The sequence below is a fragment of the Rhinoderma darwinii genome, chromosome 7, assembly GCF_050947455.1.
Source record: "Rhinoderma darwinii isolate aRhiDar2 chromosome 7, aRhiDar2.hap1, whole genome shotgun sequence".
In the NCBI taxonomy this organism is placed as follows: Eukaryota; Metazoa; Chordata; class Amphibia; order Anura; family Rhinodermatidae; genus Rhinoderma; species Rhinoderma darwinii.
In genome coordinates, this window is record NC_134693.1 from 11428067 (window position 1) to 11489014 (window position 60948).

Below are 60948 nucleotides of genomic sequence, written 5' to 3' on the forward strand. Positions count from 1 at the left end.
ATGAGTCCGCAACCAGTCCGCCACTGGTCCGCAACATCCATTGTATGCTGCGGACACCAAATTCCTCTCCGCAGCCTATGCTCCGCAGCGGAATTTTCCGCATCGTCTAAACGAACACTACTAAAAAGCAGTGGAAGGCAATGGAGAAACGGGTCCGCTGCGGATTAACGCTGCGGAGTGTCCGCAGCGGAATTCCAGAGCAATTCCGCTACGTGGGGCCTTGCCCTAATTACAGTATCAAAAAGATAAAATGTCAAAAACTTCTTGGTATAAAAAAATAGAGCTCACAGGGTCTTGTTTTTTGTATTTTTTTTTACAGAAACAGCGCCATTTGTCTATGTGTCTGAGCCTGGTATTACAGCTTGGCCCTTTCAATCCATAGCAATAGATAAGGGCCACTAATGTCACCATTTCCATTTTATTTTTTTAGGAGGGCCATACAAAAAGGATTTGGAACATAATATTTGCTTTTATTCTACCTCCTAATTGTTAGTTATTGATTATTGTTGGTTGTAGTTTAAAGCCATTGTCCAGGATTAGAATAAAATAGCTGATATCTTCCAAAAACAGTGCCACACCTGTCCACAGGTTGACTGTGGTATTTCAGCTCATTCCTATTCACTTCAATAGAACTGAACTTCAATACCCGACACAACCCGTGGCCAGGTGTGGCGCTGTTTCTGGAAGAAAGCAGCCATGTTATTCTAATCCTGGACAACCCCTTTTAGGCTGGGTTCACACGTGGCGGAATTTCACTTAAATTCCGCTGCGGACACTCCGCAGCGTTAATCCGCAGCGGAGCCGTTTGTCCATTGACTTTCACTTTAATTTAGCAGTGTTCGTTTAGACGATGCGTACAATTCCGCTGCGGAGCATAGGCTGCGGAGCGGAATTTGGTGTCCGCAGCATGCTCTGTCTGTTGCGGAGCAGTGGCGGACTCATGGCGGAATTTCTCCATTGACTTCAATGGAGATTCTAATTTCCGCAATGAAGTCCGCAGCTGTCATGCACATGTTATGTGTGCTGCGGATGCGTCTTGCTTTTTTAACTTGACATTTCTTCATTCTGGCTGGACCTATGTATTTCTAGGTCTACAGCCAGACTGAGGAAGTCAATGGGGCTCCCGTAATGACGGGAGCGTTGCTAGGAGACGTCTGTAAATAGTCACTGTCCAGGGTGCTGAAAGAGTTAAGCGATCGGCAGTAACTGTTTCTGCACCCGGGACAGTGACTACCGATCCCAATATACAGCAACCTGTAAAAAAATATAAGTTCATACTTACCGAGAACTCCCTGCTTCTGTCTCCAGTCTGGCTTCCCAGGATGACGTTTCAGTCTAAGTGACGGCTGCAGCCAATCACAGGCCAAGCACAGGCTGCAGCGGTCACATGGACTGGCGCGTCATCCAGGGAGGTCGGGCTGGATGCCGAAAGAGGGACGCGTCACCAAGACAACGGCCGGTAAGTATGAAAATCGTTTACTTTCACTAGGGAAAGTGCTGTCCCTTCTCTCTATCCTGCACTGATAGGGAGAAGGGAAGCACTTTTCCTGCAGTCCGCAGCAGCTAGTCCGCATCAATTTTATGCACATTTTGTGCAGATCCGCAGCAGAATCTGCAACGCAGATTCTGTGCGGCATTGATGCGGACAGTTGCGGAGGAAATCCGCCACGTGTGGTCATGCCCTTACAGTGCAGCAGCGTTATAAGACGAGCGGCTGATATCAGTCAGACCCATGGATATAAATGTATCTGGAGATTCTCAGCACTAGAGATACTGTATGTGACATAAATTAGTGATCATCTCATTGAAGAACACGATAGTCGGCCACTACCCAGCCTGAAATGGCTGACAACAGGGAACAATAGATTGTATCCAACGGCACAGCAGATGGAAAGACGACACTTTTTAGGGGTTACTATCTCTTTAAATACACCATTGTATAAATATATGCGATTATGTACATATATAATAAAATTATAGTTAATAAACCTGCGTATAATCTGCAGTAGGGTTAAACCAATTACAGGGAAATGCACAGACCCGACTTTATTATAATATGACCGGAGTCCAGAAGTGAAAACACATAAAATATACAATGCCGTTCCTTGAATATTTCATGTCTTTATAATATATAGTAGATGTGTAATCACAGGAATATTCACTATTTATATGTAATGTCAGCTGGCGATGTTCCTCTCCATTTGAGGATAATATACAAGTGAAGAATGGCAGAAGACCTAAACTTTTGTAGGGATTATATAATCGGTGCGGCCGGTCTATGTGCGCGCTTTCCTCCACATCATTCTATTCCCGGTGACTTATTTTAATATGGTGATGTATTTTTTATAAGCTATTTCCCCATGACTACCGGCTATGACCGACCCGGCCCATTCAATTTAAGATTTGTCCTCAAAAGATGAATTGGAAGGAGTAACAGTTTTGTTGGAGATGATAAATCCATTGTTTGGGGACGTGAGCTGCAGGGTCAGAGGGGGGGGTTCAAGCAAAACATGTTTAGAGAAATAGATTTGAGTTTTGTTCTGACCCTGGCTGTCTGCAAAATAAGAGGGTGCTTTAAAAAAATTAAATTAAAAAAAATTAAAAACAGCGCTACCCTTAAATATAGGTTGAGTCTGGTATTGCAGCTCCATTCACTTGCTGCAATCTAGGACAACCCCTTTAACTTTTTTATTATTAGAGGCAATGCAGAATAAATATATATGTACACAAGACGATTACCACAAGTGTTAAACAAATATATGCTTAAAATAGGCGATTAAAGGGTTGGTTCATATTTCAGGACAACATTGAAGTTTGATATATTGAATGAATCTACATAAAATGTTGTTTAGTAAATACATTACATTACTTATCCTTTACTGATCCTGCATTACATCATGTATTATACTCCAGAGCTGTACTCACTATTCTTCTGGTGGAGTCACTGTGTACATACATTACATTACTTATCATGTACTGATCCTGAGTTATATCCTGTATTATACTCCAGAGCTGCACTCACTATTCTGCTGGTGGAGTCACTGTGTACATACATTACATTACTTATCATGTACTGATCCTGAGTTACATCCTGTATTATACTCCAGAGCTGCACTCACTATTCTGCTGGTGGAGTCACTGTGTACATACATTATATTACTTATCCTGTACTGATCCTGCGTTACATCATGTATTATACTCCAGAGCTGCACTCACTATTCTGCTGGTGGAGTCACACAGTGACTCCACCAGTAGAATAGTGAGTGTAGCTCTGGATTATAATACAGGATGTAACTCAGTATCAGTACAGGATAAGTAATGTAATGTATGTCATTACATTACTTATCCTGTACTGATACTGAGTTACATTCTGTATTATAATCCAGAGCTACACTCACTATTCTACTGGTGGAGTCACTATGTACATACATTATTTATCCTATACTGATCCTGAGTTACATCCTGTACTATACTCCAGAGCTGCACTCACTATTCTGCTGGTGGAGTCACTGTGTACATACATTACATTACTTATCCTGTACTGATCCTGAGTTACATCTTGTATTATACTCCAGAGCTGCACTCACTATTCTGCTGGTGGAGTCTCTGTGTACATACATTACATTACTTATCCTGTACTGATACTGAGTTACATCCTGTATTATAATCCAGAGCTACACTCACTATTCTACTGGTGGAGTCACTGTGTACATACATTATTTATCCTATACTGATCCTGAGTTACATCCTGTACTATACTCCAGAGCTGCACTCACTATTCTGCTGGTGGAGTCACTGTGTACATACATTACATTACTTATCCTGTACTGATCCTGAGTTACATCTTGTATTATACTCCAGAGCTGCACTCACTATTCTGCTGGTGGAGTCAATGTGTACATACATTACATTACTTATCCTGACCTGATCCAGAGTTACATCCTGTATTATACTCCAGAGCTGCACTCACTATTCTGCTGGTGGAGTCACTGTGTACATACATTACATTACTTATCCTGTACTGATCCTGAGTTATATTCTGTATTATACTCCAGAGCTGCCTCACTATTCTGCTGGTGAAGTCGCTGTGTACATACATTACATTACTTATGCTGTACTGATCCTGAGTTACATCCTGTATTATACTCCAGAGCTGCACTCACTATTCTGCTGGTGGAGTCACTGTGTACATACATTACATTACTTATCCTGTACTGATACTGAGTTACATCCTGTATTATACTCCAGAGCTGCACTCACTATTCTACTGGTGGAGTCACTGTGTACATATATTATTTATCCTATACTGATCCCGAGTTACATCCTGTACTATACTCCAGAGCTGCACTCACTATTCTGCTGGTGGAGTCACTGTGTACATACATTGCATTACTTATTCTGTACTGATCCTGCATTACATCATGTATTATACTCCAGAGCTGCACTCACTATTCTGCTGGTGGAGTCACTGTATACATACATTATATTACTTATCCTGTACTGTTCCTGCGTTACATCATGTATTATACTCCAGAGCTGCATTCACTATTCTGCTGGTGGAGTCACTGTGTACATACATTACATTACTTATCCTATACTGATCCTGAGTTACATCTTGTATTATACTCCAGAGCTGCACTCACTATTCTGCTGGTGGAGTCAATGTGTACATACATTACATTACTTATCCTGAACTGATCCAGAGTTACATCCTGTATTATACTCCAGAGCTGCACTCACTATTCTTCTGGTGGAGTCGCTGTGTACATACATTACAATACTTATCCTGTACTGATCCTACGTTAAGTTCTGTATTATACTCCAGAGCTGCACTCACTATTCTGCTGGTGGAGTCACTGTGTACATACATTACATTACTTATCTTGTACTGATCCTGAGTTATATTCTGTATTATACTCCAGAGCTGCACTCACTATTCTTCTGGTGGAGTCACTGTGTACTTACATTACAATACTTATCCTGTACTGATCCTGAGTTACAACCTGTATTATACTCCAGAGCTGCATTCACTATTCTGCTGGTGGAGTCACTGTGTACATACATTACTTATCTTGTACTGATCCTCAGTCATATCCTGTATTATACTCCAGAGCTGCACTCACTATTCTTCTGGTGGAGTCACTGTGTACTTACATTACAATACTTATCCTGTACTGATCCTGAGTTACAACCTGTATTATACTCCAGAGCTGCACTCACTATTCTTCTGGTGGAGTCGCTGTGTACATACATTACATTACTTATCCTATACTGATCCTGAGTTACATCTTGTATTATAGTCCAGAGCTGCACTCACTATTCTGCTGGTGGAGTCAATGTGTACATACATTACATTACTTATCCTGAACTGATCCAGAGTTACATCCTGTATTATACTCCAGAGCTGCCCTCACTATTCTTCTGGTGGAGTCGCTGTGTACATACATTACAATACTTATCCTGTACTGATCCTACGTTAAGTTCTGTATTATACTCCAGAGCTGCACTCACTATTCTGCTGGTGGAGTCACTGTGTACATACATTACATTACTTATCTTGTACTGATCCTGAGTTATATTCTGTATTATACTCCAGAGCTGCACTCACTATTCTTCTGGTGGAGTCACTGTGTACTTACATTACAATACTTATCCTGTACTGATCCTGAGTTACAACCTGTATTATACTCCAGAGCTGCATTCACTATTCTGCTGGTGGAGTCACTGTGTACATACATTACTTATCTTGTACTGATCCTCAGTCATATCCTGTATTATACTCCAGAGCTGCACTCACTATTCTTCTGGTGGAGTCACTGTGTACTTACATTACAATACTTATCCTGTACTGATCCTGAGTTACAACCTGTATTATACTCCAGAGCTGCACTCACTATTCTTCTGGTGGAGTCGCTGTGTACATACATTACATTACTTATCCTGTACTGATCCTGAGTTACAGCTTGTATCATACTCCAGAGCTGAACTCACTATTCTACTGGTGGAGTCACTGTGTACATACATTACATATCTTGTACTTATCCTGACTTACAGCCTGTATTATACTCCAGAGCTGCACTCACTATTCTTCTGGTGGAGTCACTGTGTACATACATTACATTACTTGTCCTGTACTGATCCTGACTTACAGCCTGTATTATACTCAAGAGATGCACTCACTATTCTTCTGGTGGAGTCACTGTGTACACACATTACATTACTTGTCCTGTACTGATCCTGACTTACAGCCTGTATTATACTCCAGAGCTGAACTCACTATTCTACTGGTGGAGTCACTGTGTACATACATTACATTACTTATCCTGTACTGATCATGAGTTATATCCTGTATTATACTCCAGAGCTGCACTCCCTATTCTGCTGGTGGAGTCACTGTGTACATACATTACATTACTTATCCTATACTGATCCTGAGTTACATCCTGTATTATACTCCAGAGCTGCACTCACTATTCTGCTGGTGGAGTCACTGTGTACATACATTACATTACTTATCCTGTACTGATCCTGAGTTACATCCTATATTATACTCCAGAGCTGCACTCACTATTCTGCTGGTGGAGTCACTGTGTACATACATTACATATCTTGTACTTATCCTGACTTACAGCCTGTATTATACTCCAGAGCTGCATTCATAATTCTGTGGGTTGTTAATAGAAACAGGCACTTGTCCTTTCTTACCTTCACTATAATCTGGCCCTGGAAACAGTCAACAATCTTGTTGACAGGCATGCTTCTAACAGCTAAACTGAGCTCCTATAATGCAGGGGGGGGGGCTGTTCGTTTTCCTTAGATAATATTACTGAACAGTGTTGTTGTCATTAGGGTAGCATTGGCCAGGAATTACCGGGGGGGGGGGGGCGTAATCATAATTCCAGTTTTAATAACAACATTTAAAATAGTTTAAATCCACATCTTTAGGTAACATTGCAAATACTTTGATTTCTACTTTCTATTTTGTACTAAATAGAACTTATTACATGTTTTCTCCATTCATAATCGTAACTGCTGTCAAAATTTTGCTCGTCACCCTTGGAAACAGGCAATTTATCTCCACTCCTCTGTCAGTCATGTGACCTAACAGCTGAGCTCTAATTGCATGATTATCATCTGAGCTCCCACAATGCACTTCTCCCTGGTAACAGGAAACCAATAGGATCCTAATTTTAACGTGAGGTGTGAACGGAAAATAAAGTAACCTGGGACTCGAACTTGGTACAAGTGAAGCAAAGATATTCAACATTTTATGTAGAAACTGTGGAAAGGTCAAAGTTGTCGTTAAGGGCTTGTTCACATCAGCGTTGCCCTTCCGTTGAGGGGTGCCGTCTGAGCTTTCCGCAGTCAACTACGCTATTGATTCCGTAAAAACAACGGAACCCGTTCACAACGGTGACAAACCGAAACCATTAGCAACGTTTCCGTCACCATTGAGATCAATGGTGATGCAAACGGAAGCTAAGTTTTCCGTTTGCCTTTCCGTTGAGGGGTTAACCCGACAGAAACCTCCGACGGAAACCCTCAACGGCAGGGAAACGCTGATGTGAACAGGGCCTAAATCAAAAAGTTCCAGTTCTATCCTCCACAATCATCACTATTTACTATCCTCAAGCACTCCGCCAAATCGATCACAGAAATAATTATTTGCTACCGATATACTTTAATTACCAGTAATGGTTCCTTGGGCCCCAATGTAAAATCTTTACAGGGACCTCGACCTACTAAGCACCATTTATATTTATATGTCTTCTTATGTAATGGAGGGGACTTCCCGGTTCCCTCAGGAACCAGGGCCTGAGGGGACGCATAGAGCCATTTTCACCGGTGAGCACGCCCATTGATTTCAATAAAGATAAATGGGTGGCCACCACTTTAGTGAATACAGAGACTCAAGGCAAGAGGCAGTCCATGAATGGGGCCCTTGAGAAGAAGGGGCCCAACTCAGGTTGACCCCAATCAATTTTGCCATAGTTGTGTAAACCTACACAGGGCTCTTCACAGAATTGCTAGCAAAGAAAACGGAAACTGCCAGGGGGGGGTCACTTTTTTTTTTACAAGGGATAGGAAGGGGGTAAGGGGGCAACAAGCTTTGAACTCTCCTGTCCTGGGATGCTAGGGTGTGATAGTATGAGCACAGGGGGTCCATTATTTTGGTATTGCTACAGGGTCCTTGTCTCCTTTATGTACGCCTCTTCAGAGACCCCTTAGCCGGAAACCAACTGTTTTGTACCTTATGATGGGTCAGGTCACTTTTAAGGAAAATCATATGACCACATGTAACATTCAAGAACCCTACAGTTTCCAGTCCACCACCAAATCCATATGCTGTAGACCAGATTATGGCAGTCTGTAGTCTGCTAATATTCTACTGAATAAGGGCTGACATAAATTGTTCTAGTCAGGAATAGAGGGGATTTGCAAGTTTTAACATTGATGACCCACGAGACCCCAAAAATAAAAAAAATTAAGGAGCCTCTTCCCTGATTTACACAGCAAATCTCTGCTCTCATCTTTGTGGCCATGTCTGGTACTGCAGTTTTGCATAGGGCTGAGCTATAGTAACAGACACAGCCGCACACAAAGGGACGTTACTGTGTTGAGTACTGCAGTGGGGCCCCGTTCTGTTGATCATGGTGGTCAAGGTGGTCAGACCCTACAATGGTTACCTATCCTAATATAATCATAATTGTACTATTTAGGGCTTGTAGAAATCTTGTTTTATACACTGGAAAACCCCGTTAAATAGAAACATTTACTGCCTGTCTACCTAACTTCGTGGATCAAAAACATACTCGTATTTTAATAGCCTTTTTATTGACTGTAATACAGCTGCTGATTGGTGTTTGAGATCATGCTGGGACTTCCTGCTGAGAGATGGGGAGAAAGAGCTGCTCCTTGACAGAGACATTCCCATAGCTGCTGCAGAGACCTCTTACCAAAAGACTGGTAGAAAAATATTCTAAAAATATTTTTAGAATTTTCACATGATTTTCTTTTTATGTGGAGGGGGCAGGGCTTTTTAGTTTTACAAGACATGCTGATAAATTGTAATAAAGTCGTGTCCACATAATAATGTACGTTTTATAAACTGGTTTCCAGTGTTTTGCCCAAATCCTGATGCCCATGTCAACTTTCTTGTTCACGCCATTATCAAATGTCACCTGAAATATTGAAGAAACCACAACAGAGGTGTACATAGAAGTGAAGGGGGCCCATAGCAAAAATTAAAACGGTCCTCCAATTATGATGCTGGGTTGTGACACCCAGGACAGAAGGGGCTATTGTTTGTTTTACCCCTTCAAAGCCTTTACATGACCCTTGAGCCAATTTCCCATTATAGTTCCTCTAGGGAGGGGAATCATGCACAGGTTTTCACCACCCAATAACAAAGAGGGGAGGACCAAACAGGTCAGGGTTCCCTTTCTTAAAGGGCCCATAGCAGCCACATGGTCTGCCTCTATGGTACAAACGCCCTTGAACAAAAATGGATTGTCATCCCCTGCCCAAGTCTTGTGACCGAAGTGTTCATAGATGGTAGTGTTAACAGTTTCCATTCCACAGAGTCACAACCCCCATCCTCTTGAATCACTCTTGCGTTGCAAAAATAGTACGGCCGCGGCATTGGATGGGTTAAGATGATCTGCATTATGCACTTAGGCTACACCAGGTATTAACCTCACATGGAAGAATTTTTATTCAGTGAATGTTCAATGTAGCAGCTACAGATGAACTTAGCACGTCTCCTGTACTGAGCAGGGAACAGACTCTCAAGCCATAAAATGCACTTAACAGTCTATTTAATAGTGGCGAGGTCCTTGAAAATGCAATATCCATGCTAATCTCGCCTTTTCCGAAATCACAGAGGGAAAATAGGTCAGCGGCAGGCAGAATTCTCTCCTTCTATCTGAAATTTGACATTTATTCCTATTTAAACAAGTAAGTAAACTTCGCTTAATTTTATTCCGGATTCAGTAAGCAAGATGAGAAGGTTTGCGGGGGCGCTTGTCAAGTTTATGAAGATTACGGGCCAGTATCTTATGCCGGTGAGGTGGTGAAGTAATCTCCTGGTGCTCCAAAATGGATCATTAAGTGTACCCAGGAATTAACTAAACTGCCACCTTCAAGCTTTACCTACAGCGAAGGATTTTACTAGGAGTAATAGCCCCTGAGCCACAAAATCCGTGCAACAGTAAAAGGAGGCCGCTGCCCGAGACCTGGTGGAGAGCACTTAGTGACTGATGAGCCGTGGGTTAATTGTCACTTGCATTTACATGCGGACGGCTATTTATTTGGATATTTAACTTGCCTGATTGTTTTCCAATAACTCTGCAGATTACAGATGAATGAACACTGCTCATTTTAAACTGAGGTCAGCGCTGCTAAGCATTGGCCCAAAAGGACCTAGTGCTGGAAAAATTTTGGTAAAATTTTGCTTAGTAAAATAAAATTGCTTAGATATTTTTTGTTCTTTAGTGCCCTAATTGTATTTAAACACTTCACTGTACTATCCAGATATTGCTACCCACCTACCGCCATATATCTTATCACTGACTCTCCTGTGGATACGATTCAAAAAGACTTTACTTTTATTAAGTATACATTAAAAATATAAATTAATTACGCTTGGCATAATGATCCTTTCCTCCTAAAACAATTGGTTTGTAACTGGAACAGAGATTGCTGAACAAAACCAGACATAAGTGTACCCTGGTACGAGACCTGTGTATAACACTATGTCCTAGCAGCAGCAATCCTATCCCTCTACTCGCTACACCCAAGATGACATGAGCATGGTAGTTCCACACTATTGTGCCTACCCACACAGTATAATGCCACCATAGTGCCCCCACGCAGAATAATGCCCCATATAGTGCCTCCCTACACAGTATAATGCCACCATAGTGCCCCCATGCAGAATAATGACCCATATAGTGCCTCTCCACACAGTATAATGCCTCCATAGTGGCCTTTACATAGAATAATGCCACATATAGTGCCTCCTCAAACAGTATAATGCCCCATAGTGCCCCCACGCAGAATAATGCCCCATATAGTGCCTCTCCACACAGTATAATGCCTCCATAGTGGCCTCCACATAGAATAATGCCCCATATAGTGCCTCCCCACACAGTATAATGCCTCCATAGTGGCCTCCACATAGAATAATGCCCCATATAGTGCCTCCCCACACAGTATAATGCCTCCATAGTGGCCTCCACATAGAATAATGCCCCATATAGTGCCTCCCCACACAATATACTGCCACCATAGCGCCCACATGCAGAATAATGCCCCATATAGTGCCTCTCCACACAGTATAATGCCCCATAGTGCCCCCCACGCAGAATAATGTCCCATATAGTGCCTCTCCACACAGTATAATGCCTCCATAGTGGCCTCCACATAGAATAATGCCCCATATAGTGTCTCCCCACACAGTATAATGCCCCATAGTGCCTCCCACGCAGAATAATGCCCCATATAGTGCCTCTCCACACAGTATTATGCCTCCATAGTTGGCCTCCACACAGAATGCCCCATATAGTGCCTCCCCACACAATATAATGCCTCCATAGTGGTCTCCACATAGTATAATGCCCCATATAGTGCCTCCCCACCCATTATAATGCCCCACAGTGCCCCCCCCCACACACAGTATAATGCCTCCATAGTGGCCTCCACATAGAATAGTGCCCCATATAGTACCTCCCCACACAGTATAATGCCTCCATAGTGGCTCCCAGATAGAATAATGCCCATATAGTGCCCTCTACCCAGTATAATTCTTCTATATTGGCCCCCCACACAGTATAATGACCCCTTAGTGGACCCCACTGTAAAGGATCTGCCAGGCACTGCTTCGGGGTTAATTCCCAGAATTAATCAGTCTACACCTGAGTGTACATCCCTGAGACAGACACCAGCTTCCTCCACTCAGGCTGGCAGGCTTAGGAGTGGGAGAGCCTATCGCAACCTGGCCAGACTCAGCTAGCTCCCGCCCTCGGTCTATTTAAGCCTGCTCTTCCTGTCCATCTGTGCTTGTGAATTCTTTCCTTGAGGTTTCCTGGCCCAGCTACAGCTCCTGCTACTTTCTGATCCTGCTCCATACAGACCCCGGCTTACCGACTACTCTTCTGCTTTTCGCTTTGTACCTCGCACTCTCCTGGCTTGACTCGGCTCGTTCACTACTCTGTTGCTCACGGTGTTTCCGCGAGCAACTCCCCATTCCCCTTGCTTGTATTCCCTTGTTTGTTTGTCGTGTTTGTCATGCACTTACTGAGCGCAGGGACCGCCGCCCAGTTGTACCCCGTCGCCTAGGGCGGGTCGTTGCAAGTAGGCAGGGACAGAGTGGCGGGTAGATTAGGGCTCACTTGTCCGTTTCCCTACCCCCCCCACCATTACAAATTCACAAGCCCTATACCTAGTCTACCCTGGTCCCTGACACCATTATGGAACCCCGTGAAACCCTGGCTCAGCAAATGCAGGGTCTCTCCCTACAGGTCCAGGCCCTGGCTCAGAGGGTCAACCAGCCTGATGCTACCTTGGTAGTTCCCCTCACCGCACCCCTTGAACCCCACCTCAAGTTGCCCGACCGGTTCTCAGGTGACCGGAGGGCTTTTCTCTCCTTTCGGGAGAGTTGTAGGCTTTACTTTCGCTTAAAGCCTCACTCCTCAGGTTCTGAGAGCCAGCGGGTGGGTATAATTATGTCCCGGCTCCAGGAAGGGCCCCAAGAGTGGGCCTTCTCCTTGGCTCCTGGCGCCCCTGAACTTTCCTCCGTTGATTGTTTCTTTTCTGCCCTCGGACTTATTTATGACGAGACTGACAGAACTGCCTTTGCCGAGAGTCAGCTGGTGACCTTACGTCAGGGTAAGAGACCTGTTGAGGAGTATTGCTCTGACTTTAGGAAGTGGTGCGTAGCTTCTCGGTGGAATGACCCTGCCTTAAGGTGCCAGTTTAGGTTGGGTCTGTCGAATGCCCTGAAAGACCTGCTAGTTAGTTATCCCTCTTCTGACTCCTTAGACCAGGTTATGGCTTTAGTGGTACGACTTGACCGACGTCTCAGGGAACGACAACGTGAACGTTTATGTGTTTTTTCCTCCGACTCCCCCATGATGCCTCCCGAAGTCCCGTTGCTTCGTTTCTCCCCTAAAGACTCAGAAATACCTATGCAACTCGGGGCCTCCGTGTCCCCTCAACAACGTAGAGAATTCCGCAGGAAGAATGGTCTCTGCTTCTACTGTGGGGATGTCAAGCATCAAGTAAACAACTGTCCCAAGCGTAAGAATGCTGTCAGAGAGCTCCCGCGTCTAAGTGATCATCGGGGAGGTCACTTGGGCGCACAGGTATTTCCCGTAAATATGAAACGTACTAAGATATTGCTTCCCTTTCAGGTCTCTTTTGGTGGTAGGTCTGCTACCGGCAGTGCCTTCGTGGATTCAGGGTCCTCTACTAATATCATGTCTGTGGAATTTGCTATGTCTCTCGCTATGCCTCTGATTGATTTGCCTAAACCTGTTCCGGTAGTGGGTATCGACTCCACTCCTCTTGCTAATGGTTATTTTACACAGCATACCCCTGTTTTTGAACTCCTTGTTGGCTCCATGCATTTGGAGCAATGCTCTGTACTTTTGATGCAGGGATTATCGTACGATTTGGTTCTAGGTCTTCCCTGGTTGCAGTTGCATAATCCTACGTTTGACTGGAATACTGGGGAGCTAACCAAATGGGGTAATGAATGTTGTACGTCATGTTTTTCTGTTAATTCTATTTCTCCCCCTAAGGAGGTGAATACGCTACCCGAGTTTGTTCAGGACTTCGCTGATGTTTTCTCTAAAGAGGCCTCCGAAGTATTACCGCCTCATAGAGAATACGATTGCGCTATCGAATTGGTACCAGGAGCTAAGCTTCCTAAGGGTAGGATATTTAACCTTTCTTGTCCCGAACGTGAAGCCATGAGGGAGTATATCCAGGAATCCCTGGCCAAGGGTTACATTCGTCCCTCTTCTTCTCCGGTAGGTGCTGGCTTCTTCTTCGTAGGGAAGAAGGATGGGGGTCTTAGGCCATGCATTGACTACCGTGGCCTGAATAAGGTCACGGTAAGGAACCAGTATCCCCTTCCTTTGATTCCTGATCTCTTTAATCAGGTTCAGGGGGCCCAATGGTTCTCTAAATTGGATCTACGGGGGGCGTATAACCTTATTCGCATCAAAGAGGGGGATGAGTGGAAGACTGCGTTTAACACGCCCGAAGGCCATTTCGAATACCTCGTCATGCCCTTTGGGTTGTGCAATGCCCCTGCGGTCTTCCAGAACTTCATAAATGAGATTTTGAGAAATTACCTGGGGATATTTCTTGTAGTGTACCTTGATGACATATTGGTGTTTTCCAGGGACTGGTCCTCCCACATAGAGCATGTCAGGAAAGTGCTCCAGGTCCTTCGAGAAAACAAACTGTTTGCCAAAATCGAAAAATGTGTATTTGGGGTACAGGAGATACCATTTTTAGGTCAAATCCTCACTCCTCATGAATTCCGCATGGACCCTGCCAAGGTTCAGGCTGTGGCTGAATGGGTCCAACCTGCCTCCCTGAAAGCGCTACAGTGTTTTTTGGGGTTCGCTAACTATTACAGGAGATTTATTGCTAACTTCTCGGTCGTCGCTAAGCCTCTTACGGACCTCACTCGCAAGGGTGCTGATGTCCTCCATTGGCCCCCTGAGGCCGTCCAGGCTTTTGAGACCCTCAAGAAGTGCTTTATCTCGGCCCCCGTGCTGGTTCAGCCCAACCAAAGGGAGCCATTTATTGTGGAGGTTGACGCGTCCGAGGTGGGAGTGGGGGCCGTCTTGTCCCAGGGTACCAGCTCCCTCACCCATCTCCGCCCCTGTGCTTACTTTTCTAGGAAGTTTTCGCCCACGGAGTGTAACTATGATATTGGCAACCGCGAACTTTTAGCCATTAAATGGGCATTTGAAGAGTGGCGCCACTTCCTGGAGGGGGCTAGGCACCAGGTAACGGTCCTTACCGACCACAAGAATCTGGTTTTCCTAGAATCTGCCCGGAGGCTAAACCCGAGACAAGCTCGATGGGCGTTGTTTTTTACCAGATTCAATTTTTTGGTTACCTATAGGGCCGGGTCTAAAAATATTAAGGCGGATGCACTGTCGCGTAGCTTCATGGCCAGCCCTCCTTCGGAGGAAGATCCTGTTTGTATTTTGCCTCCAGGTATAGTCATTTCCTCTATCGAGTCCGATTTAGTCTCTGAAATTGCTGCTGATCAAGGTTCAGCTCCTGGGAACCTTCCTGAGAACAAGCTGTTTGTTCCCCTGCAATTCCGGCTAAGGGTACTTAGGGAAAATCACGACTCCGCACTATCTGGCCATCCAGGCATCCTGGGTACCAAACACCTCATTACCAGAAATTATTGGTGGCCTGGTTTGTCTAAAGACGTTAAGGCCTACGTCGCCGCCTGTGAGGTTTGTGCCAGGTCCAAGACTCCCAGGTCCCGACCAGCGGGCTTACTGCGTTCGTTGCCCATTCCCCAGAGACCTTGGACACATATCTCCATGGATTTTATCACCGATTTGCCTCCATCCCAAGGCAAGTCGGTGGTGTGGGTGGTGGTAGACCGCTTCAGTAAAATGTGCCACTTTGTGCCCCTCAAGAAACTACCCAACGCCAAGACGTTGGCTACCTTGTTTATCAAACACATCCTGCGTCTCCATGGGGTCCCCGTCAATATTGTTTCTGACAGGGGGGTACAATTTGTTTCATTGTTTTGGAGAGCCTTCTGTAATAAGTTGGGGATTGATCTGTCCTTCTCCTCTGCTTTCCATCCTGAAACCAATGGCCAAACGGAGAGGACTAATCAGTCTCTAGAACAATACTTAAGATGTTTTGTCTCTGACTGTCAATTTGATTGGGTTTCTTTCATTCCCCTCGCCGAATTTTCCCTTAATAACCGGGTCAGTAACTCGTCAGGGGTCTCTCCCTTTTTCTGTAATTTTGGGTTTAATCCACGGTTCTCCTCCGTTTCACCTGGTTGTTCCAACAATCCCGAGGTGGAGGTCGTTCATCGGGATCTGTGCACAGTCTGGGCCCAGGTTCAGAAGAACCTAGAGGCGTCCCAGAGCATACAGAAGGCTCAGGCCGATAGAAGACGTTCTGCTAACCCCCTGTTTGTGGTCGGGGATCTGGTGTGGTTGTCATCCAGGAACTTGCGTCTCAAGGTTCCGTCCAAAAAGTTTGCTCCCCGGTTTATTGGGCCGTATAAGGTCATTGAGGTCCTCAGTCCTGTCTCTTTCCGGCTGGAGTTACCCCCGTCTTTTCGTATACACAACGTGTTTCATGCCTCCCTCCTGAAACGCTGCTCCCCGTCCTTGGCCCCCTCGAGGAAACCTCCTGTTCCCGTCCTCACCCCTGAGGGGGTGGAATTTGAGGTGGCCAGGATCGTGGACAGCAAGATGGTCCAAGGCTCCCTCCAGTACCTGGTCCATTGGAGAGGATACGGGCCCGAGGAGAGGACTTGGGTACCCGCCCGGGATGTTCACGCTGGGGTATTGGTCAGGAGGTTCCACCTGCGTTTCCCCAGTAAGCCAGGTCCACTTAGAAAGGGTCCGGTGGCCCCTCATAAAAGGGGGGGTACTGTAAAGGATCTGCCAGGCACTGCTTCGGGGTTAATTCCCAGAATTAATCAGTCTACACCTGAGTGTACATCCCTGAGACAGACACCAGCTTCCTCCACTCAGGCTGGCAGGCTTAGGAGTGGGAGAGCCTATCGCAACCTGGCCAGACTCAGCTAGCTCCCGCCCTCGGTCTATTTAAGCCTGCTCTTCCTGTCCATCTGTGCTTGTGAATTCTTTCCTTGAGGTTTCCTGGCCCAGCTACAGCTCCTGCTACTTTCTGATCCTGCTCCATACAGACCCCGGCTTACCGACTACTCTTCTGCTTTTCGCTTTGTACCTCGCACTCTCCTGGCTTGACTCGGCTCGTTCACTACTCTGTTGCTCACGGTGTTTCCGCGAGCAACTCCCCATTCCCCTTGCTTGTATTCCCTTGTTTGTTTGTCGTGTTTGTCATGCACTTACTGAGCGCAGGGACCGCCGCCCAGTTGTACCCCGTCGCCTAGGGCGGGTCGTTGCAAGTAGGCAGGGACAGAGTGGCGGGTAGATTAGGGCTCACTTGTCCGTTTCCCTACCCCCCCCACCATTACACCCACACAGTATAATGCCCCTATAGCCACCCCACACATAGTATAATGCCCAATAGTGTCCCCCACACAAGATAATGCCCCCATACAGGATAATGCCCAATAGCTGCCCCACACAGCATAATGCCCATAGTGCCCCCATATAGAATTACGCCCCCATAGCTGCCTCCACACAGTATAATTCCCCAATAACTGCTCTCATACAGTATAATTCCTCTGCTCCTCCGGTCTGTGTTATGTGTGGCTCGGCGCAGACAAGTGCGATGACATCACTGCATCACTCTTGTCTGCGCTGAGCCGCTCACGGCCATTCTTACACGGTGAATGCTGGAGCAGGGAGGTGACGGCTCCTTGCTCCAGCATTGGATTCAACTGCATCTACATCCTGAGGACGTAGATACAGTTGAAACCGGGACATGACCCCGTGGCCTAGCCCACCCCTGGGCCCCATCATCTCAGTGGGCCAGGGGCTACTGCCCCCCCTGCCCCCTGCTAGCTACGCCTCTGGTAGTGAGTAGAGGGATAGGATCACTGCTGCTAGGACATAGTGTTATACACATGTCTCGTACCAGTGTACACTTATAATGTCTGGTTTTGTTCAGCAATCTCTGTCCCAGTTCCAAACCAATTGTTTTAGGTAGAAAGGATAATTATGCCAAGCGTATCTAATTTATCTTTTTAATGTATACTTAATAAAAGCGAAGTCTTATAGAATCGTATCCACCAGAGAGTCAGTGATAAGACCTAATTATATTTACCTGCAGTCGTGTGGAAACCAACAGATATTACATGGTATAAATTGTGCCAATGACAAACTCAACTCTGCTTACACAGTTTGGTTGGGTACACAATATTGTTTTGGAGCCCCACCAATTGCTAGAATGAAGGTACTGCGATGACTTTTGCTGATGCGAGCTATGCTGTAAGGTTGTCACTGACTTTAAAGGGGTTTTCCAGTTATGGAAACTCTAATTTCAGTCAACGGATGGGGGGGGGGGGGGGTCCTCTGTTCAGTATACTCCTCTTCTTTGGTCAGAGTGGAGAGCGGTTACATAGAGCGTCTCTTTCTCTGGAGGACCTGTCCAGTCCTGTATTACACAGACAACCCATTAATTTGAATGGATACTGTGTAATGCTTTATTTCCCCTGTGGTGGTGCTGCAGGGAAATTGAATACTTACTGCCAGGTTTCCCCACATATTAATGCTGATCGCTGGGGGTCCTAGCAGCAGGTCACTTTGTGATCAGCTTATTGTCAAGGGACCCTTCTAAAAAGTAGGGATTGGGGGACAACCCCTTTAATAAAGACCAAATACACATGCATGAAGTCAATGTATGTCAGCCATCAGTGCAAAGAAGGATCAGACATTAGTTGGATTTTAACCGGCCTGATCCTTTGCGACCCCTAGAAACGTACGGTGCTGGTGGTGCTGGGCAGCAAGGTGCCCAGTGCATTATCTTCTGTTGCCTCTCAACCCCAATGGTTTACTGTCTTACAGTATGCAAAAAACTATCCCATACAGTGCCTAATTATAAGCGCCATATAGTGTTGATTTCCAAATAACCGTTTCATACAGTTGCCTAAATAACAATGGTATGCAGTGCTGCCACCACCATACAATGCATAACTAATGTACTGCCAAGTACCTAAGTAACAGTGCCACACAACACCAATATAAATTCCCCCATACAGTGCTCAAATATACCAATATACCGTCACCAAAGTGTTATACATTGTCTGAATAACGCGGCCGCACAATTAATGGCGGCTGTTAGCCTCGAGCGCCAGGCCACCTGTGGTACTCCCTTCTGCAGGGGTCGACTGAAGTGTCCCGTGCGACTGCAAGTTTATTGAGGAGTTGGTCGGCCAACCACGATAATTTTAAGTCTACGGCCGGCACAAAAGAATGGACACTACACTGGAATTTTTGTTTCTTATTATAAAAAAAAGGTGAAAACAAAGATTCATTAAAAGATCCCATTCCTTTCTTTAGGACTTTATCTGGGAAACATAAATGGCCATGCAAAATATCACTAAGGAAAATGGCGTGATGTTTTTTATGCTCTCCCCGCTCTCTCGTGCGTTTCCTCCGGGTTCTGGGGTCTCCTCCAACACTCCAAAAACAAACAAAAATGTGTTTGTTATTCAATTTACACTGCTCTGTGTGTCTGAGATAGGGAAATTAGATTGTGAGCCCCATTGGGGGCAGGAAGTTTTGTGAATGTTGATGATCTCTGTACAGCGCTAGAGAATATGTTGGCGCTATATAAGCAATAAAAAAATTAACTTATTTGCCGGAAGTCGCAGGCCGTCACGAGCCGCTGCAGCGCTCCATCATCAAAGAGAGCTTTAAAGGTAAACCGCTCCATCTTGTCATTGCTTTGTAATCAACCCTGGGGGTGAGTTTCCTGCGTTTTTCCGGTTTGTTCCTGCAATTCCGTGTTTTGATCCGGCTTGCTTGGCCTTGCTCTAATCTGACCACCTGTTATCAACCCGGATCCCTTTGACCACGACTCTGTCCGCACCCTGCAGCCTGATCGTCCATTGTGGTCTATCCTGATGACTGAGACCCGACATCTGACCGGTAAAATCCACGCCTCCTTGCAGGGGTTAAGAGTGAAGAACGGGAGGATATCTTAGACTCCGCACCTGAGGCTAGTCAGTGCCAACCCAATAATGGTCTCTAGGAATTGAGCCCTTTTCTAGCCCTGGCAAGTTTTCCACATTTATTATTCAGCTACACTTATTTGTTGTTTGTCCCGAGTGCCGACTGAGGCCAGCCGGGCAATCCAGGTACGCCCCTGTGCAAAGAAGGATTATTGAAAGCATTACATCATTCTGTGTTTTGTAGATCCTGCAAGAAAATAGATCCTGATCGAACGCTATATACTATTTCTATAAGCATGGCAGGGTCGAATTTAACAACACGTATGTTATGCCAACCAGTCGTCCACTTCCAAATGTAATTCACCAAGCCCGGTTTAGAAGAAAATGAATGCAAACATCTGACTGATTTAGTGACATGGTGCTATGTATAACTAAGTATATACCACAATTGTAGTATCTCGTCTTGTATTTATCTTGGAGGGTCGAATTGGCAACTTTTCCAAAAATAAATAAAAATGTCCTTCATATATCGGTTTCTGGCCTATTAATAGTGCTGGCACTTAATACCCTGGTTCACGTCAAGTCCAACAAATTACCGACCAGGTGGCATCCTTATTTGGTATCCTGGCAAGTGGTTACTTAGCGTTATACCTTGGCCCACCAGATCTGTCACCATATTAGGAAATAATACTTTCAGAATTCCAGATTTACTTTTGTGACATAATAAATCTGCGTTCATAGATGTGATGAGACAGCCGCAAAAATTACAAGAAACTTTCAAATAAATAGAATAAAGAAAAAGAAAAAGATTTTTTTTATTTCTATTTATTTTGTGTTATTTTTATGTTATAATTTTTTTTATAGATTTTTTTATAGGCTGTCGTCCAATGGCCAGATATTTTAAGAGCGATTAGCATAAGCGGTGGGTGGTTTTACTTGTAATTTTGCTGCTTTTATGAAATGTATTTGAAATATTTATTTTTACTTCCTACGTATTCACAGATCGATTCATTCAAAGCAACGGGTCCTCGTTTTCTTAGATGATTGACATTCACGTGGTCATTTATAGCCTCTACAACTTTGCTTATCTAAAGTCAACGTCCCCCACCTTGTCTTTGCAATGACTACTTTAGTCTTCGACTTTTAAAAAAAAAAAAAAATAAATATTAAAAATGTATTCTCTATTTTTTTGTCATTAATATTATTACTGTATAAAATTATAAATATATTAAGTAGAAAAAAATAAATAAAAATCAAATAATAAATTGTTTCAAGTAATTTGTAGCTATACTGTATGTCAATTTAATGTTTTTTGTTTTTTTTACAAAAGGAATATTTAAGAATTTTTTTAAGTTACCCACAATTATACATCGGAGAGCTGGTATAATGAAGTCAGTGTTACACATTTTCATAGGCTATTGAAATGACATGAATTGGCATTGATTAACAATTACAGAAAAATCACTTGGAAGTAAATGCTTGTATTTAATTATGGGAAATTACCTCTGAAATGAACACCGTAAAACCAATGGCCGTTCCAATGACAAATAATCAAAAAACAAGTCATGTGAAAATTCAGTGAAAGGAAAACAAAAGGTAAAGGTTTAACATTAAGATTCCTTTAAGAAGAAAAATGAAGGCAAAATAAGTAAAAGAAATTTGAAAAAATAAAATTAGTAGAAAATACATGTACATATTCTTTATTTTAATTCCATTTTTACTATTTAGATAAACTGACAATTACGACATTTTACTATAAAAAAAATTCTAAGCAGAAATAATAACGACCTTCTATTCAAGCAGCTAGAAAACAATACAAATAAATAAAAACATACACACACACACACACACTCACACACACACACACACACACACACACACACACACACACACACACACAGATAGACAGACAGGATAGATAGATAGATAGATAGATAGATAGATAGATAGATAGATAGATAGATAGATAGATAGATAGATAGATAGATAGATAGATAGATAGATAGATAGATAGATAGATAGATAGATAGATAGATAGATAGATAGATAGATAGATAGATAGATAGATATGAGATAGATAGATAGATAGATAGATAGATAGATAGATAGATAGATAGATAGATAGATAGATAGATAGATAGATAGATAGATAGATAGATAGATAGATAGATAGATAGATATGAGATAGATAGATAGATAGATAGATAGATAGATAGATAGATAGATAGATAGATAGATAGATAGATAGATAGATAGATAGATATGAGATAGATAGATAGATAGATAGATAGATAGATATGAGATAGATAGATATGAGATAGATAGATAGATAGATAGATAGATAGATAGATAGATAGATAGATAGATAGATAGATAGATAGATAGATAGATAGATAGATAGATAGATATGAGATAGATATGAGGTAGATATGAGGTAGATATGAGGTAGATAGATAGATAGATAGATAGATAGATAGATAGATAGATAGATAGATAGATAGATAGATAGATAGATAGATAGATAGATAGATAGATAGATAGATAGATAGATAGATAGATAGATATGAGATAGATAGATAGATATGAGATAGATAGATAGATAGATAGATATGAGATAGATAGATATGAGATAGATAGATAGATAGATAGATAGATAGATAGATAGATAGATAGATAGATAGATAGATAGATAGATAGATAGATATGAGATAGATATGAGATAGATATGAGATAGATATGAGATAGATAGATAGATAGATAGATAGACATGTTTAGAAGGCCGGTTTCACACACAGCGTTTTGCTGCGTTTTCACATTATTTTGCGTGTTATTTTTGTCGGCTCAACCCCTTAAGGACCAAGACAATTTTTGCGTAAGATTTTTCTGTTTTTTGCCCATATTTGTCAGCCAGAATTTTTTATATATATATATAATTTTGACTATTTCAGTTTTTTTACGGGATGAGTTGAGGTTTGTTTAGTCATCATTTTGAGGTATGTATAAGTTGGCACTTAATATATATGAATTGTTATTAACATAGCAAAATGCATAACAAAAACATAGTATTTAATTTATTTTTTAGACAGTTTTTTCTTTATTGTGCAGGTTTTTCTGTGTATGGGGGATGCTTCTATTTATTTTCCAATTACAATTATTTTTGTCGACTTTTATTAAGTAAAATATTTTATTTAAAATAAAAATGTTACTGTCTTTTTGTGATATTTATATAGTTTTTTTAAACTTTAATTATTATGTTTTTTTTTTTTAAAGTCCCATTGGGGGACTTTAAATTCTATACTTTTATTCTTACTTACAGTGTCATTTCATACTTCCATACAATAATACATTGCCTGTCCAAATACAATACATACATACCTATGTATGCTCCAGCACGCACAGGGGCGGACAATTCATATATTCAACCTGCACAGCTACAAAGGGGTCCTGCAGTGAAGGGGACCACTGCTACCTTAAAAAACCAATAGTGCTTCCTATGCACTACATTCAGTCCATGTCACAATTATTGGTGAATTTGGCCGGTGAGGGATGAATGAGGATGTTTAAGGGTAGCACGGCACTGCCATCAAATTAGCAAATGGAAAACAAGGGGTCCATATACTTTTTCTTGCACATATGCTCTGTGTGTGGCCCTGAGCTGGCATCAGCCCTGGACAGACCTAGGGGCCTTTGTTAGACCCGGTCTGTCAATGTACGACGGTCGGCCCTGGCAAACGAAACTTTAGGGTGGGGGTTGTTGTTCAAAAGGAGCCCCCTTCCTGTGACAGCATCACGATCGCTACCAATGGTGGTGCTGTGAGAGTTAAATGGCCGGGATCAGACATCTCCGATGCCAGTCGCCTTTACAGAAGCAGAATGGCTGCCAATCATAGCCTCTCTCTGGCTGGGCTTGAGGGCACAACTCCTGTATCCACAAGCCCACTATCACATACATATACACGGGGAAGCAGAATATACCATTTTCCTACAAGTACTTGGTTGCAATATTGCGGGAAGGGGTTAAACGCTGAGGTCAAATGTTTCCCGGGTCTATAAGAAATTAGGACGTCTACAGACACACAGAGTTTGGGTTTGTGGTTTCTTAATAATGTTTTTTAGGGCATTGGCTTTTTTGGTTTTTTTTTTCACCATAGACTTTTCATTATTCCAAAACACCCAAAAAAAATGCTTGTACCCAAAATGCCAATAAAAAAAAAAAAATGCTTTACACTGCAGCCGTTTTAGTCTGCTTTTTTAAATAAAAAATAAAAATAAAAAAAACACTGTCTGAACCCGGCAAATGGGTTGTCACCCAGCTTTCGACAGGCCCTGAATGGTATATAAATTCCTATTTATTTGCATAGCTTCTCTGCCTGTGTAATGTACTAGAACTGTGTCTGTGTACCGTGCACTTTGTTTATAAAGGTTGAGCAGATCTATAGATCTTGCCCGGAGTATGAGAAACCGAAACTGCAGTGCATGGAGATCCTGGGGCGTTGGTTCTGGGATGTAGTCGGAATGCCATAAGTGCCATAGGATGGCATCGGGAAGTAAATTTTGCCCCATAACATGAAGCAATTGGTAACTATACCATAGAGGTTTTTTCGCCTTCTTCTGGATCAACACTGTAGGATTAGAGGTTGAACTTGATAGACGAGTGCCTTTTTTTAACCTTACAAGATAAGAATATTTTTTTGTAAAATTATTAAAAGAAAAACAATAACAACAGCAGTTAAATTTGACAAAAAATCTGGAATATTTATAAAAAATAAATAAAAATTGCCTGTCCTTGATCAGGTAATATTAGCCCACAAATGGCGTAATAATTTCCACAAGTTGTTATGGCATCTATATGTCGTTCTGATTCTACTGGAGCAGCGTAATTCGGTAAGCTATTGCCTGTGCAACTTATCTCTGAGACAGTGGTATGACATTTTAACGGAATTCACTCATGAATAAAGTATCACATGCCAAATATTACATCTTAATGTCAAACGGAGTTCAGGATGACATTAAGTCTCAATAAATACCAAGGCCAAGAAACATTCTACCGCGAGGGTCCGGAAGAGAATATAATAATTCCTTAATAAAAGGCGCCGGATCAAGAGCTGTAACTACAAAAAGAGGCGAGGAAAGTGGCGTCAAAAAAGTACAAAATTTATTTGATTTTTTGTCAAGATTCTAATTTACATACCACATAATATATTGTAACCAATTAAATTTGAGAATTAAAGGGAGATAATCAATATTTTTTCTTTCATAGACTACATGAAAATATTTAATATATCTTCTTAGATCCTCATTTTCTCGCCTGTAGTTCTCCTTTCCCTGTCTGCAGGATCTCAGTAATTGTCCACAAACCTCCACAGTTTCCCAAAAATCCATCTAGAGTAATATAGTAAATGGAATACAGAGAAGAGAGGGAGGAGGGGGATGCAGCTGCAGTTTCTCTGTTTTTGTGTATATTAGACTGCATGCTGTGAGAGGGGAGGAGCAGCAGGAGTAGGGAGACATCTGATTGGCTCGGAGCACTAGCGTCACACCATGAAGAGCCCGCCCACTCAGTAGGGATGGAGTGATAATATTTGCATTCTCAAAAGGTAGAGGGATCGAAAAAGACCCCAAAACACAGGTTGGACACAATTTCTGGCTGCACAGCACTGCATATAATATACAACTATAGCTGCCTAAAGAGTTTTTAATATTAAAACTTTGCTCCCCAAAAGCTGAGGAGCGGCAGTGTTTTTTGATAGCTGTATACATAGGGGTGACTGTGAGTAGTGCATCCTCAGAACCGCGTCCACAAGTGTAGCAGTGTGAACAAACACTACTGCTCCTCCGCTACGGTCATTGAGATGGAGGTCCAACTTCTGGGAGAGAAGAAGTGAAGGAGCTGCTGTTTTTTACTGAGTGCTGCAGGTATCACGAGGGACCCAGAGGTCAGACCTTCACCGATCCAACTGATTGATAAGCCATCAATGTCAGTCATTGGAGTACCACTTCAAGTGGCCGATTTAATGGACCCTCTGTAAATTTTTGTTCAAGGTCAAAAGTTGGTTTCAAGCATCTAGCCTGCAAGCGTCTTCCTCCAGAGCCGGATCTTCATTCCCGCTCATTCTGGTGATGGAAAAGGGACCGGACAACACTTCAGGGAACGACAGAAGGGCGCCCTGAGAGGTTGTCACTGTTTTAGCCCACTTGGCCATTAACTGGATTTCCGGATTTTGGGTAAATAATATATTGTATAATACAAAGTTCTGAAACTTTTTAGTAGATTTTGTGTTTCAATTCCTACCTATTTTCTAGATCTCTGCTTACTGTCAATGAATGGAAACATTGTTGTTTACACCTAGAGGCTCCGCAATATGGTGTCCTAAGACTGCTATGGGACAAAAGTGGTATATTCCATTGCATGCCGTATTATGGAGCTATCCTTTCGTAAAAGCGTTTCTTCTAAAAGAGGAGTCACCATACAGACCCGTAAGGACTCCGGGTGCTGCCATAGAGGATCTGTGCACTTGACTTTGTTATTTGGGTGAGGCCTTATTCTGGCAGGTGAACATTAAATGGGTTATGTGCGATGTAGGAAATATCGTCATAAGTTTGTGTTCAGTGCTTTAATACAATTGATCCCCAAGTGTTGATCTCTGGGAATGCGGTTGTAGGGGAAGGGGCAGCAAGTGTTTACAGATCGCATAGCCATACACGCTGTACGGATAGGGACCGAACCATCCAATCTATGAAGCTCCCTGTATGGACATGTGAGCAAGCCCCATTTTGTCTTTTGCGCACAATGAGCAAAACTGCCGTCCTCCAGCGGTGGGAGCTCTGCAAAAATAGGAGGGTCTTCATGGCAAATAAATAAAATACAAATAATAAAAAAAAAATTTAATTAAATCTATGTGTTGTAAAAAAAAAAAAAGCATAACCCCCAGACAGCTCTCTTTAGGGCCTGTTCACACTGAGTTTTTTTACATGTTTTTTGACGCGGAAACCGAGTCGGAAACCGCGCTAAGAAACGGCCGAAAATGTCTCCCATTGATTTCAATGGGAGGCGGAGGCGTTTTTTTACCGCGAGAAGAAAAACCGTCTCGCGGTAAAAAGAAGTGTCATGCCCTATCTTTGGGCGTTTACGCCTCTGACCTCCCATTGACATCAATGGGAGGCAGAGAAGCGTATTTCGCTGTGTTTTTTGCCCGTAGCAAATCGCAGCAAATGGCGTGCAGGCAGGTCAAAATCTGCCTCAAAATCCCAAACGGAATTTTGAGGCAGAATTTTCCTCCTGCAAAAAACTCAGTGTGAACAGGGCCTTAGGGTTCCTATAAAATACCTCAATAACAGTCTAAGGCCGGGTTCACACGTAGCGTAAATATTGCGGAAAATCCGCAGAATAATACATTAGCAGCAGAGTGGACGAGATATGAACAAATCTCATCCACACGCTGCGTAAAAAATACGCCGAACAACCGCAAATTGACCTGCGGAGCGATATTTTAATTCACCGCATGTAAATTTATGCTGTGGAATCGCTGCTTTTCCGTTGCAGGATTTCCCCATTGAATTCAACAACGAGATAAAACCTGCAACAAATAGCACATGTTGCAATTTTTGTGGCAGAATCGCAAATCCCCCCAAAAAAAAAATTATTATACTTACCCAGAATTCTCTACTTCTGCATCCAGCCCGGCCTCCAGGGATGACGTTTCAGCCCATATGACTGCTTCAGCCAATCACGTCAAAGGGACGCGGTCCCCCTGGGTGAGTATGACCCTTTTTTTTAGTGTGGTTTTTTTTTTTGGTGCAGTTTTTTCGGCCGGAATTCTCGGCGGGGTGCTGGGCAGATACGCTGTGTACTTTTACGCAGCGTATCCGCCCTGTGCGAACATACCCTAATAAATGCAATTGCAGCCATTAAATACCCCCACACCATAATTTAAAGCGGTTTTCCTGTCTTATCAAAATAAGGCTTATTCATTGTATCATGAAAAATTTAAAATTGCTCTAATATACTTTGTGTTTCCAATCATCACCATTTTCGAAATCTCTGCTTGCTGGGAGTTGACGGGAACATTATTTTTAATATTCAAAGGCTAAAGACCTGTCCTGATCATAGACTACTGACAGAGGTGCAGGACTGGAGAGCTCTGATACACTAAAACAAGCACTGCATCTGTATGAGCGACACACGATCAGGATGGTTTTAAACCTCTGGATGTAAAAAACGAATGTCCCCATTCACTGACAACAAGCAGAGATATTAAAACCGGTGAGCAATTGAAATATAATGTAAATTAGAAAGTTGTCAAACTTTCCTATATACAATTAAGTCTAATCCCCCTCCAAAGTCTTGTGTCAGATTATTTTAGGATTTAGAGGTGACGGTTTACTCTTAGGGTATGTTCACACGTGGAGTTTTCAGGAGTATTTCGGGGCTTAAACGCCTACAAACATCTGGCCATTGAATTTCATGGGGAAAACTGTGTTTAGTTCAGGCGGGGCATTTTTTACGCCGCTGTTTTAAAAAACGGCGCATAAAACACGCCCTGTAAAAAGAAGGAGCAGGTCACTGTGGAGCTGTTTTTTATTTTGTCAATGGAAAAACAGCTCCAAAAAATTCCTCGAAAACAGCTCCATCATTTTCAGACGTTTTTGATTTTGCGTGTGAACATGCTCCTATGTTGCTCGGAAACATAAACACGTGGCGCTTAGTGCGGAAGTTTACTGATGATCAATACAAATCTCATAATCTGACGCCTTTGTTAGGAAAAACTAATATTCCCTACATGCACATAGGATTATCATGAGCCCGGCATCACTATCATAGTAAATGAATAAAACACATACTAGCAAATAAGATATAAAATTGCAAAAATGTTGTACCGGTTGCAGCGACACTAAAGATACAGTTTAGGGGGCTTCAATAGTTGAATTTACTATACATCCATGTGACTAATCCCATAAAATTGCCCTACATTCCTTTAAATCCTATGTGGCATTGGTCGCCCGCTGGGTTATGGGTCATTAGTCTGTAATGTCCAGTCGTTTGTTAATGCAGTTAATTAAGGTGCAATTATCTTACTGTGAAATAAGCCAGGACAGCAACGTCGGTGCCCATCATCTCCTCTCCCTGATCCCACTAGTCCAGAGGGCAGAGCGAGCCCCATTCACAGGGAGCAGTGGGCAGAGTTTGGCGTTGTTAGCTATGTATGTTTGGGCCATCTCTAGTGGCCTTTGATGTCAGATCAGGATCGCGCTCTTTGAAATTGAACACTCTTCTTTTTTTTTTACATCCTCCCGGAGAACACTATGCGGCTTACGAGGCCAGAAACCCTAGAACGTGCAGTAGAGACCCTTATGTGCGTTCCTTGGCATTTGTACTCAGTGCTGGGGGAGCCTCACCCAATGCCATACCCGACAGCATTGACATGATTAACTGTTAACCCTCAGAGGGTCCCAGTTTTACGTTATTTATAAGCTGCCTAAATTGTACCCACCCTCTCATTTACATACTAGTGTCCATGGCACTTGGCAAGAAATAGGTTCGGGGACATTAAATAGTGGTTAGTTGTAAGGATAATATAAATGGTTGCATCCTCAGGACGCAGATACAATTGAATCCAATGCTGAAGCAGGGAACAGTCAGCTCTCTGCTCCAGCATTCAACTATGGAGTCCCGGGCCAGAGCAGTGCAAACTCCCTGGCCGAGGACTCCTGTCTTTGGAAAGCCCTTGACGTCACTGTCCATATATGGACAATGACGTCAGTGGCACCTCCTGGAGCGGAATCCTAGGCCAGAGCGTTGCCGACGCTTTGGCACGGGGTTTCCCCCCTGAAGAGGTTCCTGGCATCACTATCCATATATGGATAGTGACGTCAGGGGCTCCTCCTGGAGCCGAATCCTTGAAATCCCTGCACAGGCAGGGTGGCGCTATCTTCAAGGTGGGTGTGGCACTATCTACATAGGCACTGTGGCACTATGTGGGCACTGACACTTTATATTTGAACACTGGCACTTTATATGTGGGCACTGGGGTATGTAGGCACTGGCACCATCTATGTGGGCACTATTTACAGTGGGCACTCTGGCATTATCTACAGGGCATTGTCACACAATGGGACATTATATATACAGTATGGGGGATCTGTGTGGGCATTATATGTATGAAGGCAGCTATGGGGGCATTATATTGTATGGGGACAGCTATGGGGAATTATACTGTATGGGGGGCATCTGTGTGGGCATTATACTGTATGGTCGCAGCTGTGTTGGCTTTTTTCTGTATGGATGCATCTATGGGGGCTTATACTGTATGGGGGCATTATATTGTGTGGGGGCAGCTATTTGGCATTATACTGTGTGGGGGCAGCTATAGTGGCGATATACTGTGTGGGGGTTCTATGGGGGCATTATATTGTGGGGAGGCACTATGGGAGCATGATACTGTGTGGGCTGAAACGGTGTGTATGGGCGGGGATTGGGCGGGGATAGAGGCGTGTCTTGAAAGGAAAAAAATGTGGTTATCCCTCTTTGCGATACTTGAAAGTTGGGAGGTATGGCTGATCTGGGAGGGTACGGAGTGTCAGACTCCCACCGATCGGATATTGATGGCAGATCCTAAGGATAGGCCATCAATTTTATCTCTCCGGACAATCCCCTTGATCCATACAGCTGTGCGAGCAGGACAGGTTTCTTCGGGTACAATCACTCTCTTCGTTCTTGGCTGGGACAACGGTATTTTTTTGTGATTTTGACATTCACAGCAAAACCTTAACTCTTTTGTAATAATAGCCACGGCTGTGATTATGAAAACCTGTTTATGGAAGTTTTTGGTTAACTTGCACTTAATAAAATGCGCATCTGAATGTGTGACGGAAGTGTGAATTTTTTTCTGACTTTTCTCCTCACTCGCCAAATCTGAAAAAGTTACTAGTAATGCGGGTGCTGTCTGCGAATGGACGTAGCTTACGCCACATTTATTTTGGAGCAAGGAGAAAAGGTGCACAATTTTCGTGAAAATTTACTTTCATATTTTCTGACAGTCATTTCAGTTATTTTCTGACAGACATTTCAAAATGCACCAAACTTAAGAGGTGCGTGCCTTTTAATAAATCTGGTGCAAAACTCGCCAACTTCTATCTCTTATTTAATTGGCGTAAATAATCATGCCATTATTAATAAATGGGGGTAATTGTGCTTAAGACGCACTGATTTTACATGTTGAGAAAAAGCTTCAGCCTTATACTGAGTGGTATTATGCCTATTGGAAGCCACAGTCTAAAAGTAAAACTGCAGGGTCTGGCAGTACCTCAGCCTCCAAGAACACGTTTGCAAAATGACATATGAGCGCCATCTTTGTCCAGGGCAAATCCTTTTCTCCATTCTTCGTAATTTTTGCATTAAATGTGTATAAAACATGCTTTATGCTGGTGCTAATTTCCCATGTCACTAGACTGCGGCAGATGGCTGCCTTTCTGACTCCTACTACGGGAAAAATTGATATTTTCCCAAAACAAAAATGGCGCTTTTATTTTCATGCATGCCGTTGCTATAGTCACCTGGAAGCGAAGTCCGGGCAGATCAGTGACGTGTAAATATCGCGCCGTCGCCCGTGCGTGACGTAGCAGCAGGTGAGCTGGACTACAGCTATGGAGGGTTGTATGACAGCGCTGAGTGTCCTGCTGGCTGTCACTGTGCGCTGGGCTGTGTCCCTGTACCCGTACTCAGGTAATACTCTATGATACTCTCTAATACTCCTCTCCAGGCCCCTGGCTGCTCCACATACACGACAGTAACTCCATGTTGGACACTTCACCTGTATACACCTCCAGTATAACGTCTAATTCTGTATTAATATAGGGATTGTCCGCTTTTGTGTAAATAAAGTTTAAGCATTGGGTAACAAAAAGTTCTGCAGCTTTTGAATTGACTTTGTCCTTCCATTTCCCAGTTTTCAAGATCTCTGCTTGCTGTCAGTGAATACACCGGTGTGTGGCTCAGTACAAGAGACTGCTCTGATGTACTGTAATGAACCCCGCACCTGTGTCAGCTGGGCACATTAGGATGTCTCTACTCACTGAAAGCAAGCATATAGCTTGATTAGTGTCTGTATTGCAACTACAAAGCTGGGGTTTTATGCCAAGCTTAGCCCTGAGCTAGACGAGTATTTGTGCATGTTAGGCTGAGTTCACACACTGCGGATTTTATTGCAGATTTGATGCGGCTCTCACACTTTTCATTGCAAAGGGTCAAATCTGCAACGTGTGATCTCAGCTTTACAGTGTCACCCCCTTATCGTGTTCATAGTGCCCCTTATGGGCAACTTCCTGCATTACAGTGGCACTCCGACCCCTAATGATGCCCATTGAGCCCCAAATGTCTCAAAATAAATGTATTACATTGTATTGACGTTCTGCTCCTGCCCATCCAGTACCGTGGTCGCGTTGGTGACGTCTGTATGTTCGGCATGCCACCCCTGCGGCCAGCCATGTGCTGCCGCAGTCACGTGTCCGTCCATGTATGACGTCATTGTGGTGACAAAGTTGCAGTGTAGGGAGATGGCACCGGTGATGCGAGAATGGCGCAGAATTTTATCTGCAATGATATGATTTTGGGACACAATGGCCGTTATTTTATGGGGTTAGAAAATCACCCTATTGGTCAAATGGAGTATAATCTGTTGAGGTGGATGACGGTTGCGGCTGCAGCAGCCATCGCGTGCCCATTATATAATCTTATGGAGGCCGCTGGGGCTGTTTTTTGATGCTGCGTCCATGGCGTAGGCGGCCTGATCATTTTCAACAGGGCACAGGGGTATTTAGTGTGTAATGAAAGTCCTGCCCCTGTATAAATACTTTGTGATTCGCTTCCTCGCTAGTTTAATTTATTCCGGTTGTAGTGTGGTCGGAGTCCACTAATCCAGAATCTATGGAACCTAACGGGGGAAATGATGAAACATTCCGGATTATTACATTTAAATAAAGCTTTAGTCATCACATAATGAAAAGTTCTGCAACTTTCTAATATACTTTATTTATATCCAGAGTCTGAAAACCTATCCTGACCTAAAACCTCCCGCAGCTGAGGGTTTGTTACAATTGTATACAGTCTAGATAATCTTCTTTCTGCAAAACTATCTCGATTGATACATTTGACCTGCACTGATACATTGTAGAATTGTCTAAACTGGATACAATAGTAACAAGCCAGTCCTCAGTTGTTAGAAGTATTAGATCTGTACAGACTTTCTGCCTCTGAGTGTAAACAAGAATGTTTTCATTGACCGCAAGCAGAGGTCTGAAAATGGTGAAGACGTGAAACACAAATTATATTAGAAAGTTGCAGAACTCTCAATGATACATTGATTAAAGGGGTATTCCCATCTTATAAAGTGATGGCATATCGGTAGGATAGACTATCACTTTATGATCGGTGGGGGTTTGACCTTTGGGGCCCCCACCGATCCTGGGAATGAAGGGGCTGCTGTGATTTAGTGGTGTGTTTTCTTCACATGTTTGGCCGGGAGTGCCGCTGTGCAGGGAGAACTTAAAAGGGGACCAAACCCTAAATCGGCACTGCATCCCCGTCTTTCTGAGGATCGGTGGGGGTCCCAGAGGTTGAACCCCCACAATCATAAAGTGATGGCCTTCCCTACAGATACGCCATCTCTTTATAAGATGGGAATACCCCTATAATCAATGTATAATTAAAAGTTCTGGCACTTTCTAATATAATTTGTGTTTCACGTCTTTGCCATTTTAAGATCCCTGCTTGTTGTCGGTTAATGGAAACCTACTTTATTACAATCGGGGCTAAAAATCTGCACAGACCTACTGTAATACTTCTCACATCTAAGGATCTGTTGGATCCTCCATCGCAGATCCGGCAGTTATTACTGGAAACAATAGAGCAGCATGCTGTGCTATTGTTTCTGGTAAAATTACGGACACCGCAACGGAACCCATTAAAGTCAATAGGTTCCGTTGGCTGCCGGCGGTGTCTGTTGTGCAACGGAACCGTTGCTTCCGTTCTTCCCTTGTTCTGCTCCTCTGACGGAGAAGAACAACGGAACACACCAACGCAGGTCTGAATGTAGCTCACCATTAAGATCTGTATTCCCTGACAACAAACAGTGATCTTGAAAACTATGAAGAATTTATCCAGAAAGTTTATTAGACTTCTATTTTTTTTTTCTGAAATCTGAATACCCCTTTAAGCTTTGTTTCCGTAGAAATATACCACGCCATTAACTCCTATGAGTCACCACGTGACCACGTGCCGCCTCCAGGCTCGGGTTGCTCGTTTCTTTTGGCCTGGATACATTGTTGCAGTCAGACGTGTGATTAGATCTCTGATACCTGCAGCAATGGTCACTTTGTATCATTCCCCTGGAGGCTCCGCCCATGTGGTCACCCTGATAAATGGGTCCGTAGTGCATCCGTATATACGGATCCGCAAAAAGAAGAAAACCACAAATAATGCGCAACGTATTTAAGCCTGGCGTCGCCTCGCAACGATTCCACAATTACGGACGGCTTCGGGTGCACATCCACAGCCGTCCGTAATTACGGAAGCGCCCATAGACTTCTCGGAGGAGTCCGTGCCGTAATTACGAATAAGAATAGGACAGGTTCTATATTTTACGGATTATTTCTACGGGACGGACACCCATCAGTAGAAATACGGTAAGGCGTCCGGAGCCCATAGAAATGAACGGATCCGCCATTACGGATGAAAACTACTCTCGGGTGCATGGGGCCTTAGTCGTGTTTTACTTTGTGCTGAAAGGGACATCTCTGTTGTGATGGGACAGGTGCACTGAAGACGAGCCTTCCCCGAATCCATGATTTACTGCCACTGACTGCCGCCGGGGAAAACAAAATTTTTAGCCTGGCTCTGGTGGGGCATGAGAGCCTTATAAAGGTTACACTCTCACTGTGTGAATGGGATACCTCCAGGGGAAATCCGGGACCAAAGACCACCCAATGTATTGTGATGGCCACCACGCTGGGGGGCTGTGTTACTATTTCTGGGGTGACCCCACAGAGGGAAGGAGTTCATTTTGAAACGGGCAAATTTATGGCTCAGAGGAATTTTTTAGATATTCCATAAATAACCACAAGCAAGAATAGGGAGGTCTGGAGGTGTTGTCATAGTCCCCCTTACCACTTGTGTCATTGTGTTGTCTTTAATGATCTTGTTACATTGTAACTTCAGACTAGTCATATACTCAGTATAGGAGGGAATTGCTTAAAGGGTAACTAAACGCTTGTCATAGTGACATGTCAGACGTTTGGATTGGTGGGGGTCCGAGCACTGAGACCCCCCCACCAATCATTGAAATGAAGCTGCAGAAGTACTCGTGTGGGCGCTCGGCCGCTTAGTTTCTGTTCGGCTTTTTCCGGAAATCAATGTATCGGTGTACGGACTCAATAGAAAGTCTATGAGCCCGTCCTCCGATACATCGGCTTTCCCGAAAAAGCCGAACAGACACGCAGGGGCTGAGCGCTCCCACGAGCACTTCTGCTGCTTCGTTTCAGCGATTGGTGGGGATCTCAGTGCTCGGACCCCCCCAATCAAAACTTCTGACATGTCACTAGGACATGTCAGAACTTTGTCAAACGTTTAGTTACCTTTTAAATGGCTATTCCATAATTTATTGTCATTTAAAGGGGTTGTCCAGGATTAGAAAAACATGGCTGCTTTCTTCCAAAAACAGTGCCACCCCTGTCTATGGGTTGTGTGTGGTATTGCAGCCTAGCCATATTAAGGTGAATAGAGCTGAGCTGCAATACCACACACAACCTTTGGACAGGTGTGGCGCTGTTTTTGGAAGAAAGCAGACATGCTTTTTTTAACCCTAGACAACCTGGGGTTGCTTATTCTTTTTCTAATATATTTACAGGGGCCAGAAAACCCCCAATATTTGGAGACTATGAGGCTCAAAGACATTGGCAGGAAGTGACTGTAAATCTCCCTGTGAAGCAATGGTTTGTACACGTTTTTACAAGAATATTTTTGTCCATTTTTAATGCTCCCCTTGAAAAGGGCCATGTGATTGGTCAGGTTTTCTGACTCTCCTTTGTTTTAGTAATGAATGTATGTCCAAGATGAAGCGGTAACGCCCACCGACTCTATCAATGAGACCCCCACCAAACATTCATGGGGCTCTGGTGCCGGAAAAATGAAACCGGTATGGGTTGAGGAGCAGGCAGGATGACGTGTCCCCCGTACAGAGCCGCTGTATTCAGTGTGTACGGCGCCATTTTATTTAGCAGCGGCCAGTCGCTGAGGATCGGGGGCCGCGGTTCAGGAGCCGTTTCACAATGACAGGAAGCTGAATTGGTTAATAAAATATATTGCAATATTTCCTGAAATCCTCTGTTCAATACATTTATAAAAACAAATAAAAAATTTCATATTACCCTTTAAAGAGGCTCTGTCACCAGATTTTGCAACCCCTATCTGCTATTGCAGCAGATCGGCGCTGCAATGTAGATTACAGTAACGTTTTTATTTTTAAAAAACGAGCATTTTTGGCCAAGTTATGACCATTTTTGTAGTTATGCAAATGAGGCTTGCAAAAGTCCAAGTGGGTGTGTTTAAAAGTAAAAGTCCAAGTGGGCGTGTATTATGTGCGTACATCGGGGCGTTTTTACTACTTTTACTAGCTGGGCGTTCTGACGAGAAGTATCATCCACTTCTCTTCACAACGCCCAGCTTCTGGCAGTGCAGACACAACCGTGTTCTCGAGAGATCACGCTGTGTCGTCACTCACAGGTCCTGCTTCGTGTCAGACGAGCGAGGACACATCGGCACCAGAGGCTACAGTTGATTCTGCAGCAGCATCGGCGTTTGCAGGTAAGTCGATGTAGCTACTTACCTGCAAATGCTGATGCAGAATCATCTGTAGCCTCTGGTGCCGACACGATGCAGGACCTGTGAGTGACGTCACAGATCTGCACTGCCAGAAGCTGGGCGTTCTGAAGAGAAGTGGATGATACTTCTCGTCAGAACGCCCAGCTAGTAAAAGTAGTAAAAACGCCCCGATGTACGCACATAATACACGCCCACTTGGACTTTTGCAAGCCTCATTTGCATAACTACAAAAATGGTCATAACTTGGCCAAAAATGCTCGTTTTTTAAAAATAAAAATGTTACTGTAATCTACATTGCAGCGCCGATCTGCTGCAATAGCAGATAGGGGCTGCAAAATCTGGTGACAGAGCCTCTTTAAGATGCCTGAGGATTGGTTGGACCTACATCATGGCGACATCTATTAGATAGAAACAATCCAACTGCCCCAGAACTCTTAGGCCCCATGCACACGGCCGTGCCCATAATCACAGCCAGGGTTTGCGGGCAAGGCTGGCCTCGGACAGCCACCCGCATTTGCAGGTCGTTCTCCCATCCTATCTTTTGCGGTATATTCTTCAGCCCGGACACCTTCCCGTAAATATACGGGAAGGTGTCCGCGGCCAATAGAACTGAATGGGTCCGTAATTACTGATGAAAAATACTGTGGTGTGCACGGGGCCTTAGGTTGGGTTCCCACAGTGCAGATTTGCGGCAGATTTTGTATGTATTTTTTTAAGCCAAAACCAGGAATAGAACCTAAAGAGAAGAAATATATTAAGAAAGGCCTTATAGGTCGGCTCTCCTGAATCCAGTTCTGGTTTTAGCTTTTAAAATGCTGGAAAAATCGCCGCAAATCTGCACTATGGGAACCCAGCCTTAGGCTTCATTCACACTGCAGTTTTGGTGCAGTTTCTTTGGTGCAGTTTTTCAAGCCACAACCAGGAGTGAATTAAAAAAAAAGATTAGAATCTTTCCTATCTACTATCCCTCCCGTTACGATACACTACTGGTTGTGGCTTCAAAAACTGCACTGTGTGAATAAGACCTTATTCTAGGTGTTGTGGATGCAGCCATGTGATCCCTCGTAAGCCAATCAGGGTGACACTAATTAACATTCTGTATGACATTCGCTTCAGCAATTTTTTTTTTTTCCCCCGTATCCAGGTACTTTAATTCCACTGACAATGACCTTCTCTACTGGGGTCTGGACTACCCCCCCCTGACAGCCTATCACAGTCTTCTTTGTGGCTACATGTAAGTATAAGGCCTTAGTCACACCAACGTGTGAGGCTGGGTTCACTCGCCCTATTTATGGACATAATTCGGGCGTTTTAACCTCGAATGGGTTTTACGATGTTCTGTGCCTGTCACTTCTTCAGACGTAAATGGAGCCGTTTTCCATTGACTCCATAGAAAAACAGCTCCAATTACGTCCGTAATGGACGCAGCGAAAAACGCCTGAACATGCCATTACGTCTGAAATTCCAGAGCTGTTTATTTCCTGAAAACAGCTCCGTAATTTCAGTCGTAACGGACGTGCACGTGTGAACATACCCTAATACGTCAGTGTGACAGCCGTCACACGGACCTATGTAATTCAATGGGGCGGTTCACATGAACGTTGTTTAAACAGAGCGCGGGAAGGGTCCGTTAAAAAATAGGACATGTCCTATTTTTTTTGCACTTCACGCATCCCCCATGGACTCTAGTCTAGTCTATGGGGGATGCGTGATAACAGACCCTGCAAAGGTGCACCTCGGACGGGAAAAACAGCAGATTTTCACGTCCGAGGTTTCATACCTTCGTGTAAATCACGTGTAGCATAAACACTGCGGATTTTCTGCGATGGATTTAGTTGCGTAAAATCCGCAGCTTGATACGGTAGCAGCGGAGTGGATGAAATTTGAAACTATGTAAAAAATCAGCTGAAAAACGTTCATAAATTGACCAGCGGTGCGGTTTTTTAATCCGCAGCGTGTCCATTTATGGTTTTCTGTTGCAGGTTAAATTCAATGGGGAGGTAAATCCCTCAACATATCTCAAATGTTGCGATTTTTTTATTTTTTGCGGCGGAAAAGCTTGGATTCCGCTGCAGAAATCGCAGTTTAAAAACAAAACAAAAACAACAACCCTTTTTTTTGTGTAAAATGAAAAAAAAAAAGTTTCTACTTACAACCCAACCGCGGTCATAGCGACACTTTCTTCTGTTCTGCTCGACCGCCTGGGATGACGTTTCATCGTATGTGACTGCTGCAGCCAATCACAGGCTGCAGCGGTCACATGGGCTGCAGCGTCATCCCAGGAGGTCGGGAACAGAAGAAAGTGTCGCTATGACCGCGGAGAACTGGGTAAGTATAAACTGGTTTTATTTTTTATTTAATTTTTTCCACCCAGTCTTTTCCGCAGCGGAGATTCCACCCGAAAAACTGCACCACAATTTGGTGTGGTTTTTCGGATGACTACGCTGTGTAGTTTTTCGCAGCATATCTGCCCTGTGTGAACGTATCCTTACAGTCTGTAAAATGTACATTGATCCAAAATCCATAATTTCCTAATAATTTGTGACGCGGCTACAACAACATTGCCGCTCCGCGACGCTTATTGACCCGCGTTCATCTAACTGGACTCATCCAATCCAAAATTCTTCATTTCTACTTTTAAAGAATATTTCCAACCAATTTACATTCATGTTCTGATAATCCGGCATCCTTTGGAGTTGCCAGATTATTGGAAATACATCCAAAAAGTTAAGACGTTTACACTCCTATAGTTGACCTATCACTTCCATGCTCTGCAGCCCCCAGCGCTGTCGTCCCACATAAAGCCCCTGGCAACGCTTGGCACATTGCCCGCTGGAAATTCTAGTGCCGGACTATCGGGTAATTTTCCCACGACTCTAGCGGAGGACTACCTTTGCTGTATGCCGGATTAGCAGAATTTTCAGACTATTGGGTGCAGGATTAATAGAATCTCGCCGTACATCGTTACCTGGACACGTGTGACAACATCTGCCGTATTCTGTTGTAGAGCTCACCTGATCAGTCCAGACTGGGTGGCGCTGAACTCGTCGCGAGGATACGAGAGTCTTTACCACAAGCTGTTCATGCGCGCGACCGGTACGTGTATTTGTAGTGTAAATAATTCTTGTGTGAATCTTGGGGTGGTGCAGAAAATGTTGTATCTTTGCAGATGTAGCAGAGCTGAATTTGTTATTTAACATTACATGCCTCATGTTACCTCCACGAGCTAAGATAATGAAGTCCATTTCAGCAGTCCTATGTAAAGCAGATGACTTTGCAGGTACTTTACAGAGTATGCTAAGCAATTGCTTAAAAAGCAATCACATAATATAACATTATATACAAAATAGTTCCCTTCTTAAAGGAGTGATTCTAAAATGGTGCAGAGCAATGAGGGGAATTTAAAGGGTAACTAAACTTTTAAAAACATTTGACGTGTCATAGTGACGTGTCAGAAGTTTTGGTCGGTGGGAGCCAAGCAGTGAGACCCCCACCGATCGCTAAAAGGAAGCGGCAGAAGCGCTCGGTCATCTCTGTGCTGCTTCGTTTCTGATCGGCTTTTCTCAGAAACCCAAGTGAACAGCGTACGGACTCATAGACTTTCTATTAAGCCAATACACTGCTCCGAGGAAAGCCGATCAGAAACAAAGCGGCACGGAGCTCACCCAGGCGCTTCTGCTGCCTCGTTTTGGCGATCGGAGGGGGTCTCAATGCCAGGATTCCACCAATCAAAACTTGTGATATGTCACTATGACCTGTCAAAAGTTTTTTAAAAGTTTAGTTACTCTTTAAAGGGACACTCCAGCAAAAACTGATACTGTGTTCAGTCTAGTGCAGGGCCTGAGGAGGCGGAGCATGACACAAGATTCCCTCTTTTGTGTTCTTTGAATCTGTCATGCTCCGCCCCCTCTGGCAGAGTTTTTACTGGCGTGTTCCTTCTAACTTCCCCATAATTGCATCCTGACATCAACCCGTAGACCCCAATTTATGTGAAGCCTTATGCATACCACCTTAGAACTAAATATTGACGTCAGACCGATACGTTTTGTTCGCATTGATACATTGTAGCAAACTATCGGGACAGGAGAGAGATTTGTGCTGCGGATGAGTTTGAGTGTCTAGACTGGAAACAATTGTAACAAACCCTATGAGAAGTATTAGGTAAGGGTAGATTTCGTCCGTAATTGTGGACCGTAATTATGATCCGCAATTACGGACCCATTCATTTCTATTGACCACGGACACATTACCGTGCGTTTTCGGGAAGTTGTCCGGGCCGTAAAAAGACTCCGCAAAACATTGTACATGTCCTATCTTTTGCTTTTTACGGACCGTGCTCCTATACTTTATATGAGAGCACAGACCGAAAATCCGGGTGGCTGTCCGCGGCCAGCCGTGCCCATAATCGCGGACCGTGACTACGGGCACAGCCGTGTGCATGAGGCCTAAGTCTGTAGTTTTAGTAAAAGCGTGCGGGCAGTTCGCTATACTTAGTCTATAGTTTGCTGTCGGGCTGTCATAGGTGCTGCACGTTCCCCCGGCTGCGATTTGAAGATTTTAAGAGGAGTTGCTATTTAAGCGATCGCTTCAATGTATTCTGTAGGGCACCTCCGTAGGTGGAGTCACGCTTTAAATGTGATGAATATGTGTTCTGCCCTTCCTCGAGTGCACCTGTCAGGTCGACAACAATAATCTGCGGACCCCCTGCCTCAGACGTGGAGAACACTTGATTTATTCCGGAAGAATTCCCCGATCACTCACGGGTTTATGAAGGTGTCTGACACGTCTCCCGCCGCCTGTTGGCTGATGACTTACAATTATTTCGGATGAATTATGGCTACATTAAGTATTTTAACCTCTAAGGTGACTCCTCGTGAGATGATGCTCCCTCATTAATTGCGGCCGGCGCCAGGAATGATGTGATGTATTTACAGGCGATACCCATGCAATATTAATATGCGCCATCTTTGTAGTTTTAGTGGCGGACCTGATCGTTTACATCCCGGCCGTTCTCTTCTACTGTTCTCGCCTGCAAGAACCATCCGCAAAACGAAAAGTAAGTGTTGAGCCTGAAATCCGAAATCTGCTTCTTGGGGGCTGTGATTGGACGTGGATTAAGTCGGGTTCCCACGCAGCGGAATTTCTGAAACGGGAAAAAAACGCAATGTAAACGTTAATAAATTGACCTGCGGTGCGGAATTTAATTCCATGTCAATTTATGCTGCGTTTTCATTGCATTTTTTTCCCGTTCCAGAAATTCCGCTGCGTGGGAACCCGACCAGGCAGGCAGAAACTGCGCCAAATTTATCACCATGACACACTCTGTATGATAAATTTGGCGCAACTACCTAGATTGTTAGATTTTTTTCCCCTTTATTACGCCCCCTCGTGGCCAGCCTACTTTACATAAATATTTGACGCCAAAAATATGGTGCATGTCTTTAATAAATCTGGCGCACTTCTTGGCTACGCCCCTTTTTCTACACATTTGTCAAAAACACACAAGTGTCTAATACACGTAATAAACTTGGCGCACGGCGTGTATGCCACTTTTTTGGTGCAATTTGCTTGGTAAATCTCCCCCGTTGCGTTATGTCTAGTGCAGGGCATGGGGGGGGGGCGGCGGTTAGTGCCTGATCCCTACCTCATTCTCCGCACTCTCAGGCGTAACGCCGTGTATCCGTTTTTCACCTTTCCTGTCGTGTCTGTGTTAGTAAATAATTGTATTCCCCATGAAATAACAATTCTGGAACATCTTTTCTTAAAACTCTACGTTGTGCCGTTCCTCTGTTATTCCTCCTAGAAATGTAGGAATAAATTGATAACTAGGTGATACCAGTTGGGGGTGGGTCTCTACACAGGCTGACATTGTCCAATGAGTTTATGTAGGGACACGCCCTCTTTAATAAGGAGAATGGTAACAGCCAGTTGTCAATTTATTCCTATATTTCTAGGAGGAATAACAGAGGAATGTCACAATGCAGAGTTCTAAGAAAATATGTGACAGAATTGTTGTAACAAAAGTATTATAGAACTGTCCGGAGAGGCGACCGCTCCTCTTTAGAGAATTTTCATATAGGACAATTGCTTTCCATATGAGTCTATGGACGTCTTAGAGGCAGTCCCTTAAGAACCCCTTATTAGCCATAGCGGAGAACCCCTGGAATGAGTGTCTCCCGCTCTAGAGGACTTGGTGTTACCATGTTTTAAGTGGTCGCCAATTATTTTCGCTTTAGCTGCCGTGCCCATGATGACCGGGGGTGGGGCACTCCATATAAATGTGCAGTATATACGCTGCCCTCGTGATATTACAACGGTGGTGATCACATGACTGCTGTATTAATGGTTCTGGACTGTAGACTCCTTCTCGTTACTGTATTACATTATAATTGTGAAGTTTCAGGTCATTTTCCTAGAGGTAAAGTTTTGTTTTTTGTGTGTGGAATTTTTCCTTCATCGTTTTAGGTGCTGTCCCTCTTCTGTATTTTGCTGTATCCCGGGCTCATCCTGATCGACTATGGACATTTCCAATATCCTTTTTTGCTAAGTTTTTGTTTGGACTATTTTGTAAAAATTTTTAACCTTATTTTATAAAGTGGGCACACGTGGGTAAGGCCGGTAGAAGGACCCGTCCGAAGCCTCTGTGTGGCCGCCTGGTAGTGTAGAATTTATGATGGTAGCAATAAACATTACAGTAAGATGCCATTAATCCAAAATCTACAAAAATTGTTCATGGCTGGCAAGTTACGCCTCCGGAAAAATTTGTAACAGGCCCCCCCCCCCCCCACCTACCATATGCCATTTATAATACTTGTCTTCTCATCTGGCAATGGTGCTTTTGGGGGCCCACAGACCGCAGAACAAGGGTGCGACCGCCACTTCTGCGCCCCCTATAGCTACACCCCAGCTTTCTTAGGTGCCGAATTTACAATTCTCCTATCGTCCTTTGTATACAGCCCTATGTTTCCATGGTTACAGACTACAAACCAACCATGTGTAGTCTGATACTGCAGTCATGTGCTACCCCCTATCTTCTACTGTCTGTAGTTTAGTAAGAAGAAAGAACAGTAACACATGACTGTAGGATCAGACTACACACGGTTGGTTTGTAGTCTGTCGCCATGGAGACACATAGTTCTGTACAGGAGCTGTATACACAGAATGCTGAGAGAATTTTAATCAAGACCTAGTAAAGCAATACAAAAAATGGTCGTAAAAGTTCACAAAACTTTTAGTTTTGTTCCTTTCGGAGACTTCTAGTCCAACAAGATCCTTCACATGTAAGTCATGCGGTTTCCATATCTGTGAATAAATTGTTTACGGCCCTTAACCCTTGATGGTAAATGATTGTTCCTATGTATTCAGTGTGTGCCGCCCCCTATGATACCACCCGCCATACCAGGTTTGCATTCACTACATTACTGTGTTAACCCTCGCAGGTTTTTGTTTTTCCCCAAGAACGTACAATGATATTGCTCTTAACACAGACTCACGTACAACTCGGTCAGTCTGGGTTTTGCCCTGTGGGGGATCATCGCGCTCTCGCATGGCCGCGAGGTTTTGGGATCGCTGGCGTTTTGCCTCGCACTTAACTATAAACAAATGGAACTTTACCACTCGCTCCCGTTCTTCTGTTACCTCCTGGGAAAATGTATCAAGAAAGGAATGGCCGGCTGGGGGTAAGTCACCGCACGACTGGACCTGTAAGGTTTGTGAGTCCAATGGTTACGTCCGATGACTAGAGTCTGGCAGGTGGCAAATCACAAAATATTCCAGATCGTTGGATGCAAATAAAGCTTTAGGCCCTGTTCACACAGAGTTGTTTTGCAGGCGGAAAAATCTGCCTCAAAATTCCTTCAGGAGTTTTGACCTGCCTGCGTTTTTCGGCCATGGCCATTGACGCCGCAGGCAAAAAATGCAGCGAAAACCGCTTTCTCTGCATCCCATTAATGTCAATGGGGGGTCAGCCCGAAGAAAGGGCATAACGCTTCTTTCTCCCGCGAGCGTTTTTTTTTCCGCTCGCGGGAAAGAAACGCCCCCGCCTCCCATCTTCAGCCATTTTTTGGCACTTTTCCTCGTCAAAACCAGCGCCAAAAAACTCAGTGTGAACATACCCTTAGTCATCATATAATGAAAAGGTCTAAGAATAGAAGTCGTTCTCCGCCCCTTCAGACCCTGCACTAGGTGTAACATAGTATATCCATTTTTCTTGGAGTGCTCCTTTAAGTGCATGTGACCATGAGTACTACTGATGTAGCCTGTACTAAGGGGTGCCCTGTGGAGAACAACCCTTGGGCTGGGCACCCATGTAGTGTCAATGCTGCAAAATTTAAGCAACTGAATTCCTCCGCAGCATTTACAGTAACAGCGAAGAACAAATCTCATGCACGCGCCGCAGCGGAAACGTTCAGAAGTTGACCTGCGATGCGGTTTTTAAATCTGCAGCGTGTCCATTTATTCTGCGGAAACGTTGCTCTTTTGTTGCGGGATTTTCCTATTGGATTTAATGGAGAGGTAAATCCCGCTACAAATAGCAGATGTTGCAGTTTTTGAAATCGTAAATTTAAAAATAAAATAATAACCGTAAAATAAGCGCTGCTTTTTGCAGCGGAGATTTCGCCCGAAAAGCTGTCGTTTTTCGGGCGGAATTCCCTGCGGGTTCTAGGTCGGATACGTTGCGTACTTATATGCAGCATATCCGACCCGTGGGAGCCCGGCCTTCGTATCATCCAGGTCCGATATTCCTGCCAAATAGACTCGGGTCTTCTCTATGTGAGTTGCACAAGGTAAAAAATAGGTTTTTCGTTTTTATTAACAATTTTTTTCAATTTGCGCAAGATATGTTTTGGTTCGGGGTGACTAATTGCTTTCCCAATTATAAGTACCAGCAGCGATTGTAGAAGATGAGACTATTCTTTATAAGTGGCAGCAATTGTCTTCATAGAATAATAATTTAGGGCCTCTTCACGTCAGCGTTGGGCTTCCGTTTATCGGTTCCGTTCGACCTCTCCCCTTCAGAGGAACCGATGAACGGAATCCATAGCTTCCGTTTGCATTACCATTGATTTCCATGGCAACGCTTCCGTTGCAGTTGGTTTTCATTTGTTTCCGTTCCATAAAGTTTCCGTTTTTTTGCGGAAACAATAGCGTATGCGGTTGAAATCAATGGTAATGCAAACGGAAGCTGTGGTTTCCGTTTGGGTTTTCGTTTATCGGTTCCTCCAACGGAAAGGTCGAACGGAACCGTTGCACGGTAGTCCAATGTGAACGGGCCCTTACTAGTAAAAATACAAAAAACCTCTTTGCTGCTATAAATTGACTGTCTATAAAAACGTAGGCCTCAATATCGGGTTCGCACAGGGCATGAGGCGTGTTGTTTTATATGATGTACCATCAAAAATGTCTTATTCCTTTTTTTATTTATTTACATTTACTTATTTTTGTTTCATTTATTTTAACATTTTCAGCTTATCCCAAATATTTCCTAAAAAAAAAAATGCAAAAAAAATATTGTTGGGTACGATTCTCCGCAGTCCTGTGTAAACCCCTGGGAGTCTAAGGCTATGTTCAACACAGCAAACTAAAAACGGCCGTAAAATACGGAGCTGTTTTCAACTGAGAATTTTCAGCCGTTTTTAAAGCATCAAACCTTTTTTTTACGGCCGTTTTCGGAGCTGGTTTTCTATTATGAAAATGAAAAAACGGCTCTGCGCTTCTTTTTTCACGGGGCAGTTTTTTTACGCACCGTTTTTACAAACGGTCCCAGTAAAAAATGCCCCGTGGGAACGAAACGCCGTTTTTCCTATAGAAATGAACGGCCAGATGTTTGGAGGCGTTCATCCTCCGTATTTCGGGGCGTTCACGGCTGGAAATAAGCTGTGTGAACATACCCTAATGATGCACGTTTAATCTATATTATTTTGACCCTTCTAGGATCTCGCTTGCTGGACCCCCAGATCTTTCCCCCTCTCCACTTCTTTTTCCTAAATGTCCCAAAACGCGTCGCCGACTGTTCCTCGTCTTCTTCATCCTGACACTGTGTCGTGTTTTGTCACCAGACGTCTCGTATTAACTCTTTCTTATCTCAGACAGGCCACTTTCTCTCTTCACAGGCTCCTGCTGCTGCTGAAGATCGGGGTGACGGTAATTGGCGCCTTCAGCCTCTGTTGGATCCCTTTCTTGACAGACATTGAACAAATCCTTCAAGTCCTCAGAAGACTTTTCCCCGTGGGCCGCGGCCTCTTTGAGGTCGGTGAAGTGTTCTCTGTTCTGTTTCACATACACTTGCCAGTGACCTTTAGGGATTTTGCTGCGGGCCCACCCCCTCCCCCTCGGGGGGGCTAGTAATAAGTGGCCCTGGCCCGTCCGTTGTCACTTGCCAGCCCTCTGCTTCGTGTTTAACCCCTCGCTCTGAGTCGTGTGCCAACGTATTCTGCTGATGGCCTCATTAAAGCCGCGCTCCGCTCAGATTCCGTAGTGCCAGCGCGGCCTCATAAACGCAGCAGCCATTACCCGCTCTCTTTTCTTAGGCCTGTAATGTGCTGTGCTAATTGTTTGCCTTTTAAAGCCATAATTATTTTTTATCGGAATCATTCTGCTGCTTTAATGCTGCAGTTATTTTCGAGAAAAATTGATTTGCAATTTCATTATTTTTTTTTTCCCTCGTCCGTCTTGGCTGCAAATCTGCTTTTCTCTTGTCAGGGATGTGAAGGGACGGAGGTGGATCAGGGCAGGAGACACAATCTGCTGTAAAAACGGCGTTTTAGAAGATTTACACCCATATCTGTTTACCGTAAAAATTCCTTTAATCCGGCATTCAATAATCCAGAACATCTGATAATCCGGCACCCATCAGGCTCCATTGATGCCAGATAAAAGGAATTTTACTGTAATCTGCTCATCCGCGTATGTATGTACTTAATTCTGGACCTTCTAGTTTGAAAATACCCCCATGACCCCCAACAGTTTCTCGTACCAAGAGGCTGCTCATTCTTCAGAGCTTTACATTAAGTCTTATATGCATAAGAGAAATTCTGCAGCTTTCTAATATACTTTGTATTTTATTTCCTCTCTGCTTGCTGTCAGTGAATGGGAATATTCTTATTTACATTAAGAGACAGAGTCCTCTCCACAGTTGGTCCTGCTTACACAGGTGATTGGTTTGTTACAATGTATCTGTAAAGGAAACCCCCTGTGAGCTAAAAACAGATGAAACACAAATCTCTCTGCTGTATTATACTCCATGCTAATATCTAAAACCTAAATGGATATGTTCGCTGCTGAATGTTTGTTACAGTGTACCAATGTAGGTAAAAGCGATCCGCCTTGAATTTAGGACAGCAGAAAGATTTCCGATGCTGATACATTGTAACAAACCCATTAGCTGTGTGAGCAGGACCAACTCAGGGTTTTAAAGGGGTTGTCCCAAGATTATCATTTATCACCTATCCACAGCATAGGTGATAAAAGTGTGATTGGGGGCCCCACCGATCACTATAACGGGGGTCTCAACACACCCGTTCCTCTTCACTGCACGATCAGTGAGAAGGAGCTTGAATGTAGCGGAGGACAAGCATGTGCCCTGCCGCTCTATTCAATGTCTATGGGGCTGACGGAAACATTCTGAGTGTAGGTGATAAGTGTTCATCCTGGGACAACCCCTTGAAGCCTTTGAATGTAAGCAAGAGTGTTTTCATCCACTGACAGCAAGCAATGGTGATGAATTGAGAGGCCTCCTTTATCAAAACTGTCTAATTGCAAAACAGACTGTGTTGCCCATAGCAACCAATCAGAGCTCCGCTTTCATTTCTTAAACGACTCTGGAAAAATGAAAGCTGAGTTCTGATTGGTTGCTATGGGCAACAAAGGCAGTTTCACTATTAGACCGTGTAAATAAAGGAGGCCCATAGTATATGAGATGACTCAAAGGGTAATATAGCCAAAACGATACACACCCCCCCCCCCCATCTATGATCTATGGCCAGAAAATCTCATTGATGACCATGTGTATGACCTAGAAGTCCGCAGATGTAGGCAGGGTCCCCCTATAAGTGGACTGTCCCGATCCTGAATGAGAGGCATAAGCCCCGATCTGAACTGGAACACCATAAATATGGGGAGGGGGGGGGGGGGAATGAATGCAAATCAAAATTGTGTGGTTGCCCGTAGCGACTCGTGACTGCGGCAGTATAGCAGAGCCGGACGTTCCCTGCCCCGTGTTCGCACAGCTGTGAATTAGCAGCTGCCTGTCGGATGAGTTTCACTGACCTGATCGCTGTGGTTACAGATTTAATTTTGAAAGCGATCCTAGCACAACTGTTAATGTCTTTACCGCTCTTGATTTATGACTTGTTAACCCTGTCACTGCCAAGGGGGAGCGCCGAGTATGTGACACTGTAACGGAGCTCAGCTATGCGGTGTTATGTGAGCGTCATGCGGATTCTTTCCATGAAATGTTGAGGTTTCAGCACAAATTTTCAGTCCAATGTCATCCATGTTACCTCCACCCGTCAATGCTTCCCCATTAATTTATTATAAACATTTTAAAGGGACGCTACAACGATAGCAGCTTATAATAGTGCAGCAGCGTTATAAGAGGAGCGGCTGATATCAGTCAGGCTTATGGCTGTACGTGTATCTGCAGGTTCTCCGTACTGGACATATGGGACAAAAAGTAGGGATCTAGGGGGGCAGGGAATATACTGGACTGGAAAACCCTACAATCAGCCTGCAAGTGACTGACAACAGAGAGCAATAGATTGAGCTGCCAATTGATATAGGACCGTTTTTAAAAGGGCTGGTTTTTTTTTATGCCATGAAAGTCTGGTCAGTGGTCTGATCACTGAGACCCCCACAGATGGCAGTGTCTGCGCATGGGTGGTCCCTTTAATAGGACGCTGGTTGCCACCTTGTTTATTTGACATGTCACAGCCCTGCCTATTCACAGTCAAGTTATAGTTAAAGGGCTTTTCTGGGACTATAATATTGATCAATATCTGATCGGCGGGGGTCTGACTTCCAGCCAATCAGCTGTATGAAGGGTCCGTTCCGTTCCTGCGAGCACCGCGTCCCCTTCATTGTTTACTCCGGTACAGCGCTGTACGTTTAGTAGTGGAATTAAGTGAATGGGACTGAGCTGCAGTAACAGGCACGGCCACAACCAGATGTATGGCGCTGTGTAAACAATGAAGGGGATGCGTCGCGGCTGATCTGCGTGGGTGTCGGGATCTGGAGCCCTATAGCTCCGATATTGATGTATCCTCTCATTTTATACCGAGGAGCACGGATTTTTCCTTCATTGATTCAATTTGAGAAAATATTGTTACATGCAGCATTAGATGATGTTCCCCTAGAATAATATCTCCCCCTAGAAGCATTGGTTCTAGTGAATACAGCGGCACACGGAGTCACATGTAATTAGCGCTGACGGCCGCCCCTTGTGCTGCCGGACAGGGTCAGAGCACACGACTTTGCTGTTTTTATGAGACGTTCTATGATTTTTTTTCTCTTTCAGGATAAAGTTGCCAATATCTGGTGCAGTCTCAGCCTCCTCCTCAAAATCAAGAACGTTCTATCACCAGAGGCTCAACTGCAACTCAGGTAAATCGTTCATCTACATGAAATCAATAAATATCTCCTGCGTCCGTCCAAGCAGAATGTGCCAAAGGGTTCACAAACTTATTCATAGCAGTAAACACAGATGTGGATGTATCGATTTTATATTTTGTATATAATCCGCTGAACTTCACAATAAAGAACGTTTTATTTTCCCCTCAGTTTTGCCTGTACAGTCCTGGGGGTCTTACCGTCCTGTATCAAGCTCACTGCTCAGCCAACTATCAGGGGGTTCAAACTGGCCTTGGTAAGATCTATCTATCTCATATCTATCTATCTATCTATCTACCTCATATCTATCTATCCTATCTATCTATCCTATCTATCGATCTATCTCTCGATCTATCGATCTCTCGATCTCTCTCTCTCTCGATCTCTCTCGATCTCTCTCTCTCTCTCGATCTCTCGATCTCTCTCTCGATCTCTCTCTCTCTCGATCTCTCTCTCTCTCTCGATCTCTCTCTCTCGATCTCTCTCTCTCTCTCGATCTCTCTCTCTCTCTCTCGATCTCTCTCTCTCTCGATCTCTCTCTCTCTCCCTCATTCTCGATCTCCCTCATTCTCGATCTCTCGATCTCCCTCATTCTCGATCTCTCGATCTCCCTCATTCTCGATCTCTCGATCTCCCTCATTCTCGATCTCTCGATCTCCCTCATTCTCTCTCTCTCGATCTCCCTCATTCTCTCTCTCTCTCTCTCTCTCTCTCGATCTCCCTCATTCTCTCTCTCTCTCGATCTCCCTCATTCTCTCTCTCTCTCTCTCTATCTCCCTCATTCTCTCTCTCTCTCGATCTCTTTCTCTCTCTCGCTTTCTCTCTCTCGCTTTCTCTCTCTCTCTCTCGCTCTCATATCAGAGGGTTCAAACTTGCCTTGGTAAATTAATCCGATCTATCTCTCTGCATATAGATATATATATTAAGACATATACATTTATGAAGATGTATGACCACAGGCTGGAGATGTCGTGACATTAGTTTACGCAGTAATTATCATCCAGTTTGATTAATATCGATCTGCCGATAATCACTGCATGTAAATGACTTGTAGCGACTTCTTTTCCATTGATGATCGTCATTGACATTGTAGTTGAAACTCAATTGTTTCTTCTTGACTTGCTATCAGAGGTTGAAAACCTGACTGGACCTTTCTCTCCTCACACGGCTGATGGGTTTGTTACACTGTATTAATCTACGCAATCTCCTGTCCTGTCCTGGACTCCAGTGTGATGGCTCTTAAATACACTGATACATTGTAACAATACCATCCGTTGTGTGAGCAGGACTAGATCAGCATGGGTTTTCTGACTCGGAATGAAAATATATGTTCAGTTACTGACAGCAAGCAGGGATCTTGACAATGGTGAGACATTTAAAGCAAGTTGCAGAACTTAAGCTTTATTTTCATAAAACCCATTTTAGGGGTTGTAGAAGTGATTCCAGTAACGACATGAAGGGTGCACGAATCCTCCTTTATAGCTCATTACATTTTATTTTTAATTTTTTTTCTTAAGGTGAACTGCGCGTTGTCATTTTTCCTGTTCTCCTTTCAAGTCCATGAGAAATCCATTCTGCTGGTGTCTTTGTAAGTAATTCCCTCCCGATCTTTAGATATATTGAAATATTTACTTCTATTAGTAAAATCCCTATAATCCAGCATTTGATAATCCACAAAGTCTGATAATCCGGCACAGAAATTTCACATCATTAGAAGAGACTGGGAACCAATTAGGACATTCCTATGATTACCGAATAAAGAAATCAGAGCAGATTTGATGAGAACATTTTATTTTGGGATTTCTATCTAAAAATATTACACAAAATACGCAACAGTAATTCTGCAGAAAAATTACCGTTGCAGATATTCGTGGCGAACTTTCTGCACATTTCTGTTGCGGAATTCCACATCTAAAATCCGTAACACATACAGAAAGAGCTGTGGAAAAATTCTGCGTGGAAATTTAGGCCATGTACGGGTTGCAGATTTTAATTCCACCCATAGGAATACATGGTGTAAATTTCCGTAGTGAATTTTTCCGCTATGGAAATTTGCGCCACGTGTGGTTGTTCCATCACAGACAACCGCTTTCATATGGGACCCAGCTCCAGACACCCCCAGGAAACGCCTGATGTCCGCAGGGGAAGCATCTGCAGTGGAAGTGTAGAGTTAGATGGCGGCCATTCAGATGTAATACATGGACGGCTCATGTCCGCCAGAACAGAAGCTACTTTTACAGAGTGGCTTTCTGTTCTAGCTCAAAGAGGGGGGGGGGACCCCCTCTCTGACATCTGTATGCCTTGATAGGACATATGGACAGGGGTCGTCTTCATTAGAACCGTCCAATAATCCAAAATATCTGATAATCCGGTACCTATCTGGTCCCATTGATACCCGATTCAAGGAATTTTACTACATAAATGGATATTGATACACTTGTTGGGGCTGTTCGTGCTCCTGCCTGACACTGAGCTCTCTAGACGCCTTCACTGCTCTCTATGTAAATGTCTGACATCTTGTGCGTTTCTCATCGTCCGTGCACAGGTACAATAAAGCAGATGACAAGCCCCAAACCAGAGCAACATACAATGTCAATGCTGGCTGCAGGTGTTGAGGTTCGGATCTCCAGCGCAGGGCAGGAGTTTCCCGAGGGGGGGAGGGGGATGAAGCTGCACTCCATGGGAAACCTGCTCTGCAAATATTTTCCCACTTCTTTCAGGGGTTTGTTATTGAGATGAGAAGCGTGAGGATGTGCGGAGCAACCGTGGTGGGTTTTCTAGCAGACCACTGCTGGGTCTCATTGACTTGTTATCAATGAGATGTGAACGGCCTAATCTCTGGTGATTCTCCAGTAATTGTGTGTAAGGAGGCTCGGATTGCCCTGTTTACACAACACTTCACCAGCGACATTACCACAAAAGGGTTTGTCGACGGAGCTACTTGCACGCAGATAACACGGGGAGGAAGCGACACCTGCCTTTGTTTTGGTGAGGAAATTGACAAGAGGTTTCTTAGGAAGCCTCAGTCCTCAAGCTGTTGTGGGACTACAAGTACCAGCATGACGTGGAAGCAATGAGCAACCGTGTGAGGTTATATAAAGAATCATTTTAATGGAAAAAAAATAATAATTATGGGTGATTACGAGTGAGAATAAAATAATATAATAATATTCACACCCACTACCCTGTCCCACTGAAATTCCCTAAAACATAACACAAAAAGTACATTTAAACGGGCTGTATGAGATTAGAATAACATGGTTGCTTCTAGGAATAGCGCCGCTCTTGTCTACAGGCTGTGTCTGGTATTGCAGTACAGCCTCATTCAAGTAAACAGGGCTGGGGTGCAATACCAGACATCGCCTGCGGACCAGAGTGGCGCTGTTTGTGGAAGAAACCAACCAGGCTTTTCTAATTTCCTATTCAGCCATTTACTAGGCCTATCTGTTGCTGGCAGAGCTGGGTAAGAATATATCTGACATAACCGTTTTAACAGTGGCTGTCACCTTTCTCCGGACTCCTAGATGGCAAATTAGAAATACACCTGCAAGGTGATGTCTCACTAGACAGATTTGCCATTCAGGGAATCTGGGAAAGCTGGGTGACAACCCTTCTGCGAGCTGTAATGGCAGCTATAAAGTTTTACCCCCTGCTGTCCAAGAAACAGCTGGATGTAATCCGAAACAATGGGGCTTTTCCTACTATAAACACAGGATATCACCTATAGAAGTCTGGTCGGTGGCGGCCACTTCACTTGGCTCCACAGAGGTGAAACCCCCACCTATCCGACGTATATGGCATATCCCTTTAAGGGAATCTGTCACAAGGAGAGTAGGTCATCAATAGATACCCCAATAATGTTTTTTTTTTGGCAAGTGCCCCCGTAGCTGTTTGACGGGAGGGGGGTGGTCGTGAGACTTCCATTTTTCTATTTCCCGGTTGGTGCTGGGACCAGTCTTGTACTGTACCTGTAGAAATAAACGTCAGCCCCCCCCTTTACAGGCAGCGATCGTTGATCCCGATGTGATCCATTGATCCTCTCGTTTTAGGCCGGCCTGTTTACTACTCAGCGAGGTCCCACTGATGGCGACGTGGTTTCTGCTGACTTCGACATTCAGGTAAATTTTTAGATCTGTTGTAAATAAATCACATTCACGTGTTCTTACTGATCTGACCGTGAGTCCCCGCCCCCGCACAGCATGCTGCCGCTCCTGCACAAGGATGGGTTAATAATGGCGTACGTGATCACTACACTGATCTTCCTCTTGGTCAGCGCAGCCGCCATGTCGTTTCATGAGAAGACGTCTGAAGATTCCCTTGGGGTGAAGCCGTTCTGCGCTTCTGTAAGAAGATACATTTCCTGGTTTAGACTTCACGAAACTTCGGTCAAACTGCTGGTACGTAATCCTGGTTGACGTACTCCATCTAACCGCGAATGGTCTGACGCGCTGCCGTATCTGATGACCCAACACGGTAAAGTGTGACTAATATTGTCATCGCTCCAATTCATATAAAATAACTAAAATTAAGCAACCTTGTATGTAGCCTTAGTTTAAAAAACATCCTATGATCTTTTGTATACAGCCCCTAATGCATAGCCATGTGTTTCCAAGGTTACAGACTAGACAAACACACCCAATGTAGTCTGATCCTGCAGTTGTGTTAGGCTGGATTCACACGAGCATGTTCGGTCCGTAATGGACGGAACGTATTTCGGCCGCAAGTCTCGGACCGAACACACTGCAGGGAGCCGGGCTCCTGGCATCATAGTTATGTACGACGCTAGGAGTCCCTGCCTCGCTGCAGGACAACTGTCCCGTACTGTATCATGTTTTCAGTACGGGACAGTAGTTCCACGGAGAGGCAGGGACTCCTAGCGTCGTACATAACTATGATGTTGGGAGCCCGGCTCCCTGCAGTGTGTTCGGTCCGAGACTTGCGGCCGAAATACGGCCATCCTTTACGGACCGAACATGCTCGTGTGAATCCAGCCTTACTCTCTTCCCTTTTGAGTCCTCTTCTTGATAGCCTACAGACAGTAGAAGGGGGAAGATGTAAATGCCAGATCAGACTACACAAGGTTTATTTGTAATCTGTGACCATAGACGCATAGAACTGCATAGGAGCTGTATACACTAAACGGTAGGAGATTTTTTTTATCCAGACTCTTTACAAGGTTGCTTCATTTTTCATTTTAGATGCGTTGGCGCAATAAAAAATGATCTGAAGGGGTTGTCTGGGGTTAAACCTATTTTTATTTAGAAATGTGCTGATGAAGCTACTTACAAATATAGTATTATAAAGTTATTACAGATTCAGGCTGCGTCCTCTCTCGTAAGCCTATGGCCGCATGGAAATACTGAGCCACAAATCAGTCCATACACTTCTAACCTCGTACATTGTACCGAATGCTCCATGCAGAACATTCTCTACTGTGGGCACGTGACGCCGTGGGCACGTGAGTGCAGCGCCAGATCTATTAGAGGACGTGGTCTCTCTATTCTGTACAGTGGACGGGCCCGCGGCTGGAGGAGCGGAGTAAACCGGCTGACTTCTTTATAGGTTTAATCCAAGACAATCCTTGTTTTTTCCCAACAGCAGCCCAAAGTAGAGGGTCTGCCTGGCCCTATAGACCTCAGATTGTTGGGATCCCAGAGGACAAAAACCTAATGTCTACAGTCCACATTAGTCCAGCGTAATTACATCCGTCTGCAATGCCCATGGAAGGGCGCTGCCATTATGCTGTAAGGAGGCCGTGGCATAGGAACCCGGGTATTAGACCGCAGCCCTTGCAAACCCCATTACTGCAGCACAGGGTTAACAGTCCTGACTCCCCACAGGGACCTACATCATATAGTATAGACCTGCAGTCCCTCCTTATGTCCTTACTAGAATGCTAGCCATGGGCTGATTTCAGGGTGGGGGGAGCAGACCTGAGGATAACCTACAATCTCCATGTATTTATGACCCGGTCGGGCTGATTTCAGGGTGGGGGGAGCAGACCTGAGGATAACCTACAATCTCCATGTATTTATGACCCGGTTGGAATTGAACTGGTGACCCCAGCGCTGCAGAGCGAATCACCCTGGAAGGTCTAATATGCAGAGTTATGGCCGTGATTGACCTTTGATCGCCCGCATTGATTATTACTATGTACCGCGGCTCACGTATAGACTATCGCGTTATTAAATATCATTTGCCATCGACTCTACAGTTTCCGTGTATCTTAAAACCTCCCGGCGGCGTCTTAAGATCCCGAGATCTGACAGGACGAGACTCTCCAGTAAATCATCTTGGCCCCTGAAATGCTTCTCGGATGATGTGTGAAATGCTCGGGGGTCACCGGAGAACGGCACATGAGACGGCGAAATCTGCCTCACGAGTGCTATATATTTAAATCAAAACTCTGTGTGATGTGTAAATGCTTCGGGTTTAACCCCTTCACTCCGGCCCACCGGCTTCTAATCTAATCTGTCCTCTATTTAGCAGCGTCGTACGACCTGATCAGACCCTCTCCATTCCTGTTATTGCAGTTCTTCTCATCCATGCTGGTCATGGCAGCGTTGACCGCCGTAATCTGTGCCTTGGCTCCGCCTCCAGCGCTCCCCGACCTCTTTCCGGTCCTGATATCTGGCGTGTCCTGTATTCATTTCCTAATGTTCTTTTTCTACTTCAATATCATTCACCTTTGGAATAATGCGGATGGAAGAAACAAGAAAAAAGTGTCTTAGATTTTTTTTGTTCCTTGTAAATATTTACAACCATTTTTTTTCCAAAACTTTTTTTATTAAAATGTTTTTGATAATACATCAAGAAATATATATATTATTTTCATGTTAAATATTCAAAATAAACGAGTGGAAGAAATTGAAACGGATTTATAAAAAGTTTTTGGGGGGAAATGCTACACGTTAGTCAGTCATATATTTTTGTCCGTATACTTCCATGTGACTTGTACGTCTTCAGAGATGGATTTGAGGGCCCTTACATTCCTTAAAGGGTGATACCATTTATCGGAGCAGCGTAAAAACACAACAGGGCTGTAAAAAGGGTCTCGTTTCGAGGTGTTGGACAGTATTTACCCATTGCCGGGGTCTGACGATACTCAGCAGACATGTGACCCCGGCCTCGCTGACAGGTGTTACACATAATTTATTTAAACATTTGTTTTCGGTACTCTGTCATAAAGGGGTTTTCCAGCCAATAAAAAGTGATGGCCTCTCCTCAGGATAGCTGATCAATAGCTGACCGGTCGGGGTCCGACTCCCAAGACCCCCGCCGATCAGCTGTTTTGAAGGGGCCGCAGCATTCGTACGAGCGCTACTTCCCCTTCATTTCTTCTCGCTCATTGTCATTCTTCGACATGCATTTAGCGGCGATTCACAGGTATTGCAGTATTACATTGAAGTGAATGGGAGAATAGGCTGCAGTACCTGTGAATCGCCACTAAAGTGTCGACGACTCGGGGGGGCAAGAAGAAGGGCAGGGGAAGCAGCGCTCATGAGCGCTGCACCCCCTTCAAAACAGCTGATCGGTGGGGGTCCCGGGAGTCGGTTATTGATGGCCGATCCTGAGGAGAGATCATCGCTTTTTACTGGCTGGAAAACCCCTCTAAACACTGATTCTGTGCCCATGTTCACACAGGGCAGATACGATGCATAAAAGTACACATCATATCCACTCTGGAACCTGCAGGGGATCCCGGCTGGAAATCCTTTTGTTCTTGTCCAGGCCGGCCTCCTGGGACGTCACTGCAGCCCATGTGACCGTTACAGGCCGTGATTGGCTGCAACAGTCACATGGGATGAAACGTCATCCTTGGAAGAAGATCAGAAGCCGGCCCGGCTGTAAATATAAACTTGACAAAAAAAAGTGTTTTTGGTTTTTTCCTGAGTTGCGATTTTCTTCGTCAGAATCGCAGCTTTTCCGATGCTAAAAATGCAACATCTGCTATTTGTTGCGGGTTTTACCTTCCCATTGAATTCAATGGGGAAAACCCGAAATAGAAAAGATTCCAAAGCATAAATTGACGTCCTGCGGATTAAAGAACTGCCCTTCAGATCAATTTTTTAACTTTTTTCAGCTGTTTTTTTTTTTCAATTTCTTCAGCGTGTGGATGAGACTTCTTCAAAACTCCTCCACTCTCTGCTACTGTATTATTTTCCACCATAAAATCTGCAGTGTTTATGCTACGTGTGAACTTACCCTTAATATGTAACTTGTTTTAATTGGGCAATTGGTAACTGAAATGGATTATTAAAATTTTGAATATTTTTGCAAAATGCAGAAAAAAATGTAAAACAAATATTTTGCTAAATTGAAGTACATAGTGGTTATACTGTATTAGGCTTCGTTCACATCTGCATCGGGACTCCATTCATGGGTTTCCGTCTGAACTTTCAGTCAGGGGAACCCATGAACGGAATCCAAACTGAAACAAATGGAAACCAAATTGGAAGCCATAGATTTCCGTTTGCATCACCATTGGTTTCAATGGTGATGGATCCGGTGCAAATGGTTTCCGTTTGTCACCGTTGTGTAAGGGTTCCGTTGTTTTGACTGAATACCATAGTCGACTGCGCTATTCATTCCTTCAAAATGACGGAACCCTTACGCAACGGTGACAAACGGAAACCATTTGCACCGGATCCATCACCATTGAAACCAATGGTGATGCAAACGGAAATCTATGGCTTCCAATTTGGTTTCCATTTGTTTCAGTTTGGATTCCGTTCATGGGTTCCCCTGACTGAAAGTTCAGACGGAAACCCATGAATGGAGTCCCGATGCAGATGTGAACGAAGCCTTACATTAGATGAGAAGAACCTATTTGGCCTTCGGCAACCTAAAAAGTTGTGTGCGATTTGGTTGCGAGACGCATGTTATTTAGGATTCGTGACATGCAAAAAAAGCACCCCAAAAAATTGCTAAAGTGTTGCAAATGAGTCGCAGTCTATGCTGGAAAAGTCGCCAGAAATTTGCGATAAAAATCCATCAGATTTGGATTTTTGGTGACTGATGTTTCGCAGTTGCATCACCTGGAATGTGGCAACGCGACCGTATTTATAAGTATTACTTGCGATCTTCAGGTCGGCATTCATGAGATGCCCATCACAGGTATTTTTACTTTTACATTGTGTAGGCGCGTTAACCATTAAAAAAAGTTTTCAGACTTCTGCCGAATTATATAATAACAAAAATCCTACAGAACAGTTTTGTTTTTTTTTGTTTTGGGAATTTTTTTTAGATCTTTTTCGGTCAAAAAGATCACTAAAATAAAGAAAAATATATATAGAGAAAAAAAATTGTTCTATACCAATATTTTAGCTATTTTTTTTTTCAATTAAAAAAAAAATAATAATTTGCTTTTTATTATAGAACTCGTTTTTTTTTTTTTAAGTTCTGCTTCTGTGTGAACCTGGTGAATTCACACTGAGTTTTTTGACATGGAAACCGCGGCATAAAACGGCAGAAAATGCCTCCTATTGATTTCAATGGGAGGCGGAGGCGTTTTTTTTCCCTGCGAGCGGAGTAAACGGCTCACGGGAAAGAGAAGGGACATGACCTATCTTCGGGTGTCTACGCCTCTGACCTCCCATTGACATCAATCGAGCAGAGAAAGCGTATTTTGCGGCGTTTTAAGCCCTTGGCGCTCAAAGGCCGCGGGTGAAAAACGCCATGGAAATCGGAGTGCAGGCAGAGCAATATCTGCCTCAAAATTTTGAGGCAGATTTTCCTCCTGCAAAAAAAACTCTGTGTGAACGAAGGCATTTTTTATATATGTATGATCATAAGGGTGAGGGCGCACTTGAATTTTTTGCTGCAATTTTTGCAAAAAAATGATGGTAAAATATATTATTCTAAATAAAAAGGGCAGCAAATATGCCACGTGTGAACTGGCCCCTAATACACATCCGAGTGACACCTCTAAGTTATAACTGCTGCACCTCTCCAAAAAGTTTTTGATAATCGTGTTGTCCTGGGACTGTACGGCTCCCCTACATAAGGAATAGTTTAGTCTTTCCAGCCAAGTGAACTGTACGGGGCTGATAATAGATCAGATCCTATTGAAAATCCTAATGTAGTGTGACCATATCCACATTGGATTAGATATTGATCATGTACAGGGGGGGGTGGGGGGGGGGACAAATCTTGCGGCGGGTTTATTGCTGAAATATATTTGTTAAACTTTGGCATTAATCTTCTTTATCTATTATGGGCTTGTTACGTTATATTATATCACCAAAGACCTCATTTTGTACATGTTTGTCACGGTTGCTCATTACCTGACTCCTGTTTTGCTCAAAGTAAAAATAATAAAATACATATATAGAATTTTTTTTCCACATTTTATTTTTTTTATATTTTTACTAGACTGGAATTATTTCTTTTTCATAATCTAAATTTTTATTAGGAATTTTAACAAATACAAAAGCAAACAAGCCAAAGAAAACATCTCAATATACATACATGTTCTTATTTGCATTGTCTGCAGTTCTCCTAGGTAAGACATTAGCATGTTTCAACATATTACACACACACACCTTATCTGCGAAATTCACGTCTCAAACTATAGGCATTGTCTCTCCTTAAAGGAACAGTGTCATCACAAATTATTTTTTCATATGTTAAAGATGTT

The 60948-nt window shown here is 43.8% G+C and overlaps 1 protein-coding gene across 1 annotated transcript; it reads left to right on the forward strand.

Annotated features, from left to right (window-relative positions):
• Window positions 1-31430: 31430 nt before the first annotated feature.
• On the forward strand, window positions 31431-57167 carry ALG6 (ALG6 alpha-1,3-glucosyltransferase). Its single transcript, XM_075832753.1, has 14 exons — window positions 31431-31553; window positions 35731-35815; window positions 37849-37938; window positions 39712-39800; window positions 41678-41760; window positions 43170-43234; window positions 44198-44383; window positions 46817-46952; window positions 50218-50303; window positions 50481-50565; window positions 51827-51897; window positions 54359-54427; window positions 54508-54706; window positions 56843-57167. Exons 1-14 carry the CDS (start codon window positions 31475-31477, stop codon window positions 57038-57040), a joined length of 1521 nt encoding a protein of 506 aa, XP_075688868.1. The 5' UTR covers window positions 31431-31474; the 3' UTR covers window positions 57041-57167.
• Window positions 57168-60948: the final 3781 nt, after the last annotated feature.

Coding starts and splice junctions, on each gene's coding strand:
- ALG6 (XM_075832753.1), top strand. CDS start 31,475: ATGGAGGGTTGTATGACAGCGCTGAGTGTCCTGCTGGCTGTCACTGTG. Junction 31,554..35,730: donor GTCCCTGTACCCGTACTCAG/GTAATACTCTAT, acceptor ATATATTTACAG/GGGCCAGAAAACCCCCAATA. Junction 43,235..44,197: donor ATCGACTATGGACATTTCCA/ATATCCTTTTTT, acceptor ACACAGACTCAC/GTACAACTCGGTCAGTCTGG.